Below are 72,089 nucleotides of genomic sequence, written 5' to 3'. Positions count from 1 at the left end.
GGAGGGCAGGACCATCGCTGTGCCAAAAGTATTCAGGCGAGGATTGGCATCATTTTTCTTGAAAAACAACGTCCTCGTAAAGAAGAACTTCTCTCCGGCCCGAGCCAGCTACCTTATCGTTGTACCTTCGGGACTGCGACCAGAAATTCTGCATGCCCTGCACGACGACCCGACGGCTGGACACCTCGGACTTTCCCGAACGCTCGCACGAGTACAGGAAAAGTACTACTGGCCGCGCCTTGCAGCCGACGTCTCTCGCTACGTAAGGACGTGCCGAGACTGTCAGCGACGGAAGACACCGCCCACAAGACCAGCAGGCTTCCTTCAGCCGATCGAGCCTCCTCGGCGACCATTCCAGCAGATCGGGATGGACCTCCTGGGGCCGTTCCCAACCACTGACCTCCATTTAAAAGGCTGGACGGCGCATCCCCGCTCTGCGAGGCGGGCGCTTGTGAAGCCACCGGAAGGTCCCCTGTTTGTCCCGGAAGCTGGCGTCTTCTGTGCGTCTCAGTCGCGCAATTCAAATATTCTCGGGTGGCAGCTGTTGTAATGATCGTTTTTATTTTTTATTTTTTCAAACTCTGCGATTACGCCTCACTTTAGACGCCGACGAACGCTACACGAAAGATGACAGACGCCGTGCCGACACCGTCCGAATACAGCGGAGTGCTGCAACGTACAAAACGGCGTAAAAAGTAATGCAGCTTTGAGGTACTTACGCATTAAATATCTTCCCTGACGACTTTTCCGGTCGATTCGTACAGTTTACTGCGCTACAGGTAGGTATTTCTTTAAAAAAAAGAAGAGAAAAGCTCTTTTCCGGGACAAAAACGGCGGCTTCCGGCGGCTTCACGCCCGCGTGCTCGATGCGCCATCCAGCTCCTCCTAGTGGAGATCAGTGTTCCCAACGTCGACTTGCGGAAATAAATGGATCGTCGTGGCTACCGACTACCTCACCCGCTACGCCGAAACAAAAGCCCTGCCCAAGGGCAGTGCCGCTGAGGTAGCCAAGTTCTTCGTTGAGAGCATCGTCCTTCGACACGGTGCCCCGGAGGTTCTCATCACCGACAGAGGTACGGCGTTTACGGCTGACCTAACTCAGGCGATCCTGGAATACAGCCACACAAGCCACCGCCGCACCACCGCGTACCACCCACAGACCAACGGCCTCACCGAGCGTCTAAATAAGACCATCGCCGACATGCTGGCCATGTACGTCGACGTCGAACACAAGACGTGGGACGCCATCCTTCCGTACGTGACCTTCGCGTACGACACGGCCGTACAGGAAACGACGCAGATGACGCCGTACAAGTTGGTCTACGGACGGAGCCCGGCAACGACGCTCGACGCCATGCTACCAAACGTGACCGACGAGGAAAACATCGACGTGACCACCTACCTACAGCGCGCCGAAGAAGCACGACAGCTCGCCCGCCTACGGATCAAGAACCAGCAGACGGCTGACAGCCGCCGCTACAACCTTCGACGACGCCACATGGAATACCAACCCGGTGACCGTGTATGGGTATGGACGCCAATATGCCGACGAGGACTTAGTGAGAAGCTTCTTCGACGATATTTCGTACCGTACAGGGTACTTCGACGCCTCGGCGCACTCGACTATGAGGTTGTCCCTGACGGCATTACGAACTCTCAGCGGCGCCGTGCGCGACCTGAAGTCGTCCATGTCGTGCGCCTTAAGCCGTATTTTGCGCGTTAGCGAGCCTGGGGACTCTATTTTTTTTCCTTTGTTATTGTGATTTATTTGTGTATGCACTTGTTTTTTTTTTCTCTTCTATGTTCTTTCACAAGCATCGGGACGATGCTTTTTCAGAGGGGGGCAATGCCACGCCCACTTCCTGTCTTGTTTTGATGTATTCGGGTTTGACCGGCAGGGACGGTTATCAACGCTCGACGCTGTCGGCGAAGTAGTGTTCTAGAAGCGTCGCGATTGTAGTAGATCGGTTTGTTAAGATTGCGCCCCGCACGCGAATGTTCCAGCTTTGTCTAGAGATTACGCCGCCACCAGTGATATCGCTGGAAAGTTCGATAGCGCCTGTATAAAAGCCGACGCGCTTGACTGCTTGTGAGTTGATCGACGAACGACGCCCTGTTCGCCGCTATCATTGTACAGCGTATATTGCTGTAGTTCCAGTTCTCATTTTCCGGCCACAAGTTCGGCCAAATAAACAGTTTCATCCTGCAAACGCCGACTGCTGTCTTCGTCGACGTCACGACCACGTGACAATATACACCAGGTCCGTAGCCAGGGGGGGGGGGGCGTCCCCTGCCCATAATTTTGGTTAAGTAGGTGTTTTTACCAAAAATATAGATTGAAAATAGGTGTTTTTCTGAAGCAGTCAAGATTTTCAGCAACTGCCCTCCCCCCCTCCACCCCGAAAGAAATTCCTGGCTACGGGCATAGGCGTGCGCAGGGTTTCCCTCCAGGGTGGGGGGGGGGGGGGGCGAAGGCGGGCGAAAGTTCATCGCAGCGCCCCCCTCTCCCTATTAGGTCAATGTATGGGGCATACTTTGCCCCCCCCCCCCCCCTCTAAGGTCACTAGGTAGGGCGGCCGCCGCTCTGCTCCCCGTCTGCGCCCGCCTATGGCTACGGGCCTGATATACACTGGCAATAAATGAACGGAGATCGACCAGTGTCCCATACGTCCTTGCAAACGTCCAGCAGGAGGCCGCGGCAGTTGTTTAAGACGAATGGACCACGATTCCAGTAGTTCTCCTTTGCCCCACTATCGTTCCCGAGCCAACGTCGTCGCATCGTTCAGTCGAAGCTATGCCCTGTGCAGGGGTGTGCATGGGTGCATATGTGGCGAAAAGTCTATGCCATTTTGTTAATAATTGTTTTTTTTTTTAAATTGGAGTAAACATTTTACAACCATGAATTCGCCCGTATTTTAGAACATTTCTGCATCGAAAGAGATGTGTACATCCTGCACCTGCGGAAACGGAGCGCTCTCTTCGTTCCCATCCCGCGCGGCACACACGGCCATTTCATCGGTTTATAGTCCTGACACAAGGCACTCTAATGTGCTTTACGTGAAGGGGACATCTTCCGGAAAGGCGTTAATGTGCAGGGACACTGTTACAAGTTGCCACTCTAGCGTCGCCAGCGCGAAGTCTGCGACGGGAATGACAGCAGGTTAGGTCGTTTCCTACGCAAGCAAACAACAGCGAAGAGATCAGAGACGTGTTTGGAAAACAAAACGACAACTTTAATCTAGCGGTATCGCAGCTCAAGTAATTTCGGCGGTACAACACTTAAAGGGGTCATGAACCACTTTTCCAAGTAATGATCTAATGGCCTCAGTATCGGAGTGTACTGCCTCCCGAATCGATTGCCGCAAAAATTTCTCGAATCCGTCAAGAATCAGCGGAGTTACGGGGGTTTGGCGCACGCTCCCAGCGCTTTCTCTCTTTTCTCGTGCCGACGAGCGCACTGGAAGCTAGACAGGGAGGGATGGCATGGGGGAAAGAAGTTACGCCAGCGCGCGTCATGAAACGCGATCGCTCTCCCGCTGTGATTCGCTTGCGCGAGTACGGCTACCGTGTACTGAGGAGGGCGCCGGCGAGTGACGGCACCCCGCGGCAAGAAGCGCATCTGATCCGAACGCCGCTCTCGATTTACGTCGGCTATCGGCCAATAAGCGTGCTATGTCTCTGCGACGTACAGCGGACAGACGCCCCGCCCACCGACGAGAGTGAGAACCGGCCTCTGTTTGAAAAGAGGGTGCCTGGGGAAACGGCAGCTTCGCGCTCCGCTTGTGGCCATTACGCGGCGCGCACGACTGTAATATTTGGCAGAGCAGTTCATAGCCGTGTCAGCTTTCCGCAGGATGTGTTTTTTCAATCAGCCCAAGGGGTGCTTCATGACCCCTTTAAAGCAAATTAACATATGTATTTTGGAGCCATAAAACCCAACATAACTAACATACGTATTAAATCGATCAATCAGCTTACAAGAGGCAAGTATCACACAATTAACAAACAGTAGTAGATAATAACGCAGGCTAGCTGTACATGCAAGTTAACAGCGGACGCTAATCGAGTTAACAGTAGCTAAAGATCTGAAAGTTCGAAAGTATAAACAGGTGAATGCATACGTGCGATGCGTGGAAGCGTTGAGGCCCTGACGATCGGACGAGAGAAGTCACAGAGAGGTCTGGCACGACAGCGATGTCGGCGGAGTTTCATAGTTGATCTTTCTGGGGCCTAGTGCTTGAAGGGGATCTAAAGTAAGTTGAGCTAACTTGAGATTGAAGCTCCGATGCCTACGTTGCAGATATTCTGTGGTGGTGGTCCGTGGAAGCGGTGCTTAGTTGTGCTGTTTTTCAAAAGGAACGTGCAGTCATGGCGTGCGTAATTTAGATTTTGTCGAATTAGTGTCCGACAGTTTCGTCTCTGGAAGTCTTTATGGGTGAACGCCGGACAAGTGTTTTTTTTTCCTGTGACAACACGGATATGTGGATCCATTGTGTGCGGAATGCTGTGCAAGCCTGCGCCTTGTCGGCGATGCAGCCGTTTGAAGGTAACTATATATCATTTATGCTTCGAGTGCTAGTTGTTCAATATCCTAGAGAACATCTTGATATAATGCAATGCAAAGTGTTTTGAGTGTTCAGACGATGAAACGCCGCATTGTAAACAAGTTCTTTCGGCACTGCTCTGTAATATGTTTGCTTATGGGTTTGTGCGGAGTGCTTGCTAATTTTCTGCCATTTGTTTTGGAGCATCACAGAAAACGAGTGCCGTGCAATAGTATTTTGAACGGCATGCTAAATAACTATAAAGTATACTGGTGCAAATTTGTAGCTCCGTCCGCGATTTTTAAAGAAAGCGCAAAGGGGCCCATATTTTGCACTGCAAATGGATATTCCCGAACCTGTTGCATCTGTAGGTACATACATTCGAGTGGAAACAGAGATGCTTTCGATCGCCTTACTTCCCGTAGTTCTTATGTTTTTGCGCTGAGGAAGCGGCTTTAAAAAATCGGATTACATCCGGCATGATCTCTGGAATAGTGTTCGCAGTGTGAATTTTTAGAAGGCTGGTCTGCTGTGCATAATAAATTGATATGGCTATTCTGAGACATGCATGTAACATATGTTACCTCTTATTTTGCAGGAACGCTCTCCCATTGGTCACGGGTACGTGAATGTCACGGAAAAAAATCAGGATTGACACCAAACACTAAACAATTTGAGTGTTGTGTAATGTTTGTAAAATAAACATTTGATGGAGTATCCAAGGTTGTTTTTTTTATCTGGTACTGGAGTCCCAGGAATTAAATAGCCACATCAGGTTTAATTTTTAATGGGACCAGCTTCAGACAGTAGTTCCTAATGGGACACCATTTGCAACGGACAACTGGCTCTTATTGAGATCTCAGTAAGAGCCACTGGCCCCCGCTGGGACCCACTGCCAACTGGAAATAACTGGGACCAGATCAAGTAGTTTATGGCAGGATTCCCAGTGGGGACCAGTTGTCAGTGGGTGCCAACTGGGACCAGGTCAAGTGGTTTATGGTCAAATTCCCAGTTGGGACCAGTTGCCAGTGGGTCCCAGTTGGGAATTCGGTCCCAGTGGGTCCCAACTGGGAATTTGACCATAAACCAGTTGAACTGGTCCCAGCTGGGGCCAGTTGTTTCCAGTTGCAATATTTTCACCTGGGTAACTATTTCAATAATCATAATCTGTATGGTTATCTTTTTCGGGATGGTGGTGACTATTATGCATAGAGCATGCCACTAAATGTCAACTTAAAGATGGCATGAAGTAATTAAATTAAGCTATGGTAGATTCACGATGAGGCAGTCAGAAAGATATAACAGACTGCAGTCAAGGCAGCCTAGATTCCATATCGTAGCAAGCCCAACACAGCAGACAGGCTGCAATGAGTTGGCTAAAACACGTGCTGCACGTTACGTGCTTATGCAATTAAGCCAACAGCATTAATAAACCGCACCAATGAACATATGTTACGCACATTTTGTAACGAATTATATCGTTCTTATGATGTTATGTTGAACAAGTTTGATAAGCCGATTGGTGCGCACGCCAACGCACACACCGCATCGACTAGAGCGTTTTATTAAGAGGCGATAAACGCGTTTTTGGCTCAACACACACGCTGAGCATAAAGTACACAAAGGGTTTGCGAGACTTCAACTACACTCACGAGCAGGGCACCGGTCCTTCAGCCCTGATCTACGCTTATGTTTCTTTGTGCATAGAGACAAACACAACAACAAACTGCAACAATATATGTGCGCAATAATTCAACCTCCATTAAAGCGTCTGAACTGAAGCGTCGCTGGTCTCGCTGTCATCAGATACCAGAGACGAAGGACGAGGGACTTGTTTTCCCGATCTTTCTGCTTCGTCCCACGTTTTTAATACAAAAAATAAGGGCAATATCAAACAAAGACTAAATAAGAGTAAATATCATGCACTCAACTCACCGAACAATCGGAGCACATGGGCCTTGACGTAAGCTTGTTGCTCGTCTTGCGAATATTCTTGGTGCCACTTTGTAGAGTAATAATCCAAGACATTTGTGGCTGAGTTCTTATGGTGCACGTTGAACATAGCCTTCACGTTCTCGTCGCGGAAATACACTAAAGCAAACACCGTGTAAGCAGGCTTACGTGTCGAGATTACACAAAGTATGCAGAAAGCGTGCGCCGAGTTAACTTTTTGGCTTAGCTTGGCTGGCTTGGCCGCAAGCTCGGCTTGTGTTCGTATCGCGCGAGCGCGGATGGCGCGCCGGACGCACGACGTTTGCACCTGGTTTGCACCACATTATTTTCGCCTGTATTTTTATAGCGCTACTTGTCTTGCTTAGCATAAATTGCTGTAAAATTTAAATATTATTCAAAGCTTCTTTTTAAGGTTAGGACATTCTGTAGAAGCAAGGAACGTGAAAAAGAAAAGTTCATAACAATTAACACGCAGCATCTCTGGCGCCACGCCGCGCACCGGTTCACTTTTTTGGTCAATCGGCTGTTTCTATGCCGGTTGCGGTCTCATGGCGGTTTTTATGTTATTATTCTATGGTGTTTAACAACACCTTCGTTATTTAGGCGCTGCTGTGTTGTCGATTCATTCGCAATTGTATCGTGCGTTTGCACATTTTTCTTTAGTGTGCTTTATACCAGTGCCTGTTTACCGCAGGGCAGGTACGGAGACACTGTACTGTCGTGGTCGACACGCAGTTTTTCTATAACATCATAGCCGCGCGAGTTGCTGACAGCGTACGTTATCAAAGTGGCATGATTAGAAAAGCTACGTGCCAACCACGACGGTAAAGTTTTTCCGAACGGTAAAGCGGCGCTGAAAAACCCTTTCGTTGCGCCACGTGTGTCTCGTCACCCTCGCTCGATTATGATCTTCGTTTCAACATGAGAAGCCGATCGAGTGCTCTGCTCAACCGCGGTTAATGAAGCGAAATCACTGTTTATTTGGAGCCTGGATATCAGGCCCGTAGGGAATCTTTTTTTTTTTGGGGGGGGGGGGCACTTGGTGAAGGCCGGACTATTCGAGAAAAACACCTGTTTTCATCATTTATTTTCGGTAAAACACCCCCTTCCAGGCAGCGCACAATTGGGACCACTTGCTTCCAATATAACTGCAGGTTAGGGCTTCCAACTGGGACCAGCTGCTTCCAGTTCAACTGGTCATGGTTCCCATTGGTGGCCAGTTGAGTTGTAACTGGGACAGCTGCTAACTGGAACCAGTTGCAACTGGAATCAACTGGGACCAGTTGAGTTGTAACTGGGACAGCTGCTAACTGGAACCACTTGCAACTGGAATCAACAGGGACCAGTTGAGCTGTAACTGGGACCAGCTGCTAACTGGAACCTGTTGCAACTGGAATCAACTGGGACCCACTGGTTTCCAACTGGGGCCAGTTGGACTGCAACTGGGACCATTTGATCCCAGTTATTACCAGTTGAAACCAGTTGAATTCCCAGTTGCACATTTTCACCTGGGTAACCGTCTCTTACTTATTACTATCGCGGACGTGTTCAGCTTTCCATTGTTGTCCCTAAAACCCAAGGCTTCCTGTAGACTCGTGCCCACAAGTATACCTGGGTGAATATCGCCACATTCAATCAGTACATGTTCCATCGTTTCCTTAGTTCCCCCGCAGCATGTACAGTGTTCGTCTTCGTTACTGAATCTCGCTTTATAACTTCGCGTTCTAAGGCAGCCCGACCTTGCTTCAAACAGTAAAGCGCTTCCCCTTGAATTATCATAAAACCTTTCCCTCCTTATTTCGTTTTTTTCCCCTTTCGGTAGTGGCGCCATCTTGCGCCATGCGCCGCCGGGTTCTCGTAGTGGCGCTGTACGCGATCTCGGAATTCGCGAGATCCGGTGCACGCTGGGACGGCTCTCGCTCTCTGTCTCCTGGGCCAGCGAACGGTGAGGTCGCGTTTTCCTTGCGCTCCGACGTCCCCTTTAGGAATCGCCGGACTGTAGCCTGCCTGGGTGCCTTGACATCCTTGGCAGGCGTGTCTACCGTTGCGCTAGCTTCTGTCCGTACACTAAGCCAAAGGCGGTGCCAAGTGTTCGTGCGTGGTCGTACCACGCTGAGCCGTACTTGCCGGAGGCCCACGTGTGCGGAGATTTGCCCTAACTCTCGCGACCAGGCCCAGTGGTCATCGCGAGAGTGCGCAGCATAGCCGCTCAGGACCGTTTCCCGAGCGGCGTGTCAAAGCTCGCCATTGCAAGCTGCGACGTGCTTCGCCGAACCCCCTTGTGTATTCCGTCCGCCTGCGGGGGCCCTTTGCTCCCCGCGTCCCGGGAGCGGACGTGGTGCTTCGTTGGGGTGCCGCCGAAAGGCAAATAAAGTGTTTATGTGTGTCGTATTTGATCGAACACTGTGTTTCTGTCGCGCGGCGTTCGGCGCCCTCGTTAGCTGAACGCGCGCGTAGCGGTGCGCGTACGTAAGCAGGCAACGGCACACGCGGCCCTGTGGCTCGCTAAGCCTGAACCCGCGGTGGTCTCTACTCCGGTGAGTTTTGAGGTCACCACAAGCTTCATGATATCTGTGTGGCAGCGTACATTTATCAGGGTACCAATAGCTGATTTAAGTCCTAGGAATTTCTTAGAGAGTGTATAGGGGATCCCCGCATGATCATTTGCAGAGCAAGGAACAAAGCAAGCTTACTGTGCCGTAGGATCTGCATCTGTGCGTCGTGTCTGCCGATGAAGCTTGGGGGCTTGTTTACCTTCAAGCTGTATGGCCGCACCGCACATGGCCGTTGGCTTTGCGCCCCTCTGTCACTGGCTTTTCCCGGTGAGAGAGGGGCGAGAGGCCATCCGCCTGGTGCGAGGCGGCAGTACAGTTGAGGATAAGTAGGCCCTTGCAACACTTTTTCAGCACGGCCAGAAAACGCTGCCGATTGGTAGTCGAGGCTCCTGAGAACATGCGAGCCAAACATTATAGCGCGGCACGCGGCCTGAAACTTACAAATAATTCTCAAAGTCAGCTAAAAATCGCTCGCTTTTTTCTCGAGAAATGATACCATATGTCCAAATTAATGTGCCATAAACACAAAGTCCACAGCCATGGGCTGACTTGAGCATCGTGAGTTGCATAGTTAACGCGGGCGCCACAGGATGCCGCGACGTGCCCGCGCGCTCACTCGCGATCGCACTTATAGTAATTGTCGCGCGTTCGAAGAAAAAAAATTGCAGTGGCTTAGGTCGGCTATGTCAGGATATACGTAGCGTTAGCCAAAGGTTCAGCTGATTATTGTTGGTTTGCCAGATTGTCTAGGATTATCAGCCTTCTTCTGTTCATTCTTCGTACGCTGAACCGCTAATTGCCAGGCAACTACTTCGGGATCCGATGAGATAAGCTTTTCAACTCTTCTGCGCCGTTGAGCAGCATTTGCGCTCTCCTTCTCCATGGCGTTACCCACCTGCAAACGCCCGTCAGAGGCGCTATCAAGCGGCCCCAGCGCAGTGTCAGACGGCGACTGCGCAGCGAAGGAGAATAGCTGCGCGCGCGCCGGCGCCACTGTGTCTACGACGTCACTCCTCTCGAATGCGGCGCAGGCCAGCAGCGGCGAGCTGCGCGCGGCGGTGGCGGAATCTGCGCGTGCGCCGGCGCCAGCGTGTCTGCCGCGCCTACGACGCCACTCCTCCCGAACGCGCATACCAGAAGCGACGAGCCGCGCGCGGTGGTGTCGGAGAGCGCATGAGATGCCAGCTCCGGTTACCCAGCTGTGTGACGTCACTGATCCTCGCGCATGCGCAGCACGGCTCATCACCCTCCATGCGAAATCGGCTCTGGCTAGGCAAGTGTAGCTAACGCTACAAAAAGAAAGCGCTCAAGAGATGACGCGCGCTGACGAACGGACGTAACTTTTTGCCTCCTTGTCACCTCCCCCTCCCCTGCGTAGCTTTTGGAGCGCTCCCTGGTACGAAAGGAGAGAGCGCTTAAAGCGTGCGCCAAATCCCTGCAACTCCACTCGTACTTGACGGATTCTAAAAATTTTTGCGGCAGTCGATTCGTGACGCAATAAACCGATTTGATGAAGCCATCTGACGATTACTTGGAAAAGTGTTGTAGGGCCTCTTTAACGGAAATGAGGGCAAGAATGGCGAGGGATGAGTATGTGCTGCCCGCGCAAATGCGCAAATGCCTCCGCTTGCTCATTCCCTTCTGCGCCCATATTCAGGGGCGGCGACAGCATTCCTGCCCTGGGCGAGGGGCCAGATACGATCACAGAGGGGTGCATGGACACTCCGAAGAAACTTTCGTTATGTTCAGCTTTCTGGCGCATCGACGACAGGTGAAAACTTCAAAAGGCATCTGCCCACCCTCCTTGTCACCAGCCTGCACTCGAGGCTGTCACGAATCATTCTTCGTTTCGGTGATGCACCGAAAGTCTTGAGGAGTGGGAGGAGCTACCTGCTATTTGATGGAGTCGGTATTTAGGAAGCCGATAATGCTGGAACAAAAAGGACAATTTGAAGGACAATTTGGCGTTCGTTGAACTGAGCAGTAGTCATTTACCAGGCTTGTCCGTTCAGATGAAATAGATCCATGCCATGGAGTTTCCGTGAACACCGAAGAGCTATAGATGACGGTGAAAATAACCCGAGTGGAAGCACAAGTTTCTTTCAGTTGACGACCAGATAAGCAGTAGATATTTAGTGCCGGAGACCTCTAGCCGTTGGTTCCCCGCATTCTTGCATTCTTTTGTGCTCTCCTCGCTTTCTTCCGTTCGCAAGCCGCATCCAAGGAGAGCAGCAAAAGCAGAGGCGTAGCCACAAATTTTTTTCGGGGGGGGGGGGGGGTCAACCATACTTTATGTATGTTCGTGCGTGCGTTTGTATGTGTGCGTGTATATATACGCAAGCAAAACCGAAAAATTTCGGGGGGTTTGAACCCCCCCAACCCCCCCCCCCCTTGGCTACGCCCCTGAGCAAAAGGGAGAATTGGACTAGTTGGTTTGCGTTCATATTGAAACAGCGCAAAAGACGTAGGAGACAGAAATACTTAACAACACGAGCGCTGGAGATTACATCGCAAGATCTCGCGTAGTATACGCGATCAGCTCGGGGGCCCCGACACTAAAACGCTCTACTAGAAAGTTTTTGTGCTGGGGACCCCAAGCCGTTTGCGTACGCGCGCTCTTCCTTTGTAATCCCAGCCGCACCCAAGGGGCATACAAATGAACGCAAGCTACTTTGGGGCAGCGGTACTAAAACTCTCTAGTAGAGCGTTTTAGGGTCGGGGACCCCTAGCTGTTTTTAACACGAAAGTGTTTTATGCCGGGGTCAACCACGGCTCTACTGACGTATTTCCGTCACGGATATGACGTTGTAAAATATACACTAACAGATGGCAAAGAAAAAAAAACTAGAAGAAAAAGTTCCGTTGCTGGGAGTTGAACCTACGACCCTCGCTCTGCAACGCGCGGAGCGAAACCACTTGGCCACAGAGCGTAAGTTCTACCGCTTACTAACGGCGAGCAATTTATACACATCATTTACCATTGGCGGTACTCTGAGCTCCGTGGCTTCAGCGTGTTCTTGTTATCACTAGCGAGATGGCGCGAAGAGCGCGCAGGGCGTAAGGTCCCTCTATTTTTCAAAGGTAGCGCAAACTCCTCCTCTCAGCGCCGTTTCCTGCTCGCCCGTCACTCTGGGCCGCCATTATTGGGCGAGCCTTGCGAGTCTCGCCCAGCCCGCATGCGGCGCGTCGAAGCGCTTGCTTGTACTTGCTTGGAAACGCGACAGTTCTGCGCGCAGATTCACACAGCTGTTCGTAAGTACGATGTGTAGTAAAAATAGTTTGTGGTTGGTCGGTACCTTAGCTATCATCTCGCGTTTTATAAGCAACAAATCGCACACTGGTGCCGGTATATATATATATATATATATATATATATATATATATATATATATATATATATATATATATATATATATATATCAAAACAACAAAGGGTTTCTAGGTCCGATGAAATATTCACAGAAACATCAAACAGACGCGCGTCTGTTTGATGTTTCTGTGAATATATATATATATATATATATATATATATATATATATATATATATATATATATATATATATATATATATATATATATATATATATATATATATATATATATATATATATATATATATATATATATATATATATATATATATGTGTGTGTGTGTGTGTGTGTGTGTGTGTGCAGACAACGTGAAAAACCTACCATTTGCGCATTGTATTTGAGTTCAGTTCATAAGTGTGGGATGCGCGCTCGCAACAGGCAAACAAGAGGCAGAACATGTTAAACGCAATGCTGGTCTTTACAGCTGCCGTTTTTCTTTTCGGATACCGTAGTGTTGTTTACAAGACGCATTTCGGAAAATCAGACGCTATATACATCAAATTATGAACACACAACACGGGGAAGGCAGTTATTTGCTAAATACCCCCAGCGTGCATTCTTTTAAATTTCGAACTGCGTTCACGCACTTCTGTTGCCTCCTCACGTAAATATCCTTTTGGTTCTATCGCGCGCACCTCGTGCACCTAGCTCTTTAATTATTGGAGACTCTTCCAGTATGCTCAGTTTATGAGATGTCCTGCTGGTATTCCTATTGCTGAAATACACTCTTTTGTTCACAGGAGAGCATAGTCACTTTTCTTCGTTAGTTGGCCAAAGGTAACCTCGCGAACGCGCCTTCCCGCGTTCGTCACTAACTGGGTAAGAACAGCGGGAAGGTCCCTCCCTCAGTAATGAAGCCTCTACATGTAAATAACTGTTCTTAATTTCCATTGATCACACATTAATAGCTATTTGAAACAAAGAAAACACAATTATTGTAGCGAATCAAAAGCGTTCTTTCTCGTTTACAAATTTCCACATAAGATAAAACATTGAAACAAATCAATCATTGCCCATTACGTCATCGCACATTTGTAAGCGCTTATATAAAAGTAAAGGCACTCCTTCATAATCACTATATACATAATAAGAAAAAAAAACATCAAAACAGAAGAATCATTGCACGTTGCATGATAATTACGTAAAAGACGTAGAAACACTTCTGAACTGCTGATACATATAAAATACATATTAAAATAAAGCAGACATTGCACATTACATAGGCTAAAACGAAACAAAATTATTGCACGTTTGTAACCGCATATCCCTTATTGCAATACTCCTGCTACCAGACTTTCTTGAAGCCAGTCGTTTGCTCTCTGCTTCAGCATTGGATTGTTTTACTAGGATGTGCATCCTCGTTCGCACAAACAACTACACAATCCTTCTGGGTAATTCATGTCGTGGCGGAAAACAATTAGCAGTAAACAGAGATGCCACTGCTTTCTCCTGGAATGCTAACTTTGTTGTTAAGGAGGTCTAATTCATTCTTCCTTATGCCTCTGAAACTTCAACAACCTGCAAAACTGCTGCAAGTGTCATTTTGTCTTTCGTGTAACTTTTGAGCTGTTGAAGCTTGCAAGCATTAGCCTCGTCAGAGCTTGCAGTTCGACAGTCTTGGCAGGCCAAACTATTTTTGATGCACCGAACAGCACACCCAGCAAGGTAGGTCAATGACTCCTGCTCTAGAACTTGCAGATCGAGCATGTCGTCGGGGGTGTGCACAGCACCTACGTCCCATCATGCTTGCGCTTATTATTGCACATTCCTGCAAGCATGAAACCATCAGCCTCAGTATAACTACTATCATTGCTTGGTCGTAAAAACAAGGACAGAGTGGTGGTCTTCAATGGACTACGAAATTCTAACCCCCATATCGCTCGCCGTTTGAGGTTTTCCTTTCCACGAGGAACATAACAAATCTTGTCACCCTTGGCAGTGCTGTTCGAGCAGCCAACAGCGCAACAAGTTGGCATCCATGGCTGCAGCCGATGGCGTCTTGCAAACTGTAAAAAAGCTATAAGAAGCCTGCGCTCACGTACAGCGCACACGTACGGCGGTGTTTCTACGCCCAATTATGGCGTCGTTTTCCGGCGACAGCGAAAGAGGCGGAGTCATCGGGGATAAAAGGTCACGTGTCGGGCCTGGTCCAATAGGAGAGCGCAAAAGGGCGAAGGAGAGAGACGCACAGAGAGGGGAGAACATTCTCCGTTTCCTTTTTGTACAATGGTTTGCGCTGCCTTTGAAGAATAGAGGGACCTTAGCAGGGCGCGCTTTAAGGGGTATTCAGACGGGGGAGGAATGCTCGGGGGAGACGGGGGGATTGCGTATCACGTGACCGCGACGTCACGGATTAGCGAGTGGGCGTGACCCCCCGCGCCTCATCGGAGGAGACGGGGACGTTTTCCCCGAAAGGACAAACGATCCCCCTGCGGTGGGGGATGTGGCGGAATTTCGGGCTCTTGTTTGGCCACATTGTTGCACTTGCTCCTGCAGAGAGCGGCAGTGGGTGTCCAGTCTGCAGCTCGTCGTCAGCAGCTCATCAAACGGGTGGTGCAAGCCACCAGAGTAGTCCAGTAACACTGGTCTCCCCCTCCGTTTGCCTCGTCCGTGTGAGTGGGGGGCATTTGTGGAGACTTCTCCTCGCGAGCTGACGTCACTAGGCTCCGCCTTTCCCCCCGAGCATTTCTCCTCCGTCTGAATACCCCTTTAAAGGCCATCGCCCTACGTGTTGCGACGCAAGTGCGTCTCTACAGGAGGTGTCTCTCGTGCGCTCGCGCTTATCTCGTGATGGGGGCAGTTTGTACGTCTTGTGCTGTCACCGCAAGTTTCCGTTGACGTTACACAGAGCACGAAGGTCACTTCGCTCGCAAAGTAGCCTAAAAACGCCAACGTTTTTAGGCTACTTTGGGTGACGCTCGTTTGCGGTAGCCGTGTTCTTCCTGGTGAACGAGCGGGCGACGCATTCCCCGCTCGCTAATGACGGAGGATTAGCGGGGGGAGAAATGCGTGAACTAACACGTGAAGTTACAGAAGCGTCTCATATAAAAAGGCGCGCCGACAAATGCGTCAATCGGCCATCGGTGCCACTCACCGGCAAAGAATTGGCCTTTTTGAATTTTTCTGTATCCTTTCAAATGTGTGCATGCATATGACTCGCTTTGCTCGTGCTCTGTGCGGATTCGCAGTGCATATATATGTTCAGTTGTTTTCAAAAATACAGTTGTGAGTTAGCGCTCGTTTGCGTCTCTTCTTTGTGTCCCTGTCAACAACTGTGCGCGCTACAAATTTAACCATGAAACGCTACCAACTCGCCCAACTATCAGTTTTACTACTATGCGTTCCACAGGCAGGCTATTTGCTGACGATTGCATGTTTTACTAATTACTAACCCTGAGGTAGGGGCGTAGCCAAGGGGGAGGGGGGTTCAAACCTCCCCCTTCCCCTCGAAAATTTTCAAATTAACTGGGGGCATCCACGGCCACAGCCCTGCCGCCCCCGCTTCCGCGAGCGCGCAGAGCTCTCGGATTGCATCTGCGGTGCGTCACAATTAACGGAACTCTTGCTGACTAGCAGTACTCGGGCCGAATGAGGAGCGCATGCGCGCACGTGTCCTTGCCGCCGCCACTGGGAAATCCGGCGACAAACCGCCTTCGCGGGCAGCGTCTGCCCAACGCATAGCTCAGCCGCGCGAGCGTCGCGCCCAAACTTGAGCTTGGGTTCCCTATATATACATGCCCACATGCAAATATACGCGCGAACACATATAAAATATGGTTGACCCCCCCCCCCCGAAAAAATTTCTGGCTACGCCCCTGCCCTGAGGATATCCGCTACCTTAGGTCTAACCTAGACCATCCCAGTAAATGGTGCAATAAGTGGCACATGCAAATTCATCCAACCCGCCATGGTGGTATAGCGGTTAAGGTGCTCGACTGCTGACCCGCAGGTCACTGGATCGAATCCCGGCCGCATTTTCGATGGAGGCGAAAATGCTTGACGCCCGTGTACTTAGGTTTAGGTGCACGTAAAAGGACCCCAGGTTGTCAAAATTCCCGGAGCCCTCCACTACGGCGTCTCTCATAATCATATCGCGGTTTTGGGACGTTAAACCCAACAATTATTATTACGCAAATTAAGGTTAATAAAAGAAAAGCTACACCTCATTCGGAACTAAAGGTAACTCCGTACGTGTTATGTGGTTACATATTGAACAACGCCCAAAGAGCCTAGCTCTATACACAATGAAGAATGTGGGTGTTCATTCATTTGTCATCTGACCTATCATAGAATTATGGAACATTGATATATAGACGCGACTATTAGAGAAGCTTCCAGCTCACATAGCTTCATAATAACAGAGAGCTGAGCTAGTTGGTAAGTATTCATTCTAAAAAGACGGGGCGTGCAAACACGGACACAAGAAAGAAGTCAGGACACGTCGGCGTTTGTGGTGTCCTGACTTCTTTCTTGTGTCCGTGTTTCCACGCCCTGTCGTTTTAGAATGAATAGCTTCATAAGGTGCGATTTGCCATACAGGGCAACTTAAGTGCACTTTGAGGGTGTGCACTTCGCCGCTAGTGTCATTTGCACGCTGTCACACAGGAAAGCCAGTTTACTACGCTCTAAAATTGAATATGCGTCCTTAATTTGGAATTCACATCAGGCTTACCTTTAACACTAACTGGAGTCTCTGCAAAATACGGTTGCTCTCTGCACTACAAAAAAAGTCAGTTTCGCCGCAACGGTTAAAGGGACACTAAAGGCAAATATTAAATCGACGTTGATTGTTGAAATAGCGGTCCAGAAACTTCGTAGTGCTACTTTTATGCCAAGGAAGTGCTTATTTTGAAATAAAATCACGTTTTAGTGGTCCGCATCGCGTTAGCGCACTTCAAATCACCCGCCTGAAATCTGACTTTCATACGTCACTGCTGCCGTGCCCAACGTTGCCCGCCTTTACTGCGCGGCCGCCGACACTAGTAGCAGGAGAGCGAAAGTAGCGGGACCCACAGCAGCAACAATGGCCATCGAAGCTTGCCGCAATCGCCGCAATGGATGTGGACGGAGAACTTGACAGTGGCATGACACTAAGCCACTTCGAGCGTAAGGGTTCATTCCGCGGCACCCAGTGAAAAGACACATCGGTTTCCTTGCTGCAGGGCGTTATGCACCATTCGGGCATCCTGCAATATCGCATGCGGCATTTTGTCGAACTTTCTGTCATAGAGACTTTCACGAGCGCGCAAAACACACACGGCAGTACGCGATCCCGAAACTACAACTGAGATGCGACCGCGTGAGCAAAACAGGGCGCCGGGCAAAGCGCAGTTCGGCGAAAACGGAACCTTTAAACCACGCGCGCCGTTCCCAATGGCAACGCCACAGAGGTTCTTTTTTCCTTGAATCAAACGGAAACGAACAAGCAGCATTTTATTACGTCTTTTGATGCACGGAAGGTTCTTTTTTTATTGGTGCTAGTTTGATTACTAGTGATTTATTGTAGGCAGACTCTCATACGTCATCTACGGCCGCCTGGATCGGGGCGCGCGGCGGTGTTCCAGGCGGCCGTGCGTCATCGCCGCGCGCCGATGATCCAGGCGGCCGTGCGTCATCGGGATCACTTCGAAAATGTCCCACTCGTGGCGCTCGTCATGTGATACATTTAGCTTAACTTCTCGGTAAGTAAGGCACTGCTGTTGATAATATTGCCGTTTTAGAAGTTGTCATACATTGAGCTTTCACTCTGACATAAATTGTTATTTGCCTTTAGTGTCCCTTTAAACACGAAGAACGGCAAGCAGCTCGATACTTGCAACGCGCCGCTCGAGCGCAAAGGACTGACGAAAAGAACACACGCAGGACGGCTGCGAACTAACAACGGTCACAGCTCGACACTTGCAGCGCGCTGCTCAAACACAAGGAAGGACACTCGAAAGGAACGCAGATATACACAGGACGAGCGCGAACTAACAACTGCTGCGGTTGACCGTGTTTGAGCAGCGCGCTGCAACCCAACGCTCTTCGACTTTTTCTTTCTTTAAAACTGCGGCGTGTGGAGTGACTCTTCCGCGTCTCCTGCCACGCGGTGGCGTTTGACGCATTGTTTGCTCGGCGTTCCACATCGCCAGTGGGTACAGAAATTGGCCACTTTTTAGTGCGCGTCTCAAGGGCAGCTTTCAAACTGAAGGAAAGTGTAGGGCGTTGCTATACAGCGTGCCCTTCCATAGACCTCCTGGCACTCAGTATATGCTGTCTCCCTCGGAAGACAATGAATCTACAGAACTACGTAGGCCCTGGTTGATGCAAGGAGGTTAAAAAAAATTGCTGGAGTGGCGAATATTGCGCAATACTGAAGCCGTGCCCACCAAAAGATGGCGGCTGCGCCCGCCATCTTAGTAGGGCACGATAAACCGTCGGCGTTTGGCGAAGGAAAGCGAGCGTTTTCCACGCACGCCAGAGAAGTTTACTTAAAACGTACTTGTGGGCTAGTTGGTTGGTCATATTCACGATAAACGGCAGCGCACGCTGGGTGTAGCATCTGCCAGATGCTACACGCATGCGCAACAAGATGCTATTTAAGCAACTGTGGTGGTCAATAAAGATCAGTTGAAGTTCAGCGCTTGTGTCGTCCTTTTTTTCGTGTTTTGTGTTTCTGTCTTAACCCAGCGTGCGCTGCCGTTTATCGAGAGAAGTTTAATATGGCAACTTTTACGGGTCAGATACTGCTGCAAGTGTGTCTTTGTGTTACTAGTTTTCGTAAAAAAGCATCAAAGTCAATGCCATAGGTCGGCGAACTCACTCATGAGTCGACTCACTCATACTCAGATCGAGCTGTGAGTCCGAGTCTGAGTGAGTCCGGGTGAGTAATATTTTAGTGAGTTTGAGTCCGAGTGAGTCCGGTAGTGAAATATTTCAGTGAGTCTGAGTCGGAGTGAGTCCGGTTGAGGAAAATTTCAGTGAGTCTGAGTCCGAGTGAGCCTCAAGCGCAAAATATATTTCTTGAGTGAGTCTGAGTGAGCTCCGCACTCTTTTGACGACCTATGGTTCTTTCTAAACAACTTCAGCATTAATATCAGCCTTATGTCGGCTCACGTTTATACGCCCGTCGACTCACATGCTTCAAAGCACTAGTGTTCATACGCCAGCTCAATATTTATTGATCATCTGAAGGAAAAAATTGTAGCGCAGAGCAACACACGAACAGACAGAGAGGACGGGACTGGCGCTGGACGGGACTGGCGCCTCTCTGTCTGTCCGTGTGTTGCTCTGCGCTACAATTTTTTCCTTCAGAAGTCATGAAACAACTAGCCCAACAAAACGTATTGCTAAGCTTTATTGATCAGATGCGTGAGTTACGGAGGGGGGGGGGAGCAGGTGACACTCCCCGCCAGCTCTTTCACAGGTATTTCTTGATAAAAATATTTCGTGTGAGTAATCTCTTTCAATAAACATGTCCTTACTGGATTGCAACCACTGATAACTTATATTTGAAGGTACGAGATTAAAAGGCACCAAGTAGAGCACCATTTATTCGAGATATTGACGCTGACACCATGGTTGAAAAAGCTAATTATGTGCTAACGGACTCATGAGTCGACTCACTCAGGCTCACTCAGACTCAGATAAAGCCGTGAGTCTGAGTGAGTCCGAGTGAGTAACATTTCGGTGAGTTTGAGTCCGAATGAGTCCGGCTTAGAAAAAGTTCAGTGAGTCTGAGTCCGATTGAGTCCAGTTGAGAAAAATTTTTGCTGAGTCTGAGTCGGAGTGAGCTCTAAGGGCAAAATATATTTCATGAGCGAGTCTGAGTGAGCTCCACATTTTTTGCCGACCTATGGTCAAGGCAAATTTTATTGGATATCAATCGCCAATACTCATCTCGACGGGTTACTTTTGTCGGCAACAACGATCTTTTATTTTATAATTAACGTAGCATTTACAGTAACAGATCAAAGCCATTTGATCTCTAAGTAGGCACCACCAGAAAAGAGCATGTTTTCGAGCTCTTTGGTGGGCAAAAGTTGGCTTCACTTTCACTGGCAAGGTGTTTCAAGAGCTTGCACTCCAGAATTTTTTTTTAAACCTCTTTGGGTTGATGCCATCACGGCAACTGGTGCGGGAACTGGAACGTGGCGTCACCACCCGCTCTCCTTTTGCACGTTGCCTCGCTTACCAAGCAAGCATTGTTTTTAGTATCGCGAAAGGGTAATTTACTAATATCAGAAAAATAGTTTTAAATGCGGAGCATTTCTTAGTCGCACCTGCGGCGTCGGCCGCCGTCCACACCCCCACTGCGCATGCTCGGCTCGTCTCGTGCCGGCAGCAGGCCTCTCCTCTCCCTCCCTCCTCTCGATCGACCGCGGGTGGTGTGTACATAAGCGGCGGAGCGCGCGTTCAGAATTCAGTCAAGGGCGTCTTTACTTGGCTTTCGCTTGACTTGACGCTTTGCAATTGACTCGAGTAGATGCGATGGAAGCAACAGTACCTTCAATCAGCGTCCCACCACTCATTGAAGGCAACGTTACCCCACCCTCACCGTCGTCGGCGTCAACAACAGCAAGCAACGCAGAAGACAAGGCTGCGAAGAGACGCATACGACGCTGAACGCAAGCGTTTGAAGCGAGCTGCGGACCCTGAACTTCGTGCACGAGAAGCTGCTGCGAGACGACAACTACGGGCTGTGGATCCTGAACGTCGTGCTCGAGAAGCAGCAAACGTTCGTAAGCGTCGAGCAGCGGATCCATCACTCGGGCAGCGCGAGGCTTCTGCGAAACCCAATTACGCAACATTCACGCGATACCCCCACCACTCTGCGACGCATTTACTCGAGTTCCCCCCGTGGGAAGATGCGGGCGACATTTTTTCTCTTTTGTGTCCCTTTAAAATCGAATCTTTTTTTCGCCAGCACTAATCTGCTTTTCACTCGCCACTCCCTCTGGCCATCCGCGCTGTTTTTCATCATTTGCATGTAATACTGTTCAAGATTTGTTTGTTTTTAAGCAAAATGAGTCTACCTGCGAGTATTTCTTGTCCTACCAGCGCCTAGTAGATTGACCACATTGCTGTTGGGTGACGCTAGCGGTCATTCTTTCACGATTTTAAACATCGAATTAAAAATATCATTCCTTTTTTATGGAGCAAAAGCATGCTCGTTGCGGCGTATGTGACGAACGATCTTCTCATTTTCACCACAATCAGAAAAATTTTTCCGAGCGGTTGAAAACTGGTGATTGTTATAAGCATTGCAGGGTTCCCAATTAGGGGGCATCCCCCCGTGGTCTAGTTTGAAAAAAAAAAAAAAAAAAAAACAAGCTTCGCAGTGGACGAAAATGAAGCAATGACGTGCCTAGGCCTGCCATTGGTCCCCGGCTTTCGGGTGGGAAGTAAACCGATCTTTGAATGCAACATCCTTGGTCGCGATTGTCGTCAAAAAACATGCGTAGCCATCTGTAGCGTAGCCAAAATTCTTCTGTGGGGGGTTCAACCATACTTTATATATGTGCATTTGTATGAGTGCCTGTACGTATACACGTGCAAAATTGTAAATTCCGGAGGGGGGGGGGGGAGTTGAGCACCCACCCTTCCGCTCACGCAAGTGGTAGCCCTTGAGCATTAAAAATGACATGAAAGGTCCAACTGAGTAAAATTATGACGCAGTACTGGCGGCCCCCTTTAGATTAGAGTGGCCATGTTTCCTGTGCACTGGGCGCGCTGAGCTTCTATATTGCCGATAAAATTCAGTGATGAATATCTCAAATTGTGACCGCCACTTTGATTTCTAAAAAAAAAAGTTGTATGCTATAAATTCCTTTCCCACACACCTTTCCCATAAAAGCAACTGCCCTGAAGTCAACTGAAAATTCAGTCATGAGTTTTTGTTAATTAGTCACTTCAACAGCAGCAAAGTAATTCCGCCTCGACGTAGAGTTCACGTGCCAAGATGACTGGACACCAAGAGTCATGGCACATTTATGAACATTCTGTAGCCTAACAAGAAAAAGATGCCCTGTGTGTATTTTGCCAGAGGCATCAGTTAAGTATGTGCTCCACGTTGGTTCAATCTTCTATGGGTCTGTTCCTCCACTCCCTTGTCTATGGTGCTGAACCGTGCTTCCAAGCTTTATGAGCTCAAAGGTAAAAATGGTTGCGTCCAAACTAGACAAGGATGCAAGACACACAGACGACACGGCTCAAGTTGCGCCACCTTTTCTTATAAAAATGACGGCTTCTGCTCGCCATTTACAAGCTGCATATTGTTCTAGACATGCAGTATACTACAGAATGTATAGTGTAAACTTCTCCATTTTAAGCACAGCAGCAACATTCATTTTGAGTGCTTCCCTTAATGCACAGTTACTCGCCTCAATATATGCTTTGTGCAAGGTTTCCAGTTTTCACACACCTTTAGTAGTTCGTAAATTACAAAACATTCGACACATGCTGCTGATGCTGGCATTCGTGACACAGTGTACAGGCACACTTCTCAGCTGCCAAGCTCTTTACGATATGTGGCAGGAAATCTCAATGGTGTATCTTTTCCAAATTTAACAAGGGTGGTAATTAGATGTACAACTATGGCAAGATGCACCCACCAAATGGCAACTGGCATTCGCAAAGAACAATTTTGGGTACTTGCAGTCTGTGTTTCTAAAAAAAATCAAAGAAAATGATTCAGCACAAATCAGCCAATCTTTGCCAGAATGTGATAGCGTGTCATATTTCACATCTTGAAGCAGTACTTCACAGCAATCATATGATACATTTCATGGAAATGAAAAGCTTCACAATTCACAGTTGTTTTCTCAGACCTCATTGTAATGAAGTTGCATTTCAAGCGAAAATGGCTTTTGTATTAAAAAATTTGTAATGCAACACTGTATTAATGACAAGACCACTCTTTATTTACTTTGATTTTGATAACACTTGTGTAAAAAACTGAAGTAGATGTAATGAGAATGATAGGGGCAATTTCAGAATGTCACTCCTTTTAAAATACTTGCGGCATGAACAACTGCAACACTGAATCTTTCCGGGCTGTTCCGCAACATGGTGATGATTTTGTGGAAAATTAATTCATGATCGTTTCCCACAATATTTACAAGGTTACATGAATGTAAAACACTTTGAACTGTTATTTTTAACCAAAACTGGATCTTTTATCTGAAGTGGAACAAATGTTTTGTTTAAACACTCCAGTATTTTACAACGTATAATGCCATAACACAAAAATTGGGTTGCGAGATTTTCTCTTATCAGAGTCTATGGCCCGAATCAGTTACTACCACTGTCTGAATCGCTACACAAGTTAATTTGACTGTGTGCAACATAATGATCCTGCTTGGCTACACCAGTTTCTTATGAGAATTCATTAAACAAGCTCTACTATATATACTTGCTGTGGTTAACCTAAATTTGGTGACAACACCCACCACACAAAGGCAAGGCAGAAATGAGACAGCAAAATAGGGATTCCAAAAACTTTTTTTTTTGTTTGAATATAACATCTTGCCACCACAACATGAAACAGAATAGCAGGAACAGATATATTACATTTCATTGTAAAAGTAATAATAACAACACTTCTACTGAAAATGCGCCGTGTAGTGTTATCACTGGGCCGGTAGGTACAAAGGAAAGTGCAAGAGGACTTTAGATTGCCCCTCATGCGGTACACTGCGGAACTGAGAGAAAGCATGCGAAGGAGCATGCAGTCTTGGCAGGCGGCGGGTGAAGTGCAAATACCACTTCCAGTCAGCCCCACATGGGAAGGTCAGAGTAGTGAAAGACGATGCCCTCCATGCCAGCATAGGTTGTCACAAAAATGCCTGCGCACCCAATCTTGGATGTAATCTGCAGCTGTTTCAAGGACTGAGCAAGATGAGGGGCTCATGCAACTCTCTCCGCCAGCATTCATGGATCTGTACACGCTTAACGTTGCAGCTTGACTCATCTTGAAGAAGCAAGAAGCGACTGAGTGCATTTGCTCACTTCTGTTTACACTGCTCATTATGCCAACACTGTGGAAGACAAGAGTTTGCAGCCATAAAATAAGAGGTGTCCGCGTTTGCCTGTGCACGCACACGCACTGTACTCGATTTTATTTGCATGTAAATGCTCACTGCGATATACAGGGGCGATATACCAAACTCTTTTTATGGATGTTAGACACACTGCCACAGCTACCTTCAGGCAAAACCACAACTTTTTTGTGAAATGCACCTTGCTGCATACAGCACACAATGGTGAATTGCGGTTCGCTTGAGAAGAACAAAGAGGTGGACACAGATTCGGTTGGTCGCATACAGGCACTCTGTGAACATTGGACAACCTTACTGGTATCGAAACTACTTCAGTCTTTGTTGGATGTTGCAATATGTATAGAACAGCAGCAGTCTACCAAACATTTGGGTAGGCAACGCTGAATGTTCAAGGAACTCTGTTTCACAAAACTATTGCCTTGCTGCTTTAGTAAGCTACTCTTTGGCATTCACTTTGTTCAGTTTTTTGACAGCTGTGTGCATCCTATGGACTGTCCTGAGTGGTAGTTAAGTAGCCACTTAGCAAATCACTTGTATTTGACAAGGTAACGAAGACAATGAACTCTATTGATTGTGCAGAAGTAATTGAAGTGAGAGTTGTGACGATGGCTCAATTATTACCTGGTGTGCAACATGGTGATGCACCAACTCAATGTGAAGGAAACCAAGATTATGCATTGTTAGTACTTCTAACCCTGTCAAATGAAGTTAAATGAAGACAAATTTATTATGAAGGAGGTTCAATTAATTTAAAGCTCAATGTATCGTGCTCTTTCTTGGCCCCTAGTCGATACAAATAGTAAGACGAAGTGGTGTACACAATTGTGTACATATCATCTCAAAAGGTTAAACACACTGACTCCGGAGAATTGTTATGGCACACAGACCCCTTGTGCTGTGAGAAATTAAGTAGAGCCAAATATCACCCTAATTAGCACTATCCTGAGGTGAAACAAGATCAGCATTTCAAGCTGCAGTGCTTTCTGCCTGAACGAAGCTTTCAATAAAGCAAACACTTCTTTTTTCTTGTGTTTGGACGGAGCCCAATGTATGTACACTTGTGAGCTTTGCACAAAACATCTTCCTGGTGCAACATCAAATGCATAAACTCTCACACGTTCAGAACTCAAGGATGCACCGGCATTGCGGAACCCTGGAAGACTTGCCCACTGCACCTCTGCAACACCTCACGACCTTGCTTGATTTCTTTAGTCCCGCATTTAAAACTGGAACATGTTCACTCCCATATCCATTTCAAATTCAGATGACTCATTTGCAGGATCGAGCAAGGCTGTGTGGTCACCAAAGTCTTGCACCTTTTGCCGGGGGGCAGGCTTGGTGCCGTGACGGATCGCCATGTGCTGAGTGAGTTGATACCTTCAAAAGAGGGAAAGGCAGAAAAGCTGCAAGTCAGTCGAGGTAGCAGTAATTATGGCCATCGAGAAACAAAATCGGCAGCAATCAGGAAGTCATGCCGGATACATGCTACCACAAAGTAAGCTGCAAGGGAATAAGCTAGAAAGGGAGTGAGTGGCTAGGATGGTTGGTAATTCACGAAAGTGAGTGAACAGTGTGAAAGCAGACAAGGACATAAATGTTCTGAAAAAAATTCACATGGTCCGTTACGCATTCGCCTAAGACAACACGAAGAAGAGAGCCATCTACTTTTCTGCGACGTGAGGCGCCATGTCATTTTTCACAACTTTAGTCAAGAAATAAAAATACAAATCCCCATCTATTTGAAAAACAGGGCTCATTTTAGCCAACACATCTTTCCTGTCATGGGGTTATCTCAATTTGTGTTTTGAGCAGATGTCTGTCCGTTTAGCATGTACTCCACGTAGAGCACCAATGTGTTGCTGCGTATAAGCTATTTTGTAATAATTCTGCAACTGCTATTGAAGAAATGTGACGGTAGATGACGCAGTCACGTGTAAATAGTTTTATGCAAGATTGCATGTTATCGTACTATAAGACAGTTTATGTAAACTAAAAATAAAAGCGGACCTAGAATGCTACCTTGTGGCACGCCTGAGGTCACGCTTACATATGAAGGCTAACATGCTTAGCCATTGTTTAGGATGTGGAATGCTTTAGAAATGACAAGTGTGTACTCATAGTGGTATTTTAACAGTAAGTGGCACTTTTTAGGAAGCGGCTCACAGCCACATTCACTGAATTTAGTGAAAATCCGCTGCCTTTTCCTTGCTTATTTAAGTGACCACACATGCAGTCAGTTGCACAATTGCCTGTTTACCAAGCATAGAAACACCCTTAAAAAAAGAGGAATCTCGTAAATAATATTATTGTGGCACTCGATGTACTGCTGTACGTGATCCTCTAACAAATCCTTGTCTTGGTCTCCTGACCGACCTTTTGGCAAAGTCTACCTACATTGTTTGGGGTAGTGAATAGCAGCTTAACGCCTGCTCTGCGGCAACTTTCTTCAGATTGTGAGATATATCTTGTGCACATATGGGATTACCACAACCTTTCGATGTGAGTGGCTTTCAGGTGTTTTTGCTCAAGTCATGAACCAACCAGCCCAGATGTGTAACCTTAACAAAATTATGTGCTAAGATGTACCATACTTGCTCAATCATAACGCGCCCACTATTGTAATGTGAGAGGAGACTTTTCACTTTACATGAAAAAAAAAAAAATAAAACCATGAACGTAGTGTGAGGTGCTATGGCAGAAAAGCATTTTTATTTATGAAATATCACAGCCAAAAAGTGCACTTTTTGATCAGCGAGAATGCTCCATGTATTTTTGTCAAAGATGGAGTGCTCCCTGCTCGGCGAGTTCACTCGATATGAACACTTCTTAAATGAATGCACAACCGAATCAAGCAGGAGGCTGGTACACAGCCAATACCCACTGGACTCTGATGTGTAGCCATTATTACCCCCCTCCCCCTCGCTTAAGAAAGCGAAACAGATATTCTTGGTCAAGATCACCACTGCATACAAACGAAACCCCTAGTGCGATCAGAACATGCTGGAGAAATGTCTGAACCATAGCCTCAAGAAATCACTTTGCGATTGATTATTTTTGCTAATGTACATCGCAAAACCAGTGAAACTTAAAATTTCTGTTCTAAATGGGTGCATTGTGGTATTTTATTTTGGCTGGTATTCAGTTTTTGAAGTGGTAGTAAACTTGAGGTGATGACAATTTTGAAAAAAAAAAAAAAAAAGAAAGCTCATGTTGCAATAGAGTGTGTGCCCCACAACATGCAGATGGCAAGGTGCGGTGTTCGTTTGTTCCTTTAAACTTAAAGCTTGTGATACCAGCACGTGGCCGTGGCAGAGCCTGAATGCTCAACAGCACCTCTGGTTACTCTAGACGGCTTATACAAATTTTCATGTGTGGAGGAAGGAAAAAGGCTCAGAGGGAGTGCCATGTGTAAAGCCAAATATCAACTAGATAGCAGATCCTACACTGTAATGTACTGATGACTGAATGCAGCCCAGAAGCTGAAAATAAGCCTAGCTGCTATGAAGACAACAGATACAAGAAGCCTATTTGCAGACACTTGGCAAAAATAGTTCTGCATCACACATTGAGATGTGCATTGAAGAGTCTTCAAGAAAACAACTTATTTCGTTAGGTATTGCAAGACTGACCTGCGCTGGAAGCTCTTTGGGCAGAACTCGCATCGATGTGGCCTCTCCTTGGTGTGCCGAAGCTGGTGCCTGCGGATGGCGCTCTCAAAGCGGCTCACGAACGGGCAGTAATTACATTGCAGCAGCTTCCAGCGCCTGTGCGTGCCCAGAGAAAGGACACCAGAGCTTCCAGGAAGACCTGCAGGACAAGTATCGGAGAGAGAGGGGAAATCCCTTAGCACTGTACATCTGCTGACTTGGGCCGGCTGGAAGAGCAAAGTCAAGGGGGCATCTAAGTAGAGCACAAAAAAGCAAATTAAGTCAGCCAGACGAGCTTTAGATTTGCAACTAACTTTGTTGTTCAAGGGCTTTCACAAGAAAACATGCTTGTATGAACCCACAATTTCATGTTGGTGCTGCAATTCTTTACGTGCACCGATCCTTTGTTCAAAGAGGCTGGGAAGTGCCTCTTGTACAGAGCAAATGGCAAATTTCCATCAGGACTTCATAGGATCAACTTTACATGCTCACTTAAAGGCCAACTGCAGCGACTTTTTTAGGTCTAGGGATCTCAATGAAATTCGCTGGTTACGTTTCCTTGCAAAGTTCTGTCATTTATGCAAAATTATAGGTTTGAGAGATGAGCAAATTGCTTACAAATGAATTTTATTGATTACCTTGACTGCCTAGGCATTTCATGCCTAGATTGTCTCTTCACTATCAGATGGCATCGCCTGTCTAGGAAACTCAAGTTTGTGGCTATGGTAATCAGGTAAAAGGCAAAACGCTAACTCTAAGAAGTTTGTGGAAAAACAAAGACTTTCTTAATATTGTTATGGGAAGAATGCATAAGTTTGTGAACAAGAGCATTTAGTGTCGTGGCGATAGAATCGATGAAATTTAATGCAAGAAAAGTGAGGACTACCTGTCGCACGATGCGCAGCTTATTGTACATGGACAGACCCAATATAGTACGTTATATAAAGAGTTTCCATGCGATAAACCAGCACTGCTAAAAGATCCTGTTCAACTAGGGACATGGCACGAATGGCGCAGTGTGGTCACGTTTCCACTGAGCATCTGCTCTTCATGGATTTCGCAGCTTTCGTTCTTTGCACTGGCCAAGCTGACATGCCTTGCACGACTTCTGGTTGGTGCCGCTTAATACGTCGCACAGGGACAGTACTGCTGTTTGGTTTTGGTTTTGCGCCTTTTCGCTTATTTAATATTATTTTCAAATTTGCTGTGAATCTCTACTATCAGGCGCGTCACAGAAGCGTCTCAAGAACATAGAATAGCCAATACCTAGACATGGTAAAAAAATCACTGCGGTTGGCCTTTAGCCTGTTGCTGATCTTGAGCATGTCAGCAAGGTCTTATATTTGATCATACACACAAAATGCTCACTGCAATTTATAGGCAACGTTGCTGGAGTGAATGTTTGGCAAAATTCGAGGAGGAGAAGTGCAAGCATGTGAGGCTGGGGTAGAGTGACCAAGGTGTACGCAAACACGCTTGAAAGGAATGCAGCTGGTGCCCTGATGAAAACAAGTCCACTTGCCAAAACATTGGCTCCATGACATCTCGTCATTCCAAGCCTCCATCTACCTTTAAACGATCGCCTTGCTTGGACCTCTTTCTGCGATTTACACACACATGTGGGCTCAAGCTAAGTACTTCGGATGAAGCGGAGCATCGAACAGGGGAAAACACGTCTCAAATAGCCATAGCATATTACACAAGGTTATATTGTGAAAGTTTCAGTCTGCCATCACAGCTATATGAGACAAATGTTCTAACCATCTTTGCAACTTTTAGGCACGATATTTGTTTACACTATTCTCTTTTCTTTTTGTGCCACATTTAGTTATTTTTTTGACAGAAACCCCTTTACAAATAAGATCGATGAGGTCTGAGACTGCCTGCAACAAGTACCCACTAAAGAGCTCCAGCCAGGAATCGGGCAGCAAAGGCAAAATTTGTTAAGATTAGAGCAAGCTTTTGGCAGCCGTGGTAACCTAGAAGCCAAGGTGTTGCACTGGCAAGCACCAGGGTGTGGGTTGGATTCCTGACTATGGTAGCCATATTTTGATGGGGGCAAGACGGCAAAAAAAAAGTGTATTTAAATTAAGGCGCATGTCCTCAAGCGGTCAAAGTTAACTTGTAGCCCACTATGTGCGACTCATATTTGAGCCCAGAATTAACATTTTTGAATAATGTTTTAAAAAACTGGTAAATCAAAGAAAGGGGAAATAGATACATGGCGAAGTAAAAGTTACTAGTCAGTGCAAAGCTCATCTTGCTCACTTTTTCCATTGCGTACATATCCATTTGCTGGTATTCTATTCATATGCATCTCTTTACCATCATTGATTTTAGTTCATCAGCAATAAGGTTACATCGTAAACTTTCTTGTTCTGTGCAGCCTGCCCACCCTATGTGTTACCGCTTTTGTTCTGTTCCGAGAAAGTACGAAGTTTTAAGTGATGGCTGAAGGTCTTGTGCATAACGTAAAGAGCAACATAGATTTAAGTTAACTATGCAAGAGCATGTGGTTGCAAGCAGTTTCTCACAAAAATTGGCAGTGTTTCCAAAGACTTGAGCGCTACTTTCCTTTGCATCGTCACGAGGTGAAAGACTAGAACAAGACAAAACGTAATGTTTACGGTATCACAAGTGCAAACATGCCAAAGTGCAAAGTGTAAAATTAATATCCTGTGGACATAACACTACACAGAGCCACAGGTCCTCAAACTCACTCAGACTCGCTCAGATTCAGGTCTGGCTGTGGGGCTGAGTCTGAGAAAGTCCGGGTGAGAAAATCTTTTGGTGAGTTTGAGTCCGAGTGAGTCCGGTTGAGGAAAATATTGGTGATTCTGAGAGTGAGCTCTAATTTTTCTGCCGACCTATGCACAGAGGTGAGGAGAATAAACACGTTTTTTAAAAGTTTGCCTTGAGCCACACATCTTTTGTGATAGACATATGCAATTTACAAACAGTGGCACCGAGGTACGCATGTGATATACACGTGCAATTTACTGACCTTTATATGCGGCATGTAACAAGCAGAAAACATATAACAGCACCATGTGACAAGCAACGCTGTTTCTTAGGTCACAACAGTTTTTTTAAATGACCACACTAATGCTGATTTAGCCGGTTTAGGAATGTGTCCAAATAAGCTCGCTCTAAGCAGCTATTCTGTCGGCATCCTTTCGCAATCAGAAGACTTACGGAAGCATGACTGGAGCCTTAAGAAAAATGCTTTGGCGAGTGCAGTACATTTTTTATACGTTGACAGAGAACTCGTGTATCTGTAAGACGAGTCGCAATTCGTAAACTTTATACAAAAATTTCAGGCAGTTGGCAAGGATGGATGTGACAGACAAACTGAAATGCAGAGGTACAGCAAAATTTCGTTCGAGTTTGAGATTTCACACAAAAAGTGCAGAAAAGAAAAAATGTTCCACAGAAGGAGAAAAATTACAATACTTGCTACCGCCTGTGTGAACACAAGTTATCCTTGGATCCTTGGCTTTAGTCACATACAACAGAGAAAACACGCCTAAGCTTTATACTTTAGAAGTCATTGGTAAAAAAAAAAGCATCTGCATGCAATATGTGTCATTGATGTCTTGAGGCATTTCTAGCACACGGTCATCCTCTCAGCTTTACATGGTGCGTGGGGCAAGGTGGTGACAATGGTCTGGAAGAGAAAAAGAAATAAAACACATTTTGATTTGATTTGATTTGAAAAGCAAACTGCCACATTAAAGGCATTTCTAGACCTGGGAATATTTCCGTACTTAAAGGCCAGCTGCAACACAATTTTCAATTGCATAAAAACCAAGTATTGAATAGTGAGCAGCCATGATGTTTCAAGCCATGATGTTTGAAATATGTTCGAAGTACGAGTGCATGCATTGAGAAAGGCTTGCAGAGTGTCGCTATCTTTACACCAGTCTGTGATTTAGAAAAGCCACCTCTATTACCAGTCACCAGAAGCTGATACATGATTTGGAGCGTGTGGCTTTTCGGTGCATGACCTCAGAGATCGAGTGTCGCTCATAGCACGCTAAAAACTCTTGGAGGCCATGTGCAAGAGGTTTTGTCATATTTTTTTTAACCACTAGAAGCATGTTTTCTGCATAAGTGCCAATCGAAAGCTGCTAATAAGAAAAGTACGTTATTACCAACACCCTAGCTTTCCCGTGACCAGATAAAATATACGCTACTAACCCATTACTGATATTTACATCCTGAAATGTAGTTGGAGATTGCGTTTACATGTATACACAGCCCTACAAAACGAGTGGAATGAGGTTTAAAGAATGCAGTACTTGAAGTTTCCATAGCATTAGCAAGTTTGCATAAAATAAAGTATACGCCCCACTTTAAGCTCAAACACAAACTTTCTGAGTTTCCTTTCATTGGGCTGCCTGGGTCAATTATGTGCACTGTGCAAATATTTACAGAATTAACAAATACACTTACGTGCAGTATGCAATAAGCTCAAAACTAAAGATCTGGAAGGCATCATGAAGCCTACATTTTCTTGACTTCATGCATTCAACTTATGCTGTTAATGAGTTCAGCACTGCATAAAAACTTTAGAAGTTGACAATGTGGCACTTGCCACACAAAAGAAACGTGACAGCACCATACAGCACAGCCCAAAACATGGAAAACACTTGGCGATGGGTGAGCAGAGAGGAAGCATGAATGTAACGAGAAATTGATGCCTTTTTACAGCGACACAGAAGGTGTGAAAAGAATAATGATGATTGTGAAGCAAGCACACTGTAATGAATGTTTCTTAGAACTCCTTTGTCTTCTGTTTGGCATTATCTACGAGCTGCAGAACCTACAAGGCAGCTTGCCTGCGTTGCAGGAATTCATGAGAAATGGCAGCGTGGCCTTTCTTTGCACCAGTTGCTACATGCAGTGTGGAGTTTCACCTGTCTGGCCAGAGTGGCTCGTTTGGCTTCAGCAAAAGCCTGTGCGGAATTCTTGAAAGCAGTTCACGCAGAATGCGACAGAATCTAAAATGCACGAAAAAGTCAGTGGAGGGGCTACAAAGTGATCCAGCGACGTCATTCGGGTTTCTTCATAAGCCAAGCACACATGGGCCACTACATAGTACAACTAGCAACTGTTGCACTAACCGGTAGCAACGCTACTGCGCGCAAGTTCTCGCAGCGCAGAAAAAGCTGCCTCTGACATTTTTAAACGCATTCACCATATTTTCTCACATATAACCCGCACGAAATATGCACAAGAGCTAAAGTCATGGTGTGGGTTACACAAAAACTTCAGAGCGCAAGTTGGTTTCATGGCAATACACAGATACTCTTTTTTTTTTGTTTTATTTTTCTGCGGTTTGCAGTTGGTGGTGTGGGTTACGAGTAGGGCTCCGTGTTTTCAAAGTTTCATTTTTCTTGAAATTCTCAGTTTATTTTTTGGCAGAAATTGAGCATTTACCGGAGCTTAATTTTCGTAAATCTCCAATTTTCCAAAATTCAGAGTTTAATTTTGCATTATTCTCAATACTCCAATATCTTAAGACGAAATGCTATCTGAACACGAAAATGTCAGAACACACTAAGCGTATTTTGGTCATTTGGAAGGTTTGAGTGCACAAACACATGTACACACAAGCACAAACACTTGAATAGAAAACACCTAAGTTTATGAGCATTACAACCTTAAAGCTTGTTGCAGTAGACACAAGCACACTTTACGAGGTCCATATATTGGATGTCACCAGTGCCGCCAGGAGACTGTATACCAAGATGTGTTCTTGCGCTCCCAGGGGCCCTACATACACCGACGTCTCTCGCTCCGTGCGCGACAAGAACTTTGTTAAATGTGCATGGGTGCAGTCTACGAAATACTGTTGACATGAGGTGAAATTTATATTGGCCATGTCTCAGCGACCACTTAGAACATGCAATTTGGATAAAGAATGGAACAGTGTCATATTGATAGTTCAAATTGGAGTTTAGAGGATAAATCCGAATTTTATAAACTTTTACCAGAGAATGTTTATCGGATTTTTTCAGATTTATCCGAAACATGGAGCCCTAGTTATCAGCAGGGACAGCCTATATGCATGAAAACACAGTAGATCACAATACCAAAGACACCCAGATGTTCAGGTTGCACTGTAACAAGAAATTTTGTTAACTTGGTTTTAAAAATGACGACGGCATGTGGTTTTTAATGCGGCAAGAACAAAGTGCGGCCAAAGAGTGCCACGTTTCAAGAATTAAATTAGGTTTATAGCTGTATGGTCGTTCAATGCTTCAGCATGGACTACATATTAAAAGGAGTCAAGAACTAAATTTAGAAAGTTTCAAGAGTTTTTACAGCATCTTAATGGCTCAAAAGCCAGAGCATGCTTTTGAAATCTGCAACATAATACTAACATGCAGGCACTGTAGTTGTACTGCGAAATTCAAGAAATAAAATTCCCACCTTTGTTTCCACTTTTCGTATTCATACTCTTACTGCAAGTGAAAAAGCAATTCACCAGTTTAAACAGAATAAATGTTGCTCTTTAGTGTCCCTGCAGTGACAATGTCTAGATTACCACAACAACGCTCATCATATGTCACACTAAAAAAAGTAAGTCGTACTTCCCTCCTCCACCTTTGCGATTGTGGGAGAGTGTACGAAGGTCTTGAAGACCACTAGTCGAAACATTAGCTGCACCGATACCCCCCCAGTTCAAGGATTTTTTATCACTAAAAAAGTTGGACCACTTCCACTCTGTGAAGGCGGGTAGAGATGATGGGCGCACTCCCGTCTTCGCTCTTGTCGGTGTTCTTCATAAGCGCACTGCTCCTTGGGCACTCTCACAATGTGTGGTCGATGCGTACTTTCCACGCACAACCACAACAGCACAGCACCTAACTCGACTGACACTGTGAAACGCGTACGGAAGGAGCAGCACTCCACTGCAGATTTCTGCAAATCATTCCATGCTGCATCAGCCCACCTTTGACCCATCCACAATGTCAACCGATTACATCATATGACGTCACAGCTCACTTGGAGGAGGTCATGTGGTTCTTCTTTTTTCAGTTCATGGACGGACATGGATGCTGCAAAATCAAGAAGGTGTGCCATTTACAGCATCGCTGTGAGAGGGATCACCACCAATGATGAAAAAGCAGGAGATTCCCACATTTCCTTTGCTCCTCCTTTTTGCTGCAAGCCTGTTCAGTGCACTGTTCCACACTGCTAACAAACAGTACTTAAACTGCATGGTACACTGGGTACATACATTCGCCTTCAACGTAAACCTCTTCTTTTACATGCTGAAAGCACAATACGATCACAAGGCACCCCATAGTGTGCGTTAACTTGGTTATGGGGAGTCAGCCCAGCTTGGTACCCACTAACATGGACTTGTTTGACATGCATGTAAATCAAAGTACACAGGTCTTCTTGCGTTTTGCCTCCATAAAAATGTGGCTGCCAAGGCCGTGAACCACACTTTTGTGCTTAGCAGCGCAGCACCATAATCGGGGCAGGTCTCAGAAGTTTTAGGTTTTACGAGAGTGTACTGCATGTGATCTCAATTCATCAAAAATCAGCAAATTTCAACAAATCATTGACTCCATTCAAGGGACACTAGGACTATGAGTTAAGATGAATAAACCATTCCTCGAAAATTCACTTGGCAATGAATGGTCAATACCGTGGAAAATGTGGTCTGAACTTTGCTTTCTAGACTTTCACACTGAACCCTTCATTTCGGTATTTTAGCAATATCATGATAATTATGAGAGACCTCATACTAGGGCCCTTTTGGTTTTGGAACAGTCTGTAAAGCTTGGTAAAGAAGACGTTTTGGTTCCTTTAGATTTCAATACAAGTCCTTGCCAATTACATGTACAATGGGTAGAATGAAACAGCATCAAAAAGCAAGCTGGTGTAAAAGGACGCACACCTACCCATATTTTATTTTCATGTTTGTTCAGGCATTAAGCAAGAGTGTGTTCTGAAACAAACTCTGGGTATTTTACATGCCAAAAGCAGAAATCTGATGTAAGGCATGTTGGAGAGGAGAGTCTGGTTTAATCTGACCACTTAGCGTTCTTTACTGTGCCCCTAAATTTAGGTACACATGCGTTGAAGTAATTCGTATGCACCAAAAAGTAGCTGCTGAGGCTAGGATCAAGCGCACTACATTGAGTTCAACAACATGCTGTCACAGACACTATGCTACCCTCCTCATTTTCACAGAAGCGTATATATTATTACAGCTTGACTTCTGCCTAAGCTTCCTGCTAATGAAATATCTGGAAAAGCAGTCGTGAGCAATGGACTCCCCACCCATTTAGCTACTCTGATGTAATCTTTAGAATAACTTGTTTTTACTCCTCCAAAAGAAAAGAAAAACATCCTAGCAACACCTGAAGCACTCACAGGCAATGCTAGGACACTTGTTCAGTTTAAAGAAGCAACTAAGCGTCAGCATTAATGGGACAAAAAAGGCAAACAACATTTTCTGTTAAAGTAAAAGGTCAATGCTTGGGAACATCTGAAATATCAATATTTAGTCCAGAAGCGCTTTAGTTATTGGGAAATTGACGTAAATGGAGGACACGATTCATGCCACCATCGGGACATTCCGGCATGTTATTCCGATGACATCGTAGGCCCTCAGTATCATTAATCATAAGTACCAAACTACTCATAAATAAAAAAAAGAAAAGAGCATCTCAGTGCACAACAAAATGGAATAAAATATGTCATCATTTCCGTTTGATTTATGGAAAACAAAAAGCTTTTTGACATTCCCCTTGATAACGATGTGACTCGTTCAAAAGTTACGTTCTCGCCAGGCTGTGCTAGCTCAGCTCCACTGCACTGGCCGTCGGCCAAATGATACGCCACAAGCCCATTCTTGGAGGCAGGCAGTTTGAATTGTGGTAACGGTATGCGGACCCACTAAAACATGACTTTCTTTCAAAATTTAGCATTTGCTTGGCACGAAACAAGCACCGAGCTTTTTGGAATGCTGTTGCAACAACCCACGTAGACTTATTTGTCTTTAGCGGCTCCTTAAATGCACAAGGCGTACAGCTGCATACGATATAAGCTGCAACATGATGCACATGGCCGAAGAGACTCCAGAACTGCCAGGCGGCACCAGCATTTGAACAAATGCAGATATCCACACCACTCCAATTAATAGTAAATGTTTATCAACCAACTTTTCTTATGTTGCCATCAATCAGAGACACTGCATTACAGCATACACAATAGACATCTGTAGATGGCTCTGCCGAATAAACGCTTACTTCATTATTGCTCAAATTCCTGAGAGATACAGCACTGCACAATTCAGGCAGCCTAATGATGTGTCTAGACGCACTCTCCTGCAAGTTTGTAAATTCCAAATAAAAATGACAGTTTAATAACAATGGAATTAAGGTACCATCCCTCACCATAATGACAAAGACATGAATAGTGTTGTATTTCACCCCATGAATGATGGCACCACCATTTTGCTGAAAACAAGGCCATCACTTTTTTTTTCAGTGCCAATGCACACAACACTTACCTCTAATTTATTCTGGATGGGATCAGTGAACATGGGCAACATTTTGTGTTTGGGGGTGCAAAGCTGTGCTGCATCACGGTGTGGGGGGTGGCATTGCATCCCCCTTCCAATGCCTATGTAAGTGTATTACATCCAAATTACATTGCAAAGCACTTTAAATTATATGTGTAATTTGAGCAGAGACAAGTTATTAGTTTAGCCAGAACAGTCATGAACAACTTGCACTCTTATTTCACACCATTTAGTGCAAGCACACACTTATTAGTAATGCATGTTTGAAAAGTGTTGTGGAGCTCATCTAACAGAGCAAATACTAGCCCACATAGGGACACGATGAGGAGACAATGTAGCGATGAGGCACACAAAACAAAATGTGCGCACACAAGCACACGCCATGAAAGGTTTGATAAGCGAGAGTTAGCTGGCTCTTGTGTTTCATCAGAACAGAATCCAAAGTAAACAACTGGCAGGAACACCTGTTTTGTGTACAAATAAGTCATTGTCAATTCCAAGGTAAATGCAAGAGAAGTGCGTCGGTGTTACGTTGGGGCATCGGCATCATCGAACAACTCTAGACAAATTTTGCTGTGCCACTGTTTCTATGTCAGAACTGCGGAGCAGCAAAACACGAGGCATCATGTCATGTCTTTTGCAGTGCTGCAATTCAGACAAGTAGTCACGCACCAACCAGCCCAGCAACAAGTATTACCGAGCATTACTGTGCTGCTAAATGTACGTCCAGTGTCCCACAGCCTTGCAGTTAGCAAATTAGTTTGGTCTTACCAGTTGAATATGGCTACTTTTGAAAGGCAAATTTCACAGTATGCAGTCCAGATGTTCTGCATGACTGCAGGAAATAAAGAGAAAAAACACTTTTGCTAGAGTTTGGTAGGCAACTAACAACTTTTGGGGGGAGTCACGTCGGCTGTTAATTGCCATCTAGTCATTCTCAGCGTCTGATGGCACCAAAAGTGTGCAAATGCCACTGGGATATATTCAGTACAAGCAGACATCCTTTTTCCCTTCGTTTCTGAGAAAATCTAAGAAAAAGCAACTACCGGGACTAGAGAGAAGGCAGGCGACGGCACACTCAAAGAAAGACCCAAATGGGAAGTTCCACAAGCAAGAAATGAGCATGAAGACAAGAAAACAGCACTATAAAATAAGAATTTGCTACAGCCCCATTGAAAATGGGACACAAGAAATGAAACACTTTCTTTATTAACAAACGGTGTACGAAGTTCAATGCATTTGGAGGTAAAGCTTCCAATAGGAATGTCATGTTCCTCACGAAACTTTATATATTCTCTTGCATAAATGTGACCAGAGCAATTATCTGAGTGTCCTTTTAAGTACTAGCTAAACTGAAGTCTCCCTTTGCTGCTGATTTTCTAAATGTGTAATGAGCCACAATGCTCAACCCATTCCAAAAACTACTCAGATCTAATAATGAAGCCCATTAAAGTGACTCACAACTGCTGCATGGACACAATAATGGTTAATATGTCTATTGGATGGGTGTACATTGCCAGCAAGTAGGAGACTTGGAAAGTGAATCTCATCATGTTGGAATGCTCATTTGACACAGAGAACGTGTAACCGCACAGTGTATCGCATGGTGTGAAAGATTGGTCTCACCAATCACGTCAGACACATGACCAGCATCAAAGATGGCCTTCAACACAAGCAAGGCAAGAACGCCACAGTAAGTGGACCAAGCAAATGTATCCTGGTTCATGGTAGTGCAATAGGGTAGCAGCTAACATGTAGATTGGTGAAATAAATTATCATGTTGGGGGTCGCGTATTCGCATTGAGAATGAAATAACAAAGGAGACAAGCCTTACATGGACTACTGTGCCTTTTCTATGCCTGACTACAGACTAGGATAGACCACTCAGAGGTTACACCTACTCCAGATGTTAGCCACAATACCTGGGAACACTGCTGAAGTCATGACAATCTTTCAATGTTCGTTACTGCCAGTCACACAGCGGCATGCCTAAGTGCAGGTGTAACACATGACAATGACTGTATGCACTCTATCAATAGGAGTAATAAGAGTACATCTAGGAAGCCACGTCAATGCAACAGACTATTTGCTACACTACTTTGCAGTAGTATTGGACAGGTAATGTGTAAAATACAAGTACCTATAAGGGAGGCTTGAGCCCTGCCCTTGCAATATATCACATTCATCTCAAGTTCTGCAAATCACAGGAGCATTGCCAAAAGCAGAGGTAGTTTCACAATAACAACAGCACTTAACACACTAAAAAGAAGGAGAGGGAAGCAGAGGTACAGCACAACTAACAGTAGCAGCAGTATTCCATAAAGGGTGAGGAAAACCAGAGCACCTCAATGCTCCCTGTGCCCGTAATGACCGCTGGCTAGTGGCACTGATGTTCGTTGTCAATGACCTGCAGTTACCACGGCAAGCATAAACAAGCACCGAGTCTCAAAAAGAAACAGGAACATTGCCACAGTAAAGGACAACCACAGTTCAAAGAACACCATTTCGCCGCACCATGACAATGGCCCACACACAGATGACACTGCACGGAGCACAGAACTCGGCACTGGTGACCGCAGCTTTTCATTCCATCTTCAGAGTGAGCGCTTGCCTCGGCCCCCCCCCCCTACTTGACTAGAATGTTTCTTTGGCTGCACGTGCATTTAACTTGCTCGAAAACGCAACAAACAGGAAAATGCTTGGCCATTGGTATCACTTCAAGAGGAACTGTCTTTAGGCAGGATGCAATGCTTTGACCATGTCGAGACAAGATTAAGTGTGGCAGACAGATTGCTACTGTGCCTTCCCATGTCTTCTGGGACGACGGGGCATGAAGACAAAGAACGCATGAGATTAAGCTCGTTCTTTAACTCGGCACTAGGCTCACTGCTGGTTTCTTGCAGATTATGTCTTTCCAACAGTGGACATGAAAGGCCAAGGACGGCTTCTGGCTCAGCCTTAGACGCCTCGTGACTGCACGGTAAATCTTGGTAGTGTAGCATGGAAGTAACATCTTTGGGTACGTGCTGTGGCGGCTGTTCACATACTGGACTGCTGAGGAACAAACTGGAGTCTCCAAAAGGTGGGACCATCAGTCCAGGCATAATTGGTCCCGGTTCAGATGAATCACTTCCAGCCGGCAAAATCTTGAAGACACCAACAGTATTATGCAGGGGTTGAGCTCTTGCAGTCAGGTTTGTGGTATGGGCTTCTGGGGACAGTGGTGAAGCAGTGACTGTATCTGTGAGATCTACGTCCTCAGCTCTCGAGCCCTGCTTGACGTTGAGTGCGTCAGCTATTGGTTGTGGAGTTGAAAAGGAAGGTGAGCTAGGTGTCCTGTTGTTCACCGTTGCAGAAGAGATTCCAGAGACCTCTGAACGTTGCGGTTGCTGGAATCTCTTCTGCTGCTGCTTTCTTTGCCTGTTCTTCAGGTTTTTCAGTGAGGTATTGTTGCAAATGGCAGACTGTTGGTTTCTTCCTTGCACGTGGTCTTGAAGGAGGGAATTCTGGTCTTCCGAAGATGAAAGGGATGGCCCGTGTGTATTGCCCTGCGTTGCCTCAAGGAGGGTGCAATCACCCGACAAGCTTCTCACTGTGCTGCGTGTAGTCTTGACCCTGCCTTTCTTCGCCTTGCTTTTCGAAGCCCGCTTGACTTTTGATGAGCAAGCACCACGCTGCGGAGAAGGTGTTTCTTTCGGCTGCTCACCTAATGTTGGAATAGCAGCTGGCTCCTGAGTAGATGTTAATTTAGGCTTCTCTTCTGGCACGGTAAATGTTGTATCAGCTGCTACTTCTTGAGCAGACAGTGGAGATGCTGAAGTGGGTGACGCTCCTGGTACCACAGAAACGGAGGCAGTAGCAGCTGCAGCACGATTAGCTGTTCTACGCTGCTGTGGTCTTCCTCTCATCTCCCTGCGCTTGACCAGATGACCTAGGTTGCGCTGTGGCTGTGGGTGGTTTTTCCTGTGTTCCAGTAGCAGGTACAGACGCGTGAAAGTGTTTGGGCAGAGGTGGCACTTGTAAGGTCGTTCGCCCGTGTGGCGCATCATGTGACGCTCGAGGATGCTGTTGCGGCCGAAGCCGCGCTTGCAGACGGTGCACCGGTAGGGCCGGTCGCCATTGTGTGATCGTTCGTGACGCAGTAGGTCGGCACGGCCAGTAAAGCAGTGCTGACAGACGCTACACTCGTAGGGCCGCTCCCCCGTGTGCCGGCGCCGGTGGCTCGCGAGGTCAGAGCGGAAGTAGAAGCTCTTGGGGCACAGGTCACACTGCTGAAGGCGCACGCCCGTGTGGCGCAACAGGTGTTCCACAAGTGTCTGCCTGCAGGGGTACGAAACGTGGGGCTGTAAATAAGCTTTCACGAGATTTTTTTTTTAAAAGGCCCCTAAACCACCCAGAGGTCCAAATGTAATTGTGGTGTTGCAGTGGTGCACGAGTCTACAATGAATCAGTAGCCATGAGAATTATTCAAAACGGCGCCGTCATAGTGGAGTTACATGCGCCTGATGATCCAAAAGAGGCCCTCACTTGTTTCCTTCTTTCCTGCGCTATGACCCGTTCATCAGCTCGTCTCTCCTCCTGCCTGAGTGCTGTTCCTCACTGTGCAAGGAGCAAGAACGGTGAGCGCACGCACCTGAGAGCAGACAAGCAGGTTCTTTTTGTGGATGACATGAGCAGACGAGAATGTTGACGTAACGGCGAGCGCTGAGGATTACCGAAAAGCCCGGAGAGGAGGACTGTTTGTTGGAATGTTTTGGGCGCCCACGGCTCGTAGCACTGCCGCATTTGGCACTGTTGATCGTGGCGGCACTGTGAACTCGATGCACGCATTTACTTGAAATGTTAAAAAATTATCTGAGGTGATTTAGAGGCCCTTTAAAAACTCCTGGATTTTGTTTGACATGACCACAAAATATAATTACGAGACATGCTTTAGTGGGAGTGTCCAGAATAACATTGGCAACCTCTGGTTCTTGAATGTGCAAATAAGTTTAAGCTCCTAGGTTTTTTCACATTTCATCCCCACCAAAATGAGGCTGCATCGTTTGCAGGACAACTCCACAGTTGCTAAGGGAACACAGTGGATAGAAGATTTTGTTGCTTAGCACTGGATATACGGCAAGCAACTTTTCTGGCACAGTACCAAGCTCTCCATGTTGGCACAGTGCCAGGAACACAGCTGATCACAACTGCAATGCATCATGGATGCACCTGACTTTTGGCACATTTTTGCATTTATCCGAGTTCTCTATGGAAGCACTTCTTGGCATGGTGAGGGAGTACATCAACCACTATACGAAGATGGTGCGGCTGGAATGTCATCTGCAGTTCAACTAAAGTGCCTGAACAACAATGTGTTGCCTTTACTGCGAGACCCTCGTGGACAGCCGCAAGCTTGCACGGGACTTCAGCTGCAACTGCCTGAAAGTCCAAATCCAGGACGTGTATGCGGCGCAAATCTGTCTCCACTCAAAGCTCCGTCCCAGTGGCTGTTTTGACATTATCAGGGCACGCAAACAAGCTGAAGATTTGGAAAGGGGCAAATGCACCAAAGTCCATTGTTACATCATTGTCAGCCAGAACCAGGCCCGTAGCCCGAGGCTCTAGGGGCCCCGGACTACGGGCCTGGTTCGGGTGAAATTTTGGTGAAGTAGGTGTTTTTACAAAAAATAAATAATGAAAATTTTAGGTGTTTTCCTCAAATAGTCAAGGTTTTCAGCAAGTGCCCCCCTCCCCCCCCCAAGAAAAACTATTTCCTGGCTACGGGCCTGACCAGAACGTGACAGTTTCAAAGCAGTGCATAACGTTTCCTCAAGACATCTATCAGACAACCATATCAGACTGTTGTCAAACGGCCTGAGCTTTCCAACTGCCCCACAGAAGGTGCCGAAATGAGAAATCATCGTAGAGGTTGAGGAAAAGTTTCGGGGTATTCAGGATACAACTGGGGTGAACCTGGCCCACAGCTGAATTGCAAGTGTCCTGGCGAATGCCAAAAAGCACTCGTACGAACCAAACCGCTGGGGAACGTGCTGCATTCAAGGACCTCAAGTCGGATAATTCCATCGTCATCCTTTCTGTTGACAAGGGCAAAGGCACGGTGTTGCTGGATTGAAAGGATTAAGAGGAGAAAATGTACAACGTCTTGAATGATCCCTTGGGTACGTGGACATGTGTTCGTGAGACCCAAAGACTGCACACCTCTGGACGATCAGAGCAGGTTCGTCCACAGTGTTGGAACGAAACAAAAACGAAAACCAAAAACAAAAAAAAACAATATTTTTGACCGGAACAAAAACGTCGGCAAATTTTGTCAGCACTAAAAAACTATGTTATTAAAATCATGCAAACAAAGCCTGAAGCACTGTAAAAAAAAAGAAGCAGTTTCTTTATTTCCCACTGCACCGCATTTGGCAATGACAAAATCAAAGTGCTAAGTGAACAGTTAAAATGAGATGCACAAGTAAAGTATGAGGTAAACTGACTGAACACACTGTATGAATGTTTTCAAAAAAAGCAGATTTTGGAAGCGTGCCTCAAAAATAAGAAGAAAATGGGAAGAAGAAGAAAAACAGCTTGACTTTTGGTCATAAAAATCAAGTGCTTAAAGGGACACTAAAGGCAAATAAAAATTTATGTCAGAGTGAAAGCTCAATGTAAGACAACGTCTAAAACAGCAATTTTATCAACGGCAGTGCCCTACTTACCAAGAAATTAAGCTAAATGTGTCACACGATGAGCGCCACGAGTGGCACATTTTGGAAATGATCCCGATGACGTGAGAGAGTTTGACTACAATTAATCACTCGTAATCAAACAAGCTGCAATAAAAAAAGAACCTTCCGTGCATCAAGAGACGTAATAAAATGCTGCTTGTTCGTTTCTGTTTGATTCATGAAAAAAAGACCCTCTTTGGCGTTAACATGGGAAACGGCGCACGTGGTTGAAAGGTTCCGTTTTCGCCGAACTGCGCTTCGCCCGACGTCTTGCTTTGCTTACGCGATCGCGTCTCAGTGGTAGTTTCGGTATCACGTACTGCCGAGTGTGTTTTGCGCACTCGTGAAAGTCACTCTGACAGAAAGTTCGACAAAATGCTGCATGCATGTGATGTTGCCGGATGCCCGAATGGCGCACGCCGCCAGTGCACGCTGCCGCGCTGTAAAGGCGGGCAACGTTGGGCACGGCAGCAGTGCCGTGATAAACACCGCTTTCAGGCGGTTGATTTGAAGTGCAGTAATGCGATGCGGACCACTAAAACATGATTTTATTTCAAAATAACCACTTCCTTGGCATAAAAGTAGCACTACGAGGTTTCTGGACCGTTATTTCAACAATCAACGTCGACTTAATATTTGCCTTTAGTGTCCCTTCAAAGGCCAAGTGGAACAAAACATCACTTTTGCTAAATTCATTGGGAGTGAACACCATAACCTTGAAGCAATCCTAGCGAAACTGTTGGTATGTTATATTTTACATTTCTCCACTTTGTCTTGTTTTATATGCTCCTTCACGCATTATGATGCTGGTTTTATTGCTAGCAGCCTTCAAACAACACCTAAGCAGACGATACGTCCATCACCTGATGGTTACCGCTATGACACGGTGTCTCCGCTGGGACACCGTGTCATAGTTGTAACCGTCAGATATGCCTCAGATATGCTTCAGTGCCTATCTTGGAGGCCACGACGAGCAGCAGAGCATTTCAAGTTATGTCTGCATCATGCGTCGCTTCTGGCGAGAGCTAATGGTGGCACTCTTTTCTTCCAAGTTATTGTGTCACAAATAGTGATTTTTGTGAGCTTTCTATTATGCTTATGCTTGTATTTAAAACGTGGAGGCTCCTTAACCTTTGAAACTACGCACATGATGTTCCCATGGTAATTTTTCACCAGTCCCAACCGAATAGCTTGTCTCCACTTAAAACTTGAATTTTCAATGATATAATATACAATTTCACATCATAGTTTCTGTGTTACATGTTATGGACACATATTTAAACTGCTCCCCCCCCCCCATGTATTTTATTTTGGATGGTATTAGTACTACAGCCTTGTTGTTTTACTGTCTTTTGTAGCTTAGCAGTGTGCATGCTCAGGCTAGTTGGCAGTCCATGATTTCTTCTTAACGCAAAAGAACTTCATAACAAAAGACGAAAATAATGTGACAGACACAAGCGCTAACTTATAATAGGACTTTTACTATTCGGACACATATTTATGACGGTAATCACATGCCTGCATTTCCCCACTTCCATAAATCATGACACCCAGAAGTGATAACTAGTCAGCTAAAGGCATCAGTCACACTGAAAACTGAAAACCCGTCCAGAATATTTCGCCTGTCACTAACGCATGCGACACCCAGATACCACAATTCTTTCTTATACCCGTGTCACACTGGCAAAATTAGTGTCATTTCGAGCGAGTGGGTCCCTATAATGTTACTTTGGCGGTGTGCTGCTATATGCAGGGGTAGAAGCGGGCTTCAGTCTTTTGGAGCAGCTCAGGGAGCAGGAATCGCGCTGTTTTTGAGCAGCTTTGGAGCGGTAAAAGGAGAGTTTAGGAGCAGCTTTGGAGCATCAAAAGGCGTGCTTCGGAGCAATGCAAGTTAGTTTTGGAGCAGATTTCGAGGGTCAAACATCACTGTTAATTGAAATTTATTATTTCTGGTGAACACGAAAAATTCGAATTATTATTACTAAACATGCAATACTGATGAACCTACCAGACTTATGACAAATATATATACATATTGTAAGCACATTTAACGTATTTCATCGTTCTCACTTGTACATAGCCATTATCATCACTATTCTTCTTCTTGGTGTTGTGTGCCGAGGCAGACACTGCGGAATAAACAGCTCTGCTGGCGTTGTCTGGTCCAGTTGTCCTGTGTCTTTCATAGTGGTGGAGGTTCATCAAGGTCCCGACGTTCTCCTGCGTTCGTGTCTTACCTGGAGCTAGATCCGGTCGCCGCTTGCGCCCGGCCACCCCCACAGCTACGTAGAAATCGGACCTAACCGCTAGCCCTAACGCCACAACACCAATGCCACCGGCTGCCCCCCTTTTGTCCACTGTCACAAGCCCTCAACACGAACCACTCGTGTTCCCGGGTCTCCGTGGTAACGACGTCGACAACTGGCTCAACATTTACAACCGCGTACGTTCAGTCAATCGGTCGACTGAAGCCGAGAAATTGACTTATGTCCCCTTCTATCTCTCTTCAGAAACCATAGCACAAAAAAGAACACGGGACAAGAAAGAGACCAGGACAAGCATTCTGTCCTGAGCACTTGTCCTAGTCTCTTTCTTGTCCCGTGATCTTTTTTGCGCTATGGTTTCTAAAGAACGATGAACAACCAACACGCCCAAACGTGCTCCCTTCTATCTCACCAGTGTTGCGAAAACGTGGTACTTTAATCATGAAACTGACTTCGTCAATTGGTCTCGACTTTTGCCATCAAGCTGCTACAAATCTTTGCATGCTCATCAGACCGTTCCAAGACGCGCGAAACAAAAGCTGGCTGCGCGTGTTCAACTCACACACGAGTCATACATTTCGTACATTCAGGATGTCCTGGCCCTCTGCCGTTGTGCGAACAGTGAAATGACAGAAGGCGAGCGCATTCACCACATCCTCAAAGGAATAGGCCCGATTGCATTCAACGCTTTCGCTGTTCACAATCCTGCTACCGTTGAAGACACTACTTTGACATGGCAGCACCTGGACGAGCTGCAGTCCCTTCGTCTTCAACAAGAAAGCGATCCTCGCCTCAAGTCTCACTCTGATTTACAAGCCCTCATCTGCAACACCATCCGTGAAGAACTTCAAGAGCAGGAATAGAGACGATCCACTGCTGCCTCCACTCCATCCCCACCTTTCGATCTACGCAACCTTGTGAAGCAGGAGTTGGCAGCCATGGTGTCGCTGACAGCACCTGTCACTTCAAAAGAGTGTTTTGTGCCTGCAACTTCGCTTGTGGAAAGCATAGCACAACTATGACTAGACCGATTTTTATGCTGTTTGTTTTATTGTAATACATGGACTGTGCTGTACTTCAACACAGTCTTGGAATTTTATCTTAGGCTTTCATTCTTTTCTTATTTCAGAATTACTGCATGACACGATTAGCTGAGACTAAGGCGTTTGCATGTAATGTTCAGCAGAAAATTATTAGGGCTGTAAAAAAAAAATCTAGAAGTGTCTTTAAGTACAAATGGTATGTGAGCAAAGATACAAAGTAGTTCCAGCCTCTAAGCATGTTTCATCACTGTGCCAGGCTTTCCACGAGCAAGGAACTTGTAAATTTTTATAAAATTAAAACTAGCAAAGGTATCTTCATGAAAATTTAAATTTGTCTTTTTAAGATGATTTGCAGTGTGTGTGTTAAATTTCATCAACCTAGGCCAAGAAACTAAAAAGTTACAAACGATCCCCGCATCCCCCCTTATGTTGACCCGTGTGACAGGGGTATTAAGACAGGGTAATAGAAGGCACACTTAATACGCTGGTGATCTACCTTGGCCATTTCTGAAGTTTCTATTATTTCTCTTGTTTTTTGGTCGTTCAGGCATACAACTTGGGCAAATTCGGTGCCACGTGGCCCAGTATACCCCCCTTCTTCAACCACCAGCACAGAACGGACAAGGGACAAGAAAAAGAACAGAGACAAACGCTGTCTTCCAACTGAGCACTTGTCTCTGTTCCCTTTCTTGTCCCTTGTCTGTTCTGCGCTGGTTGTTGCAGATAAATTACCAACTAGCCCAATCTCAAAACTTTGCTCCAGTATACCCTTCCAAACATTATAAGAATGCTCCCTGAGGCAGTCGTTCAGGCAACACCCGGTCTGTCCCGCATGTACGCTGCCACATGTCAAAGCAAATAGACAAATAACAGCTCCTTTGCATTCTCTAAAGCACACACAATACCTAGAGGAACACTTCTGTTTTTCTTTGGCAGTTGGGCATGTCACTCTGCATGCGGCTGTGTGTTAGTGTGCCTTCTAATGCACTGACCAAGAAAGAACTGTGCTATCCGAGCGTAGCATGCATTATTGACAGGCGAAATACTCTGCACAAATTTTCAGTTTTGAATGTACCCGATGCCTCTATCTTGTTATGAGACTAGTTTGGGTGACTTCATTTGTGGAAGTGGAATTAGTGCTTGTGTCGGTCACATATAGTTCATCCCTTGTTGAGAAGTTTCTTGCACTAACAAGAAGTAAATTTTTTGTGGGTATTGTAAACAATGTTGCTGCCTTTTGTTTGTAGAACTTCTACTAAGCCCCGCTTATATAATGCCCCTTGGGGCCCAGTAAGATAGTTAAATAAGTAAAGAAATAAACAAACAAATAATGTTTTGCCACAGTTGGCCTCAAAAGGGTTAAAACATGCACAGAGGTCATCCTGTCTTCTGACATGATGGTTTCGAAGACGCCACAGAGTGGCACAACGGAGAATGAAGCTTACTTGTGCGTGAACGCCTTGCTGCAGATTTCGCACTTATGGGGCTTCCCAACCCGGTGGACCAGCTGATGTGCCCGCAGCTTGTCAATACGAGGGAACGTGCGGGGGCACTCCTTGCACTTGAGTGGCCGCTTGGGTCCACCCCGGTGCACCTTGACGTGCACTGCCAGCCGTTCGGCTGTCGGAAACACCCGCTCGCAACAAGTGCACAGATGCTCTTGCCCACTGGCACTAGGGTTATTGACCTGTTGCTCCATGAGCAGACCTGCGAAAGAGAATGGCAGAATGTGCCAAACAGATGACACTGAGCTACTGCTCTAAGAATGCTTCTTGGCAGGTTGCTGTTGGTGTAGGTGACAAAAGCGGGCTGCTGGTGCTTCAGTTAAGACGAACAGCATGAACGGTACCTAGTTTAGAAGATTGCATAATGCATAAATCATGACACAAGCCAGCGAAATGCCGGATGAAAATACATGTGTTCAATAGGTGGATATTGGCTCTATGTTGGTAATTATGTGCTTTGTAACCTGTGCATTATTTAGATTAATGCATGCGTGTGTGTGACTGACACACACACACAGATATAAATGTCTGGGGAATGCCTCAGCACACACACGCACAGATTATGATGGGAGCTCATTAGCACCAACCCTTTGCAGTGTAGATTAAAAGATGATTCACGATTCATGCTCAGTCAGTTTTTGTGTTGAAGCTGCCTTGCTTGAATGGCTCTTTGTCAGGCACCGTGCTGAAGCTGCTTAGAAAAACGGGCCTGTCGCATTTGGTGGAGGTGCTGGGATGTCTAATGTCCTGGTGCTCGGCAGCTGTACTCCATCATCTGCCCCAACAGTGACAAAGGACACCAGCCCCTCGGAAGCTGCACCCACCCCCGAGTTCTGACGTGGTTCATCAATGAGATCCTCTAATATTCGGTGGCATTGACAATCCCAATGTGAAAGAACAGCTGGCAGGGTACGAGCGTGTTAGCATACATAACAGGTGGGATGACCGTGTCAGCCAACATATGTGACATACACGGCCAACCTGTGGGCCAGAAACTATGTAGCCAATTTCACCGCTTGGTTGACTTTCAAAGCAATCCCTCTTTGTTTTTTAGCCAGCCAACTGTACACAAGCATTGGCTGAACAGTGCCTGCATGTAAGAGCTAATCAAGACGGTGAGACCTGCGCCAGCTACACTGCTGGTGCAGCTTGAGAACGTTATTAATGAGTTACTTGTGTAAATGGACGAATGCTTCTATGGCAGAAGCTGACAACTAAGCCACATAATGAGAGATATAGATGATGATGCCTTCCATGTGCTGGTAGCCAAAAACTGTCCAACTGCAACACAACTGAGCAATGCCAAATTTTGATGATTGGCACAAACAGTGCATTTCCACCCTCCGTTCCAATGTGCAAACAGCACATTTTTTAGCCTTGAAGTCAAAAAGCAGTGCCACTGAACAGTGCTGCCATAATTCAGCAGTAAATCCATGAGGAAGTGACTCAACAGCTCTATCTTTCAATATCCATTACCAAGACTCTCACTGCAATGGACTTGTTGCTTCATTGAGTCACTAAAACACAAGTTGCTGAGGTGCTCCTATCTTAAGCCACACCTGTATGAGTTACTGCACTTCTCTCAATACGCTGAAGCCGTTACCCAACCTCAAGCTACTAAGACGCCAGCTCTGTCTAGCCAAGTACCACCTTCTACTCGCCACTACATTCTATAAGCCTGCTTCACGCACCATTGTTGCCTCTCAGATCATCTCTCAACCCATGGAGTAGACAGGATAACTGCAATATCTGCTAAACCTGTGGTCAGTGCTGGGCAGTATCGAAGATACATGTATCTTAGATACTATCTTAGACACTCTATGGGTATCTTGTATCTGTATCGCGATACTTCTCGAAAGTCGAGTATCTGTATCTGTATTTCCGATACATTCGATAATGTATCGTGTATCTTAAGATACAAGATACTTCTATCACAACACAACTGTGCTAAACAATAATCGCTGGCCAAGCTCCGCTTCGCAAGCTGGTACTGGTGCCACTAAGCCACCTGAATAAGTCTTAGGGCAGTGATGCAATTTTATTTTTCCTCCAGAGTACCCCAGTGAGGGCAGAAGATGAGGAAAACAAGCGCGCGGACGTGTACGCCTAGCCCATGTACCTTTTGTTTGCTCGAGTTCTTTTCTTTTTAGTTGTGCCAATGCCGCGACACTTGCTCTTAGCCACTGTCCTGCGCCGCGTCTATCGCGCAAATTCTGATGTTGTTAGAGTGTCGTCATTGAAGATTCTCTTGCGTCTTGCTCCGTAACGAAATGCGATGCGTGCAAGAATGGGGTTCCTTTGCGTCGCGTGGATTTTACATATCAGCAATTTGAAGGATCACGTGGATGTAAGTTTGACTTGCGTGCCATGAATTAACTTATATGAAAATTAGAATCTAACAACGTTAGTACCACTGGTACTGAAAGGTTTACCTAACAGAAAATATCTTGGCGTACCGTATTTTTCACTTCTTGCTACATTTATTCAAAGAATTTATGAAATCATAATTGGATTATTAGCACAATAGCTTTGTTAGCTGTCATTGTGCATCCCTTACATAACCTAAGTCTGTGCACTGTTTTTCCGGTCTGGTCACTGCAGTATGTCTTTTGTAACGCGCTCCCAAAATAAGATCTCTACTTTATTCTTTTGTCTACTGTATTTCCACTACTGTTTACACATTTACACATTGCCAAGGCGATGTTGAAAACAAGTATATAATTATGTGGGCGTACCTTGAGTAAAGAGTACAAAACATTCTGCTTACCGCTTAGGAAAATAGCGAAATTGAGTTTGCATTATAATATTGGAAATCATTAGGAGCCATCTTGAAGACGTTAGGAAGGGGATTCGAGAAACGTTGTTTTACTGAATGCTCTGTTTTGCTCATGAGCGTCCCAACGAGCCGTTTCAGGCAATTTTCCACAGGCACTGAATTTTTTATTGTCTCAACATGTAAGTTGACAGTGCTACCTTCATGCCCATAGCTATTCAGGGCGCCGTCTGTATTGTGTTTCTGTACTCATTCAATGTGAATGTTTGATACACAACCACCTCACTATTTTTCTTATATTTGTTTTCCTGTTTTAGGCTTTCTTAAATATTTTTCGCATTACTAATCACCACGTAATGGGAGCTATAAGCGGCAATAGCGCGAATAGCGGCGGTGTCCTGCGACGCTTTGTGAAATTATACAATACGTCTGAGGCGTTTCTGTGTTGCGCATGTTCTCTCGTTGAAGAAAAATTGCTAAAAAGATTGCACGCTAGCGAGTATATCAACAAAGAATCCTTTACGCCGGAAGATAAGTAGACTATGAAAATTCATTGTAGTTTTATGTCATCTACGTATACACCAGTGGTCTCAATCTGAGCTTATAGCCAGCGGGCCGCAGTCGCGAAATTCAGTTGCAAGGGCCGGGACAGTGAAGATAGTGGGGTTGGGGAGAGTTTGAACAAAATGACGTTTGAAAGGAAGCCTTTCCCATATCTCATATATAAGTCATTTCCGAGGCGTACTTGGAGTCACGATTCGAGAAACATCGATGCCGATGTACAGAATGACTGATATCTGGGCTCGGATTCTGAAATACAGAGTTTTTGTTCATCGGTTATGTTTCAGCACATGGTGACCATATGTTCCTCACGAAAGGAATGCTTGAGACCAGTGATGTCTGTGCAGCTCACGAACATACTTATTTAGAAAAGAAAAACCAATCAGACGAAGACGGTCATGTGTGCGGGCCGGGCCACTAGCGAAAGGTCTCAGACTCCTGGTATCCATAATGCGCCCCCCCCCCCCCAAAAAAAAAATAAAGAAAAATGTCGCTACCAGCATTGTTGCTGCTGTACACCTGTCCGGATATACGGCATTGTGCAAGCTGTCTTTTACCGACAAGGTGAAAGTCCTCCCCGGTATTTGCGCCGTCATGCGAAGTCTTCTTATTGAAGTTATTGTGATTATATGGCAACCTGCTAGATGGTCGGCACGCTGTACAAAGCAAGTACCGCTGTCAGCGAAGAGTCGTCCTGTGAAGGAGCTAAAACAAACCCCTATAAGTTGTTTTGAAAGGAAACTTATGTACTTTGAGCAAGAAGAGCAAAACTTTTGAGATACTAACAGACATTTCATTTAAGTGAAACAAAATAGGTCACAGTTAAGAAATTTTCAAGCAGACATTTTTGTGCATAGGCGTTTGCTGCTACATTATATGGATTTATTATAACAAATTTGAGAATGTATCGAAGTATCTTAAGATACAATTGCCAAGTATCGTATCGGATACATTTTTTGCGGCGGTATCTTGTATCTGTATCTCCAATACTTCTTGCCTGAATATCTTGTATCGTATCGCGATACAATTTCAAAGTATCTTTGCCCAGCCCTGCCTGTGGTGTTGCTGAACATGTTGCTTGCTACTGTCACTGTTGTGGCCTGCATCTTTGTGATGGCCTGCACCACCTTGGCTATGTCAGCCAGCAACCAGGGCACCTTGTTACTCCATACCTGATGGACTCTTATTCATACTGCCCAGTGCTGGGCAGCTATCAAAGATCTGTATTGCAATACGGCTCGCAAAACGAGTATCTGTATTTCCGATACCTCCAGCAATGTATCGTGTATCTTAAGATACAAACTGCTATAGAAACAGCACCGTGCGTAACAATAAACGTTGGGATGGTCGTGCGATCGAACATCGGCTTACTAGATTTGCATTTCATGCAACTGCGGCAATGAACAGCCAAACTGCTTCCCAAGTCCCCGTTCAAAGATGTATTATGTTCTTGCAACTGCTTATTTATACACCTTCCCGTCTGCCCAATATAAACTTGGAAGCAATTTGGCTGTTCATTGAAGCAGTTGCATGAAATGCAAATCTAGTAAGCCAATGTTCGATTGCACGACCATTTTGGGTAGGGGAAAGACAAGATATGAACGGGAGATTTTAGAAGCAGTTCATATTGTAAATCATAAAGATAATTGTGTCAGCAATAAGTCCTTGTATCTGACGTCGAAAGAGCGTACCTACTTAGCAGAAAAATAAGTTTGAAGTGTCACGTGCCGTGGGAAGTGACGGCAATGCACATGCGTGAGAAGTCTTGTGCGGCAATGCAATTTCCAACAAAGTGCAGTTGAAAGTCCAGTGTTCTTCTGTGTGTAACGCCTTCTTTTTGTGTACGTGTTCCTTTGTTTTTGCTGGCACCCCGTTTTCAAGTTCATAATGCACCAAATGGCACAACAGCTAGCGCTAATGCACATTTTCTTGTAATTGATTACCAGTAGTCTATTTTTTTTCCCCAAAAATCAAGTTGTAACCAGTCTTCTAAGGCATTTCTCAACGCGAAAATATATGTAACCGCTCTGTAAGAACACCTTGTCCTGTCATACAGGGGTCCTAACAGAGACAATTTTTCACCTTTTCTTTGGCCTTACCTGCAACGCCTTACCCGAGCGCCAGCAACAGCAAAGCGCGACGCTTCATAGAGGACATGAACGCTGGCATTAAAGCACCAGCTAGTGCACTAGGTGTTCCTACGTCATAATAACGCCCCTCCCTCCAGCGCATGCATTGAGAGAGTGTTCAGTGCAGCAGCTGGCCTCTTAACGAGGAAACGTGGAAGAATCAGCGCCGAAGACTTTCAAAAACAAGAGCTGTTGAAAGTTAACATGTAGCACTATATCACAGAAACCGCAGTAAGCCTGCGAGCCTTCACGCAAGCCTCCAGCCTTTTCTCTACCATGCAAGCTACAGTAGTTTGTTGTAGTTGAGTAAACTTGTGTTACTGTGTTACGGCAATAACACTTCGACGGAAAGTAACGCAAAAGTAACCGATTAAACTTCTGTAATTGCTCAGTTACTTTTCTGGTGCTGTAATGGACCACTGTAATCAATTACATTTTAATGGACGTAATTGTAATGGTAATTGGTTACTTATCTTCTGTAACATGTACAAGTCTGCTTCGAACTCGATGTCGTGCAATGCTCACTTGCGCTCAAGCATCAACTTTGATCAGAATGCAACAGAAGCGTCATGTGTTGAGCAGGACTTCGCATATGAGATCAAGCGACCCTACAGAATCTTTTACTATGAACTGCTTATTTGCTAATTCTGTAAACATCTGCGAGAAGACGAATGCTTTAACGGAATGGAATGGAATAAGTTTATTTAGGAACTTCGGGGCGTGAACTAGCATGTAATGCGCAGCTCCTACGTCGGGAAATGCCAGGATTAAAAGAGAATGCAGTAGAGTGGGTGACCGATGGCTACGAAGCTGCTCTTTGACAGAAGCAAGCTTTTAAAAATAAATGAAGTGCAATATATACATATTGACGCATCAACAATTTTATTCACAGTATTGGCACTACCTAAGAATATTACATCTTTCTGCCTTAAAAAGCTGCCTTAGCTCGAGTATTATATGGTGCAGCAAAATAATACGAAAGAATAGAGTATGCCGAAAGAATGGAGTCTTTTGCCAAAGCAGCTTTCCTCAGCGCCCTCACAAGAACATTTCCTTTGCACAGCGCTTCCGACAATTTGGTGACACATCAAAATGTTTTTCACAGACAAAATCTGTTGTTTGCAACTCGCAATCCTTCCGGGGAATAGCATGTCACCATACTTTCAAGCAGTTCCTATCCTTCAAAGCAGCGAAAAGGGACACTTACTCCGTGCCCGATTTGTAGCCCGAGTTGCATTGTGGCACAAAACAATTCTTGCCAATTTGGGCAATATAAGTTGTAGAAACAAGGATAAGCTATTTCAAACAGGCTAGCATGTGGCAGGTGTTTCGACTGGCAAACGTACCTGCGTGAAAGGGGCCTCGCCTTCTTTGGCGTGCTAGTTTTAAAGGGTCAGTTGAAGACGGAATGTCGGAAGACGGTCAGTTGAAGTGGAAAGGCAAAATGTTTCGACGGCGGAAAGGAAACGAGCACGACCATTTCATGTTTGTAAACCCAGTGCTGGACACAAAGTTCTACTACTGCTACTGCAACAGGCAGCAACATCTCTGTAAGGAACAATGAAAGGCACAATCAGAATGGCACACAATGGGCCATGATGGATTGGTCTTTAAACGGACATTAATCTCCATTACCAAACTCCAGCCAGCAGGTATCGGGTGCAAGGCCCACCACTGGAAGAGCAGGCGCTACCATCGGCGTGATGTGCTAGGCAGGATCAGCGATAGCATCGTCTGCTTTGGTAGCATCAACATGCGCTGAAAACAGAATTTTAGAGTGCCACCTGCGCTGTAATTCCGATTGAATGGGGAGGTTTTCCCGCTTCCGCAGTGCGCTTCACAACACTTGAGAGTACTGCAATATGTAGCAGCTGCCTTTGAAGGCGTTTCATATGGTAGGCCAGTGCTCCGTGCCACAGTGCAGGACATACATAACGAAGCCCAGTGCTGGCCTTCACACGTATAATCAGTGTAAGCAGCTGCGTGAAGCTTGGATTTTGAAACTTGAAACAGTGAACAGCCATCAGCTACAACACGCGCGTGCAGGCAGCACTTCCGCGAGGAAGATTTCTGCTTCGGTGATGTTCGGTGAGTAACCGAAAGTGCTCACTGCACCATTCGCCCGTGCACTCTGGCCAGATAATGACGCTTTGCTCCCGAAAGCTGGCCCACATGTTGCCTATCTCCATATCAATCCTAAAAGTAGGTTGATTCACTCCCGAATTCAAGTTGGCCTGTCCCAACCTTATTTGTTTTCTACGGAGCCGTATGTATACCTTCTGGAAAGGTGCTACTACGCCTTTTGCATAATAGACTCCATTTGGCCACCAAAATTGCTAATTATTTACCAAAAATGTTGCACATCCAAACTTTACACTGCAGTCTCTACACCTTGGTTTTAACCCACTTTGCAGCTACTTGCTGCAATAACTTCTCCATTTCTCACAGCGATTCCTAGCTCGTGTGGGTCCACATCTACTGCCGTTGTTTGGAAAACTAGTCTAGTGAACACTGTTACGTGATACTTGTTAGTCTGCATGTTGCCTGAGGCCACATGTTTCGCCTCATAGACTGCTTCTCCTTCTAACAGCAGTCACGAAGCCTACGGTCTAAGGCTTTGGTCTATGCATGTTTTCATGCTTAGATACTGGCAAGTTCACAGGAATGGAAAGGGAGTGGTAGGAATCACGTTAACGAAGAAGGCATGGCATATGCTCATGTTTGTCTGAGCCCCAACCAATGAACATACTAGCTTCAAGGAAAAAGAAATGGCGGGAAATCGGTCACTGAGATAAAAGTGCAATGCGACGCCCCTTTAGTAATAATGATAGCGAAATGTCCAACAACTTGCAAGAAAAAAAACTAATCTTGCTGAGAGAGTGCTCAAATCACCGTAGGTGCCAATTTCCTTAACGTTTTTGAGGAATAATTTTCGATAAGCTTTGATAATGTCTACCCAACAACGGTTACTTGTGTATACATTTCAAAGTGCTCATATATGCTGCGGCCGCATGATCGCTTAATTGAGGGTTCATTCTGGTATGCCCTCTTTCTTTATAGACCGTTGCATCGGGCGAGGAGGACCGGACTGGCAACCAGCGCTTTCCTCCTTTCTGGCTAGTGTGCGACGGCGCGGAGTGTGCGGGCTGGTGCTTGGATGAGTGGCGTTTTCGAACAATTTTTGCGTGTTTTAAGTCGATCAGCGGATTTTATTCTCTTTTATTGCGATGTCAGCCAGCGAAAGGTCAACGGTAAACCACTGTGTCGTTTTTGGTCGTTCTAACCACTATAAAAAGGAAACTGTTGTCAGAATAAGTATGCGACGTTGCTTACCAAACGCGGAGCATTTGCAGTTCTGCGCACACTTCAAGGTACATCGTTTGTGCAACGTTACAGGTTCGAAATCGGCAAGTGCCGCAATATATCCGGAATTCCCAGTGTTCCAAGCAGACAAATGTCAATCGGATGTGGCCATATTTGCGATCAAACATAAGCGATCAAGTACGGCCCTGTCCGGTTAAGCGCAAAACATCTAAGTACCACTCGAGCAGCCACCTGAGTTGTTTTCGCTTCGTTTTATATATTTTAATATGGTGTGTTTGGTCTAACAATTAGCTTCGTAGCTCGGCTCAACACGGTGATCGCTGCAGTTGATGTATACTGCATGAGAAATCCTTCACTTCGCAGCGGGGTAACCGGCATCATACATTTAATTAATGCTCCGTATCAGCCATGTAAAACCCGAACATTCAATGAACGCTACGTCAAAAGGACGTGGCGAGATCTTTGTCTTGAGGTTGCAACTTCCTTAAGACAGCGGGGTGTATCGTATACTATGAGTGATATGAGAGCCGAATACTAAAAAAACAAACAAAAGAATTCAGTCGCTCCGTGTGTAGAACTACCACCTCAGGAAGACAAATTTTTACGTGGTCAAGAACCGTGTCTGACAAGTTGCACAATCATATACGACATAGCTAATTCTCTTCTAAGCGTGATACAAAAACCACGTTGTTACGCTTGTCTAGTGTTTCTTGAACTGCCAATTCTGCTGCTTAGCTTTGCTAACGACAGCAAGAATTTCACAACAACAGTACGTCTGGTATACGAAGTTTAAAAAAACAATGCGAACCACCTCTGATGCCGATCAAAGGCTCGAGCCCGGGCGCGCTTCGTGCCGCAGAAGAAACTCTCTAACCATCTTGATCTTATCGCCGTCTAAATTCAATAAAATATCACTACTCTTAAAAGAAAAAAGACCGAATGTATGAGCGGTAGTCGGTGTGACAGCACAAACATACCGTGAATAAAAAAAACTAAAAAATTAGAGTCCCAGAAAAAAATTCATTGTATACCGTGAGAGTGGCGGAACTTGCTTGCCGTGCTAGAACGAGTCGAAATATTTGCGTGGTTTTCCAACAGACAGTGCCGAAAATATATGACATCGACCATTTGTGACACGTTCGCGCCGCCATATATTAACATCATTGACCCTCAACGGATCAAACCTTTCAGGACGTCTCACAGACTCATTTCCTACGTAGGCCGCACCCCTTGATATGAAATTCAGCACGCCAGAACGAAAAAAAGCGACTGCACCTGCAGCCGCACGCATACCTTCTATACAAACGCGGAGCTTCGCACATGCCAGTGGGTTGCCAGACCAGATACGGCGCCACCCGCTAGGCAATATGGCGGCGCCCACGAAAAAAAGGTCTATACAGACAGACCAATGTAAGAGTGTCTATCACAGAATTCACCTTCAGGGATTGCCTGCCTTTCATGCAAGAAGCTTGTTCGGGGATACCCCATCACAGCGACCACACACGATGTGCACTCACTGTACATATTCTGTAACAGGCAGCACCTGTAAGCCATTCTGTGCTTTCATTTTATCCAAGATTATTATTTTTACAGTTAACACTCCTCCCGCTTCGAAAGCGTTCAAAGACATGCGCAGCAGGGCGTGGTGTTTTCGTCGAGCGTCGACAACCAAACATATGGGGAGCGTGCCGGCGTTATAATAGAAGGCGACTCCGTAACTCCTCATCCCCAATAAACTTTTCAAAGGGAGCTCTTGAATCTATCCGATATGATACATACACAACGAAAACCATTAGTCAAGCTCTTCTTCCAGGAATTTCTAATCGACCATTGTCAAGTGGCGCTTCCTTCTGACAACCATAATTCAGCGAAACGTCTACCCCCACCCCGCCTTCGCTTTCTATTTCACGGAATACCTCTCTCCTTTTGACTCGCCCAATTCATCATAGCGGCCTCTCCTTCTGCCCCACCGCAACTTTCACAATTCAAACCAAGTTGTGGTTCTGTTTATTTATTTGATTTAGTTTCCAAACCCTCAATCGCCCAGGCATTGCAGATGGGAGTTGGTGACAACAAGTAAAGAACAGAAATAAACATGCAGCATCAAACAATATTACCGAGGATTTACAGGTGTGAAATAAATATAACAGAATGAAACGAAATTAAAACAAGAACTCCAGGAGTGTGCGGTGGGGGGCTAGTTGGTAAGACATGGCAAAAAACATAAAACACCGCCTTGTCCATTTCTATCCTCTGTCCTGTTCCAAAGCTTAGTTTTACGTTTACTGCAACAATAAATCAACCGAAATGTAAATAAACGCAGCACGTTAGAAAGTTCAGCGAAAAAATATAAACATAAAATAAACTAGGTATTATTCATTACATATGTACTGTTTGCTACAGGTGACACGCCATACAGGCAGTATACTATAGGTGGTTTGAAGCACTGGTGAAGTTCGGTATGTTACTCTGTGAATGCAATGCGATATGCTACAATTTTCACATTGGTAGGCAGTTTGTTATGTTTACATGCAGTGCATCTGAGGTGGGCGCAGGAACAAGATATTCACATACTCAATGTTTTAATTTTTGCACGAACTAGACTATTTTTGAAGTTCATGTTGGCCTGTAAGCTCATTATCACTGTTCGCACAACCTACATTTCCCTGTGTGTTTCCATCTGTTGGCTACCACCACTGAATTTTGTTGCTGTTGTGTATTTACTCTCAAATCAGAGTGATATGTGCGGTTACTCCGATTAAAGACGAACTGCTAACAGTTCAGGAGCTGTCACAAATGCAGCTCTGTAAGTGACGCGGTCCCCGTTGAAATGGCTGGCGTGAGGGCCCCGTTACACCTCGTGCAGCCTGTCAGCAAAAAAGGGAAGCACGTCTCTGTGTGTTCGGCGTAGACGCCGTGTGGCGGAGGCAGAGCGCCATTACACCTAACCTATTCTAACACTATGGTTGAACCTAAAAAAATATCAGTGTGTAAAAAAGATCCGGCCATTTCTGTTGCATGTGGATCAGTAGACCAGGTTAGCGGCTGCAAAACCAAAAAAGGAGAATGCCAATGGCGTGATCTTATTTTTAAGCCAAATGGTGCTTGACAAAATAAAAATATTAGTGTCAGGCAATGAACCAGCCTTTTAGAGTCATCAGCTTAGTGAATGGGCAGCTCAACATTAGGTTATGTGCAGGTTCACTGCACCCCATCATTTAGCCGCTAACAAGGCTAGTGGGCTAGCGGAGTCTATTAGTAACATCGTATTGTGTGTACGTGCGCACTCAAAACTTTCCAGGCGGTTGGAAGTGCTGCCTTGAAGTGGCAATACCTCATCACAAACAGCCCTAAGCAAGAGATCCAGAATCCGCAGCACTCTTTGCTGGTACTGGAAAACCAACACATTTAGTACCAGCTGAAAGCCTCAAGAAACAATCCACCTCACAGAAAAGTGGGGAACTGAAGAGAGCGAAATACAGCGCTGAATATGCTTGTCTAGAATGCAGGAGTGGCGCATTCCGGACTGCATACCGGCACTTACCGAGGATGTATGGTTTGAGGTAGCGAAATTTACGCATGCACAGCCACCATTGATGCAGGATTAGATGTGGGCTATCTCAAACTAAGTGTTATTGGCAGCAACGCGTTGCAAGTAACACCGTTAATGGTAACACATTACTTCTTTCGATAATTTTTATATTTATTCATTCAATACTGCGGTCTCGTGGTCCATGCAGGGTGGTTATTACAAATACAAAAGAAGTAGCAATGACACAACAATAATAAAGGGTGAAGAACGTTATTTTGCAGTTTGATCACATGTATCAGTAAGGCAGTTCCATTCACTAATGGTTCTCGGAAAATATGAAAACTTAAATAGGTCAGTGCGAGCAAAATATGGGGCTAAGGCGTTTGGGTGTTGGTGTCGAGTGGGCCTGCTAGTTAGGGGCATCAAATAGTAACATACTCGTTACCATTTCGGAACTTTAACAGGTAATGTGCTTACGTTACCATTTTTTGATAACTGAGGTGTCACATTACTAGTTGCCTTTTATTCCAATTATCCTGGGAGTGTTGCTCAAAACTCCTTTGTCTTGTAGATTCCACATTCTCAGAGCTATTCTTTTGTCCCAGTGGCGGACAGCTATTGGCTTGCCAGGTGTTCACAATAGGAGTATCATGTAGTGCGTCCGTCAAGCACCTATTTACGATAGGTGCAGATGCATTCACTAAGAAGCAAGGCAAGCTCTGATGGCAGCTTTGAAATAGGGCTGTTGCTTAAGTTCTACAATATGCAGTTGACAGAAACTTGTCTCTGCAACACTATAGCATTACCTATCAGTTTAATCTTCTATATGAAATTTGCTTCTAACCGCAACTGCGGGTATATGCTTCTGGTTGTTGAATTCCCGAGCGAGTCACACCTTCACATCAACTCTCACAATTTTCGTGGCAATCATATAGGCTAAAAGGGAAGAAGTTATCAAGTTATTTGCGTTGCAGATATTTTTTCCGGAACTAAGCGATTTAAGCATGAAATCTGTGCATATGTTTCGTACGTTAGTAGAAAAGCATGCTGTCAGAATTACTGTAAAATTGTTGAGATCAGTGACGTCTTCTTTCTCAAGAGCACTAATGAAATCTCATTTTTTTGTTTAATGTCACTTTGAGAGATGGCTTTACTATGTGTCACAATGCTTTAAGCCATCACATGTGACTTTGGAGTCAACTTAGGCCAGTATAATATTGCTAAAGTCCAGCACACTTATGCAAAGCATTCTCGTTATACCAGTATTTACTAATATCGTTGTTTGGGCTAGAAGTTTTACCTGAAATATAATAATGAGGTTAATTAAATTGTTATTTAATGCAAATGACTTTGTCCTCTTGACCAAAGTTGAATGATCAAGGCTTTGGGCTGTAAAAGTAAGGAAATTTGACTGAACACACGTGGATGCCGAGTGAATAACATTTGCCTCTGCCAGACACCCGTGACTAAGTTGCTGCGAGAACTGTCTTGCAGGAACAAGGAAGAAGGCACTTGCAGATGAGCCCAGGGTGCCTACCAATTTAATTTTTCCAAGTTCCCTGACCTTTCTAGGTTTTCCATGATGATTCTGAGAATGTTCTCCGAGTGGCAAGCCTGCTCGGTAAACTGACTATCTGTGTACCCAGCCATCGAGTGGCAAAAGAGAGGAAAACAAAAGAAGGAAAAAAAACAAGGCTCTTGCATAAACTGAGTGGAGAACAGCATCGCCACTGAAAGAGCTTGACCCGACCTGGCAAGCCTCTGCTCATAGTGCTTCTGGCCAAACCAGAATGCCTTCAAGTGAAGCCGAGGTCATGGCCAAGACAAAAAAGATGAAATTTATCGGAGCGAGCAAAGTCATACTTGGGAATTGATATATTCAGTGTGATCTCTAGAAATAACAGTATGCACTGTTTTCTTACTTAGCTCTTTACTGTAGATTCTGAAAATGCAGCGACTTTATAAGCTTCGATAAAGATTGTTTTCGTGACAGCCGCACAGACTGCCATTGGTCAGTTTCCATGACACAGCCAGGCTTTTCTAAAATTCCCCGACTTTTCCCCGTCAGCCCCACACGGAGTGCACCTTGTGTGCATGACATTATCCCCAAAGAGAAAGTACTCGTGCCATTTTCAGAATTACTGCTCCAGTACACCAACTGCTTGTGCTGCGCGATCGTTTCGGTGAAGCTAGCTAATGAAGTTTTTGTTTCATCACCCTAATGGAAGAAGGAAGGGTCAGGTGATTCCACTAGCCTTGGCAAGCCAAGGTGAAAGAACCAAAGTAAAAAATAGCACCTCTGCGAAGCTCGCAATTGGAACACCCACTGCATTCCGAAAGCCAACAGATTGGAACCTGCCTGTGCTTGACTCAATGCATTTTAAGTCTTGTTGGGGTATAGGATAGGATAAGTCTTTAACGTCAAGCGAATGGACTTCAAGGTTAAATTGTGCATGGCTACTGAGAAATCCTATTATTTCCTCATGGAAGTGCATACATAGGCCTTGTGTACGTTCTACACTCAAACCGCATTATAACTCGCATCTGCCACGAAAATAACTTCGTTATATCCGAAAATTCGTTATAAACGTTTATCTGTAGCACTGTAGCTATTACAAGACTATTCTTCATTTACTTCGTTATAACCGATATTTCGTTATATCCGTGTTCGTTATATCGAGCTTTGAGTGTATATTTGAAGCTGCATGATGCAATAGACATTTCAGCAGCAAGGAAGCGTTTGCCCAGAATTTATCTTTCCTTTGCCCCTGCCAGTCTTGATGCAAGTTTATCACAATCACTCACAACTCTCCCCGCCATGATTCCTTTTACACCATATGCAGCATGCCCTACATATCCTATTGCACTCATCTACATGTTGCTTGATTTCTCTTTCAGGGCCCCTTTATCGAGGTATTTACGTCATGTCCTTGACTACTGGAACACGTGCTTTAGATGACAGGGCTACATAACATTTAGGCAATATTACCTTTCCTGCACATTCAGCTAGTTTTAAAAAAAATGAAACAAAAATTTACAAAGGTGACAGTTTCATATAGCAGCCGTGGCGCTTTTACTGGTCACCCAATTCAACTGGTGTCTTTTTACAACTAGCCACTGCTTCCCTGTCACTACTAATGAAGCAATTGTTGGCTTCATGTAATACAGGTGTTACATGGTGCGCTTTTAGTCACAACCATGAAGATCAAACTTTTAGTTCCTAATGGTTATACGGGAAAAGCTGCCGAAGGAAGCCAATCACAGTCGAGGGATTTGATTCGATGTATCAGTGGTGGTGGGAGAATACTGAATGCACAGTTTGTATTTTACGCGTATGATGACTAACTGTGCTTTCCGAATGTCTACCCTATACAGTTACAACCCATTTTCATTTTCCCTACAAACTTCACTTCATGACACAGGTTCCCAACACTCACTTGGCTGAGATAAACACCAGCTCAAGATGCTGAATGAGAAATTTGTTGGCACAAGTGTGTCGGAACAGAACAAACACCAGAAAAAAAAAATATATATATATATATATTGTTGTATATATATACGTTGGATGCGATGTTAGTACACGAATGGGACGACACTGACACGGATGCCGATATGTTTACTCAACGCGCAGAAGAAGCTAGGCAGCTCGCACGCTTGCGGATCCGCCAGCAACAAGACTACGACGCAGGCTGCTATAATGCCCACCGCAGACCAGTAACCTACGAAACCGGTGACAGAGTGTGGGTTTGGACGCCCATACGAAAACGTGGACTCTCCAAGAAACTGTTAAAGGGGCCCTCCAACACTATTCAACCCCCCATTTTTTACTTGCGGGTTGCGTAGACTGATGGCTGGGGATAATTTTAGCATAAGTTTAAGCACCGATATCAAATTATTTAGTATTTTAATCACGCGTTGAAGTCGCTACATCGCTGCTGACCGCATCAGCGTGTAGTGGCGCTTGCCAGAACTATTGCGGCCGGAAATGACGAAGATGGGCGCTGGCCTATGATTGGATAAATGTAACGTTAGAAGTAATAACGGCGTTGCATCAAAGTTGAGATTACTATTGTGTTTCGTTTTTCTTTTCTGTGCTTTTTCAATGAACTCCAAATAGCCGCCGTCGCAACAAAAAATATCACTACAACCACAAAGTACGACAGAGGCGCCGGTTGCCATTTCGCCTCTGGTGGCTCTGGCTTTCTTTCTTTCTTTTTTTTTTTTGCCTGCGCCGGTCGGATGTCCATATGAAACGCTTGCCCCTCTTCCTTCTTTTTGCGTCTGTACGTTTGCGAGCTGCCTCTTTCCGCATGTGCGGTAGGCTCGTGATTGTTGTTGAAACGGTGCAAGTAATCCTCTTGGTTGAATTGTTGTCGCTGCACACTTGTAACTCGTCGGGCTGCTCACCGAACAACCCGCGTAGGGGCGACCGTGTTTAACCGCCCATGCCGCTCCACAAATTCCCTTCTCAGAATGAGAAGAGGGAATGACATGGAATGTCGTTGTAAGGAACAGCAGACAAAGCCTCCCCAGCCTCGCTACGAAGCAGTAGCGCCCGCTCAAGTTCTGACAAGTCAGGAGGAACCACGTTTGTTACTATGGCAACGACGTCAACAGTACGTTGGAAAGGAGAAGCAACAATGGTGTGCGAGCTTCCCCTACGTAAGAGCTTTCAGCCCATTTCATTGGAGCGCCATCCGACGTCACAGCAGAGAGTGAAATGTGGTCACGTGACCCCGCGAAAATCGAGTTGAGGGCAGGCATTTTTTTTCTTGTATTTTGAAATTTCTAAATTGAATAACTTCGTACTGCGTGCCGCTATCGCCGCCGTTCTTGCTGCACTAGTTCTTCCGTACTTCAGTCTACGCAATCCACGAGTAAAAAATGGGGGGTTGAAGAGTGTTAGAGGGCCCCTTTAAGGCGATACTTCGGACCATATCGAGTATCGCGACAGCTGAGTGACGTCACCTACAAGGTCGTCCCTGACAGTCCCTATTGCACGAGACGTCGCCAGCACCGGCCTGAACTTTTGCATGTAGTACGCATGAAGCCGTATGTCAGTGACTGACTGCGCGTTCCCATAAAACGGTGATCCTCGTTTAGCATCGGGGCGATGCTCTTTTAAGGAGATGCAAGTGAGACGTCTGTATAGATGAAAGAGAATGACGATGGGGAGGTTTTAGAGACGCTAGCTAGTGGGGCAGTAGGTTTCAAGAAGAGAGACGAAGAAGACGTTTGGCTGTACAGCTTCTTTTGAACACTCTCTCGCTGTTGCAAGTTGTTCTTGTGCTTTGTTCGCGTTGCACCGCGACAATATATATATATTTGACTGGAATGAAAATGTAACTGAAATGTTGTCTATTACTTAGTTTTATAGTGAAATTGATTTATTTTTAATGGGTTTCGGTTCACGGGAAAACCTGACAATCCGGAACAACTGAGGTCATGCTATGTGAGTATTAATGCATATCTCAGGGGACAGTAGTAGTGCATATCTCAGGCGGGGATTCCAAAGTAAAGATGTGTTGAAATTTTGTGAAAAATGAAAAAAGTAGCAACCAGAGCTGTTTATATAAACACAAGTGGACCTTGGTGTGCCAGTCGCGCAGGCCAGCGTGGAGAGTGCATTGTCGGTGATGAAGTTTGTTTCATGAGAACAGCGGTCTCGCATAGACAACACTCGATGACGAGCTGCTTCAGCCTGCTCAGAGAAATCATAATTCACTTATGAGAAAATTAAATGCGATGTTTTTATCATTACTTTACAAATAAAATGTATTACAAACTGTTACGGAACATTTTATTTGCGTTCCGGAACAAAAATGCAACAGAACTTTTTTGTGTGGAACGAAACTAAACCTGAAACGAAAAACATTTTGTTCCGACACCCTGGTTCACACGGACAGAAACTTTTCAGTAGTTGTCAACCTGAAGACATCATGCTCAATGAAACTGATTTTTGCACGGAACTGCAACTACCATGCAGTACGAGCAGTTGACAGCTTTCTAAATCTTGTTTATTAAATCGAATTCTGCTCTGCAGTCATGTGAGAAATAGCTAACAATCGAAATTTATTGACACGATAAGATCATTAAGATGACGTAAGTGACGTGATAGCTCCCTCACTTCTTCAAGAAGGTGAATCACTGCACTTAGTGTATATATTGGCCAAAGGGTTAAGCTGCATAATTATGCTCTTGAGGGAAAACAGTGACTGATGAAGTGTTGCCAAAGCAGTCATGGGCTCGTTACCAGTAAAAAGTAACAGTGTTACAGTTACAGTTACCTAAGCCAAAAAAGTAACTCTGTTACAGTTACAGTTACAGAGTTTCCAAAAGTAACCTGTTACAGTTACAGTTACTGTGAAAAAGTAACGCCGTTACTTTTCCGTTACCCTATAAAGTAAGTACTAGATCACAAAACAAATTATAGTGTTTATTTATTCAAAATGTGCGAAGGCGTGCGGATAGTCGAAATTGCACGTGGTAAAACCCTAGACGAAGGAAACCTTTAAAAAGGGGGCACAACACAAGCACCCGTTGTGTACGCCTCAATTTGTTGCATCAATAAATGTCCTTGGAGACTAGAAAACGAAAACGTGGTTGATGCTCTGGAACGACGGCAATATACTACGACGTTTATTAACGATGCCCAGAAATGCATGCGAATAGGAGCAGGGAGTGCGTCAGGAGTGAAGGCAATGTCGATTGTGCATATTCTCTGTGTTCAAGGTGTATCAGACCCTGTCCGGAGAGCTCTGCGTGCCCTGGGCATACAAACCGTTTTTAAGCCCCGTTATACATTGAGGCATGTGTTCGCGCGAAACCAAAAAACCATACACCTGCGGAAGATCAGAGCCAATCAGAGCGGGGTCATCTAAAAGTACAATGTGGGGATTGCGACGCGACTTACATCGAAACAGGCAGAAAAAACGGAATATTGCTAAAGCAGCCCATGCAACGCGTTCTACGATGGGCCTTGCTCAACACCGCTGGACAACAGGGCATAGTTTTGACCTAAACAATGGGACGACGCTGCCTTGTGAACTAAGGTAGGTGGGAAGAACGCTCCTGGAATCGTGGTTCATTCGCCGCGACGCGTGGGCTTGCAACAACCTGAGGATGCAACCTCCATAGAAGACAAAATGTCTATGTCATATTGTTAATAATTGTTGTGTCATGGCAGAGTAAACCATTTACAATCAGTTCCAAAGAGGTTTTAAAAAATTGCTTCGCTATAGTTCACGGTATTGCTGGCTCTTAACCGCTTCGCACACTGCACCTTTCTAGCCGCGTGCCAAACAGGATTAGGTCGGATTCACGGACGAAGGAGACTATAAACTAGGCGTTCTTATGCTCCACCGGTACACCAAGAACAGAGCTACAAGCTCAAGCGACAAAATTATATATATTCCGAAAAAAAAAAACGGACGTGAACTTAGCAATCTGTTCAGTTGGAACATGATTGATTTGCGATATCTAGTTTAAAAGTAAACTTGAAGTTGCGTTAAAGACCAACCTCAGACCTCGGCCTTCTGCAGGGAAGATAATAGCAAGCTCCTCTCCTAACCGGCGAGGGGAGCCCTATTGTGGAATGTTGAAAGGTGTGTACAGGATATGGTAAAGAAGGAAGTTCGAAAAAGTGCAAAGCGTTGAATTTCAACCTTTCACGAGTGTTGCAGTTGGATAATTTTTTATGAAAACCGAAGTAACTGTAACGGCATTTCCCGTTACAGTTACCGTGCAAAAAGTAACAGTGTTACAGTTACAAGTTCCTCTAACTTTAAAGTAACTAGTTACAGTTACAAGTTACTGAAAAAAGTAACTAGTTACCGGTAACGCGTTACTAGTAACTAGTTACTGCCCAAGACTGTGCCAAAGATATACATCAAACAGATTAAACATACTGGCATTCACAATCAACCAATCAATCGCACAACGCTGTCACATCTTACTCTTACGACTTCGTAAAAGGTGCAAATAAGTGTAATGTCGTAGTTTGCCATATTTCACATAAACATGCTTTTACACGTGCCAAGCGCGTTTTCAGTGCCAGTTAGGTCAACGGTGCGGTTTCACTCTCGGTGCTCCTAATAGCGCTCGCAAGAAATAGGTTAGCGCAGCACATCATCATTTCAGAGGTTCCCTGCAAAGATCGAGTTACCCTCAGGTGAAAGCAAGTTGCACAGATTAGCGATAGTCAACTGTTCGGTACGAACGGCAATCTAGCTAGGGGCTACACCGGCGCCAATGCGGCGTCGACTCCAATGACAGCACCCGGAAAACTAACACGCCAGCAAATGCAGTGTTTAAACGCGACACAACTAACTTGTGACACGGAAACAGGATTTCAGCGAATCGTTTCAAGGGGAACACACAGTGAAGTTCACGTGGAATTCATTAGTGATATGTGGCACAGCGACTTTTGGGCTACGCTCGACTCATCACTGTGCTTTCGGAAGAGTAGAACACAAGCTCACCTCGCGCGTTTGAAGGCAGGCGGCCGACTGCATCCCCGTCGTCTTTGTCTTTCAGTATTTCTTGTCCGAATAAAAGGCTACCGCAGCAGCACTGATGTGGAATCACACGCGATCACTAACAAAAGCGTGCAAGAACCAATGCGAAACACAAACCTTCAACGGGGCCAAAATGATACTCGACATCTGAAGGAATAAAAAATCATATAAAAATGCCCGCGAATCAACGAAGTTTCGGTTCCGTTTTTAAACAATGTATGCAGAGCTATTGCACGGAGGTATCACAGAATCTGCAAAGAATAACGCTTAATTGTAAAAAATGAGAGGTTATCGCGTCCCTATAGTATTTTGTGAGCTGTCGCATAAAAATGCAAAAGACGTGGTCCATGTGGATACAGCACCTCAGAGCGCATGTCCTGTGTCTCGTGTTCCCATCTTTTTCCGCTGCATGATTTTACCACGAAGAAGAACCCGCGTAAAAGACACGCTAAAGATTGGCTCACAAAGCATGCAGTTATTAATATTGCTTAAAAAGAATTTAGCCACCGCGGCTGACCCGGAAGTTTGATCCGGCTGCGGCGGTCGCATTTCGGCGAAATGCCCCGTCCACATTAATCATATTAAAGAGACAAGGCGTGCAAACACGAACACAGAAGAGAAGTCAAGACACCGCAAATGCCACAAACGCAATCGGCATTCTTACAAACTAGCTCAGCTCCTTGTTATTTTAAGACATTAATCAAAGGCCTCCAATGCAGCGCTTCTCGATCATACCCTGACTCTTTGGGACATTAAACCCGATAAACCTACGAACCAGTGCATTTAATAGCTGTCAATAATTCCATATGCAATGCGATATGTAATAGCGTCGTTCATAAAGCTTAGAATTGAACCGAAGTCCCGCGCACGTGTTTGCAGCAGCATTTCCGAGAAAACGACTTTGTCTGCGGACTAGGAACATGGGAGAGAACGAGAGGCACCCTAAAGTTGTGACGAAGGGCTGCAGTGCCAGCCTTCTCACCTCCTCGAGAACCACAGGACGGAAGATAAGTTGTACTAGACAAAAACAGGCAGTGTTGTTCACGCAGACGAAGCACCGACAAGATGTCACGAGCTTCCAGAAGAGTTTGTTTTGTTTTTCCAAGGAAGGAAGGACGCACACCTATAGCTTTACGGGTGCTACCAGGGGAGAAGAAGGCGTGGGGGTTGTACAAACAGTCCAGAGTGTCGGGGGCATGGCCTCACTTGTTTTGAACCTGTGAGTGGACTGACTCCTGCGAAATCTGTACAAAACATGCGATGTTGAAAATTTTGAAAACGAAACCGAAACTTGCTAATTTGTGCGCATTTTTATAGATTTGTTTTCTTTGAGACTGCGAGGCGCGAATGTCATTTCCCCCGTTCAGAATTGTGTTAGCAGAGTTATTGCACGCTTTTGTTAGTGATCGCGTGGGATTTCGCGTCTTTGGTTCGTGTGCAATGAACAAGACGGGGGTGCAGTCGGCCACCTGCCTTCCACAAACGCGCGAGGTGAGTGTGTGCAGTTTGTGTGCACTGTAGTCAATGCTGTAGTTTGTGCGACGAATCGAGCGTAAAGTCATAGAGGTAAAGTGCCAACGTAACGCTGTGCCACATATCACTCATGGGTGCTACGTGAACTTCACTCCATACGTGTTCCCCTTGAAACGGTTCGGTGGACGCATGCTTCCGTGTCACAAAGCATCGCGTTTGCTGCCGCGTCCTGTCAGCGCTATATTTACACCGGTGTTGCTTGTAGCGAGATTTGCACCGAACAGTTGACTATCGCTGTTTCTTTGAAATGGCTTGCACTCTAGGATAACTATTTGCAGGGAAGCTCATTAAAGACTGTGCTGCACTAACCTTCTGGTGAAACTGCATGGGTGGCCGTGAAACGCGCGTAGCCTGTGTGCTACGCGCGTTTCAAGAATACGATATTGCACTTAACTGACTCTTTTACGTAGTTGACCGTGAGAGCTGACAACGTTGTGCGATTGATTGTGAATGTCAGAATCTGTTTCAAATACATACTTCCCGACGCTATTCTGCAGTCTAATCCCTTGGACAGTTTTCCGTAAGTGTGATTG

The 72,089-nt window shown here is 45.4% G+C and overlaps 1 protein-coding gene and 1 long non-coding RNA gene across 2 annotated transcripts; both read right to left on the bottom strand.

Moving 5' to 3' along the window:
* Window positions 1–23,284: 23,284 nt before the first annotated feature.
* Window positions 23,285–30,958, bottom strand: LOC119384030 (uncharacterized). Its single transcript, XR_005181832.2, has 3 exons — window positions 30,645–30,958; window positions 28,093–28,270; window positions 23,285–25,840 (listed from the first exon to the last, which is right to left on the bottom strand). It is a non-coding gene; the product is annotated as an uncharacterized LOC119384030 (long non-coding RNA).
* Window positions 30,959–38,419: 7,461 nt separating this feature from the next.
* Window positions 38,420–49,386, bottom strand: LOC119384029 (zinc finger protein 358). Its single transcript, XM_049412740.1, has 3 exons — window positions 49,129–49,386; window positions 40,291–41,980; window positions 38,420–40,239 (listed from the first exon to the last, which is right to left on the bottom strand). The coding sequence occupies exons 1-2, from the start codon at window positions 49,380–49,382 to the stop codon at window positions 40,378–40,380; spliced, it is 1,857 nt and encodes a 618-aa protein (XP_049268697.1). The 5' UTR covers window positions 49,383–49,386; the 3' UTR covers window positions 38,420–40,239; window positions 40,291–40,377.
* Window positions 49,387–72,089: the final 22,703 nt, after the last annotated feature.

Source organism: Rhipicephalus sanguineus, chromosome 2, assembly GCF_013339695.2.
Source record: "Rhipicephalus sanguineus isolate Rsan-2018 chromosome 2, BIME_Rsan_1.4, whole genome shotgun sequence".
NCBI classification, from domain to species: Eukaryota; Metazoa; Arthropoda; class Arachnida; order Ixodida; family Ixodidae; genus Rhipicephalus; species Rhipicephalus sanguineus.
The sequence above is the reverse complement of the archived record's forward strand: the minus strand, read 5'-3'. Positions and strand labels throughout refer to the sequence as shown.

What these genes read in the sequence shown, in the direction of transcription:
- LOC119384029 (XM_049412740.1), bottom strand. Translation starts at nt 49,382, where the DNA reads ATGGAGCAACAGGTCAATAACCCTAGTGCCAGTGGGCAAGAGCATCTG. An exon ending in AGCAAGGCGTTCACGCACAA is followed by an intron (nt 41,981 to 49,128) that starts GTAAGCTTCATT and finishes GTACCCCTGCAG; the next exon opens with GCAGACACTTGTGGAACACC.